At 34.2% G+C, this 72,089-nt stretch overlaps 4 protein-coding genes across 5 annotated transcripts; 3 read left to right on the top strand and 1 right to left on the bottom strand.

The window, feature by feature from the left end:
• Window positions 1-2,503: 2,503 nt before the first annotated feature.
• LOC142547152 (protein PHOSPHATE STARVATION RESPONSE 1-like) lies at window positions 2,504-5,306 on the bottom strand. Of its 2 annotated transcripts, XR_012820600.1 has the most exons (8): window positions 4,472-5,306; window positions 4,213-4,381; window positions 4,051-4,127; window positions 3,912-3,951; window positions 3,736-3,790; window positions 3,591-3,660; window positions 2,824-3,483; window positions 2,504-2,740 (listed from the first exon to the last, which is right to left on the bottom strand). XR_012820600.1 is itself a non-coding variant. In XM_075655276.1 (7 exons), exons 1-7 carry the CDS (start codon window positions 5,003-5,005, stop codon window positions 3,307-3,309), a joined length of 1,122 nt encoding a protein of 373 aa, XP_075511391.1. In that variant the 5' UTR covers window positions 5,006-5,306; the 3' UTR covers window positions 2,504-3,306. The 2 variants fall into 2 exon arrangements, 1 of the variants encoding a protein (XP_075511391.1); XM_075655276.1 differs by having other exon boundaries at window positions 2,504-3,483.
• A 23,208-nt stretch (window positions 5,307-28,514) lies between these two features.
• Window positions 28,515-29,262, top strand: LOC142544887 (uncharacterized). The gene has a single exon (XM_075651913.1). The coding sequence runs from the start codon at window positions 28,546-28,548 to the stop codon at window positions 29,110-29,112; it is 567 nt and encodes a 188-aa protein (XP_075508028.1). The 5' UTR covers window positions 28,515-28,545; the 3' UTR covers window positions 29,113-29,262.
• A 28,679-nt stretch (window positions 29,263-57,941) lies between these two features.
• LOC142544886 (non-structural maintenance of chromosomes element 4 homolog A-like) lies at window positions 57,942-61,120 on the top strand. Its single transcript, XM_075651912.1, has 7 exons — window positions 57,942-58,293; window positions 59,043-59,123; window positions 59,446-59,698; window positions 59,774-59,864; window positions 60,138-60,354; window positions 60,459-60,550; window positions 60,685-61,120. The coding sequence occupies exons 1-7, from the start codon at window positions 58,119-58,121 to the stop codon at window positions 60,940-60,942; spliced, it is 1,167 nt and encodes a 388-aa protein (XP_075508027.1). The 5' UTR covers window positions 57,942-58,118; the 3' UTR covers window positions 60,943-61,120.
• Window positions 61,121-61,882: 762 nt separating this feature from the next.
• Window positions 61,883-65,630, top strand: LOC142547151 (zinc finger CCCH domain-containing protein 14-like). The gene is made up of 3 exons (XM_075655275.1): window positions 61,883-62,143; window positions 62,690-62,750; window positions 64,741-65,630. Exons 1-3 carry the CDS (start codon window positions 62,071-62,073, stop codon window positions 65,456-65,458), a joined length of 852 nt encoding a protein of 283 aa, XP_075511390.1. The 5' UTR covers window positions 61,883-62,070; the 3' UTR covers window positions 65,459-65,630.
• Window positions 65,631-72,089: the final 6,459 nt, after the last annotated feature.

Here is a 72,089-nt window from a genome sequence, read left to right as displayed (position 1 = left end):
AATAATTTGGATTTTTTTGCTTTAGTTAATTTATTTAAATTGTTTAATTTAGTTTTGATTAATCTATCTCTCCCATCATTTGAACTTTATTTAGCCTAAATTAGGAAAAATAATTCATATTCTAGTAATTAAACATCGATCTCTGTGAGTACGATACCTGGACTCACCTCCAAATACTATTACTTGACCTAGTCCGCTTGCTAGATTTATTCCCAACCGAAATCGTTGGTCAATGGGTCCAATGCCTCATTCACTTGGGTTTAGGGATGTGATCAAAGACTGATTTAATTTTTCGATACCTCATCCGCTTAGGCTTAAGGATTCATCCAAGGGGTGCCAAGACCTCATTCACTTGGGCTTAGGGCTGCGGTCAGGGATTCGGCCAAGGGCTGATCCAAGTTGTCAAGGTCTCATTCACTTGGACTTAATGGGTGCCAAGATCTAATTCACTTGGTCTTGTGGAAGCAGCCAAGGGTCAATCTAATTTGTATATGTCTCATCAACTCGGGCTTAAAGATTCGGCCAAGAGCCAATCCGAGGTGTCAATGCCTCATTCACTTTGGCTTAACGAGTGTCAAGGCCTCATATACCCTTAGGATTTTAGCCCCTCAGGCTTATTGACATTGCCTCGAGCTTTAGGCAAAAAGTTTATTTTTTCACTTGGGTTCTTCAAACTAATCTAAATATTTGATAGAATCTAGGAAAATATTCGGCGTGAGATCTTTCCTAATATGTAGGGATTTTTAGATGGTAACAAGATCTCATCCAGAATCAAATAGAACAATTGAAGTTCCCAAAAGAACTCATTATCCGGAACCTATTACCATCTGTAGAGGAATCAAATTTCCGCTATCAAACTTGCCATCTAAATTTCAGACCGATCCAACAGTTAGAATTTTGGCAACGACTTTTGCAAGAAGGCTGCACATAAACTGTACGAGAAACTAGCAGCTTCTATTCTGTACTCAAAGAACCAACTCAAGACACCACAAAATACGGTCTCCACCGTAAAAAAATTAGTTCAAGATGTTTTAAACACATGGTATAAATTTCGGAGAACTCCAACCATGGTTCGCCGGAACGGCCGTTTCGGAATTGGAACGGTGACCGCCGTTCCAAAGTTCCAGGGCAAATCGGTGATTGTTTTGTAGTGCTGTTCTTTGACTTTTTAGCGGCGATTTAACGTCGATACGGAACGGAACGGTTGAGCGGAACGGTTATGTGTAGAAGAGGCACACTCTTTTACATCATGGTTGGACGAAACGGGAACGGAACGGTCGGAAAGGGCGTTCCGGAACCGGAACGCAAGCAACGAAACGGGAACGGAACGGTCGGAAAGGGCGTTCCGGAACCGGAACGCAAGCAACCTTGATGAAGTTCCGGGGTGTGTAGGTTGATGGCTTGTATCGGCGTTTCATATACCGAAAACGGGGATTTAACGGCGGAACGGAACGGGACACGCGGAACGGCACGGAACGGAACGGAAGGGAATTTGTACAGCTGCAACAAGAAAAAAAGATCTGTGTGTAAAGAAGAGACCGCAAGTCAACTAAATGGCGCAGCCTAGGCCTTGTTTTATTTTTTTTAATTTTTTAATGTTTTTTATTTAATATAAATATGTATAAAATATTTTTAATAATAATATTATATAATTGATGAGTAAAATTAAATCGTGTTGATATAAAATATAATTCATAATAAAAATTAAACACAAAAAAATTAATTATAATTATATTAGAAAATTTATAAAAATATTTCTAGTTTTTTTATTTTATTTTTGACATTTTGAACTCTCGTAAATATATAATTGATAAAATATCAGAAAAACCAACTGCAAAATTTTGAAATTAAAATACCCAATTGAAATACAAAATACAAAGATAATACATAATTGGAAGATATGAGAGAAGCACCTCATCGACAACGTGACCTCATCGACAACGTAAATATTCTCATCGACAACGTGACCTTAGCGCACCCATTGAAGATATGAGAGAAGCACCAACTCCGGATGTAGAAATAGGTTGTCGATGAGAATATCAGATTTCAAGAATTTCTCGCTCGATATAAAAGATAAAAGACAAAGATTCTCACTATGCACTACGAAATGCTTTAATTGATCATTTGTGGGAGGAATATAGATATGTTCAGATGTTTGAATTTGGATTCATATTAAGTTCTAAAAATAAATTATCTGTATTAAAATTATGTCAATTTTAGTAATGAAGCATTTGTGTTAATTCGTATTATAAATATTAGAGTTAATATGTATATAATAATCAAATAAATAAATTTAGCTATTAATAAAAATAAAATTATAATTATAATACTAATGTTAACATTAATTATAATTAAATTGTTAAATTTATAAATAAATAGTAAACAAAAAGAATATTCTAGGAATATACTTTTTAGGGTAAGATTTGAAGTAAATGGGTTGGATGTTATATTTTGGTGCAAAAACTACACCAAAATAGATTTATGGTCGGAGATGGCCTTAGGTTTCACACAAGGGTTTTCTCAAGCAGTCTGCACGAAAACTGTGCGAGAAAAAAACATCTTATGCTCCACGGTCTGAACCTGATTCGACAAGCGACCAATCTCGACGTCCACCATTCAGAATTCATTTCACGGAATTATAAAGGTGCATACCAAATTTGAACTCGATCCAGTCGCTATCATTTCCGCATGTTGGCTGATTTGCATGGCCATGCGATAAATCCGAAAACCCTTTCTTCTCCTTTATTGTGTATTGTTTGGTAATCAACGTTCCCATAGACAAAGCCAATGTTAAAACCTGAAAAAGTGAGGTAGAAGTGTTACCTTCTCAAAAGGTTTCTTCTATCCGACATGGTCGAAATCCCAAACCGAGCTTCTGCAAACACTCAACAAACACGTGAATGGAAACAATGGGCACCAAAAGAGTTTTCGGCGTGGTCTTTCGACGCTCTACTCATAGTTGGGCTCAGGAAAAATAAAGATAAAACTCTAGTGCATTAATAAAAGGCAGTGCAAACCATATATTTGTAAGAAACCTTGATTAGCTTAATTAAGGAAAAAGTTATTTCCTTATTGAAATTGTTATCATACTTATCGAAGATCTTTCCTTATCCAATTAATAGAAAACTATGCAACTGTACTCCGAATACACGAGATGTGTACTCTAATGAATCACGAAACGAGTTGTGTTTTTTTTTTTCGAGCTGGCGAATATATAAAACTGTACAAGTTGCCTTAGAAGAGATTTGATGATTACATTACTTTACACTGGACTTTGCTTGATGTTCGTTTTTCGATGGCAACTAGCTAGACTACTTTTGAAGGGAAACTTATGTCTTCAAGTGTAGTTGATGTGTTTTCAGGATACTTGCTGTCAGGATAACTCGGATCCACTGAGCTTTTCCCCGTTTTTTGTTGCTGCTCAAACAACTTTTTGAGCTGCTTGGTTTGTTCTTCGATCCTTATCTGTAAGTTTCTTTGAGTCTGCGTACCACGGAGATGCAAAGAAATTTGAAGAAATTATTCATAGTTAACTTTACAATATCTTATGTCGAAGGAGCTACATTGGAACAATGTCGAATTTTATGTACCTCTAGCTGCTCATAAAGATGCCTTTGGAAATCTAATTGCTGCTGCAATGCCTCCTTAAGTTGCATTCCACTGCCAAAAATAACATTTAAATACTAATTAAAAGACTGGTTTTGATCCAAATGACAAGGAAAAACGTACTCTTACGTTTGGACGTCGACCAGCGATTCATTACTTGTACTTGTTTTCTTCTCAGATTTTTCTGCGTGATCAGGAAAACACAGTTGATCATATTTATTACTAATATTGGAAAAAGCTAAAGTTTCCATTGAAAAAAGTACTACTTTCCTGATGAATTGAGAAACCTGAATAATGTTACATACCTTCAACATATTCTTGTATGTACTTAGCATTTCGATATTTCTGGAAGTAGATAGAAATATGGCAAAAAACAAATACTGGTTCAGAAATTTTATTAGATAAACCATTTTCAAGAAAGTGACGTGGTTCAGTATTGTGTACCTGCAAATGGCTTTTGACATGAAAGATTGTAAGTCCTTCAGTATCCATCAGATTTAGTATGGCCTTCGGTGTTGCCTCTATGTTATATGTATAGAATCAAATAAACCACTCTGTCATGATCCCGGGTTGAGAAAACGAAGGATAATACAAAAGAATACTTACTTTCAGGTCCACCAAGCTGATTCACACAGTTAACGAATCGACCGTGAAGATCTGGAGACCACCTAATTCGTTTCTTGCTAGATGAAACTGCTCCAGGAGATGCATAGCTAGTACTCGATCCAAACTCGTTTACATGTGCGGAATGAGATGCATATAAATTTTGTGGTTCCTGTTTCAAATATGTAGTTCAAGACAAACATATCGACCATAAAGGGTCATTGTGTAAATGAAAGAAAAAACGAATTCTTGAAGGACTTACACAAAGATCCTGATTTGCATCGAATGGAGCAGAAGGGGTTCCCATACATGAAGCATCAAGATCACCTAGTAGCCTGTTTTTCAGGTATAGAATCTGTTCTTTCTCCGACAGGTCGATGAATTGATTTTCGAACAATCCTTCCTGCCTGGTGTATACTTCGTTTGAAGTTTGAGTTCTTGGAACTGATAATAAACCGTTATCAGATTGGAAATTGGGTATTTTTCTATAAGAAATCTTGAATTGTTGGGAGCAAGGAATGGAGTTATTTTCTTGGAAGCCAAATTGAGGTAATCCCATGAGAAATTCTGTTGCATAAAAAGCAGAAGCCTGTGATCCAATCCTGCTGATGATGGTATTGGATAAATTTTCAGGCCTGAAATTCCTCTGCTGTGAGCCGTTTTCTGCTGCTATCAACCGAGTATCGAGTTCCATGGGCGCAGATTGATACCAAGCACCAGAGTTTTGTGGAAAACAAAATTGAAATTCTGTCGAAAAATCGCTAGAAAAACCATAGTTCTGCTGCATTCCCTTCATTTATAGGATCACAAAACAACAAAGGAAAATGTATCAAATCATTTGCTTCTTATTAGTTCGTTTCTTCGTAAACACAAGCGACAATAAGAATGAAACGATGGAAAAGTAGAAATGTCGATCAGATTCAGGTATCTGTCATGAAAGCCTTTTATAATATGCTGCAAATCTTGAAATATAAGATGTGAATATTTCAACTATTGAGTGCAATATATATTTTAATGATTATTTCAAGTTGGATAGGTATGAACTATGAAGTTTTGACAAAACCAAAGCAGATTAAAATAAAGAACATTGTTATAAAACTCAGCCAAGATACATACACACATACATACATAAACTCTTAATATGATTTTTAAATAATATAATAGTGGTAAGTTAGGAGATAATTAGAGAATAGTGTTCTTGGAATATATTCTTATATTAAATATAAAATTCCATTAACAGCTGATTCTGCTGCTTGCCATTTTACATAGTGGGAATTTCACGAACTTCCCAGAAAAAAAGTTTCCATACAATTACTATCTGAAAAGCCAGAAAAATTCGAATTCTAAGATCCCTAGACGAGGACGAAAAAGCGAAAGGACAAAAAAAAAAAAACATTCGGAGAAAAATAATGGAATCGTACGAAAATTTTACCGTCTCCGAGATCTTTAGGCAAAGATTCTATTGATAATACCGATGATATTATTTACACAATTTAATTTAATTTAATTTAATTACACACGCTTTTAAATCTTCATTTTCCTAAGAGTTGCAAGGTAACTTAATATACTAATTTTTAATTACTTGTCCCCACTCAAATTTGGACGATATATCTGAAAATAACTGCTTGTGATTCAATAATTTACTGCAGCCATTTCAATCACCTATAAAATAAAATAAGATAATGTTACAATAGAGCAAAAACTTGTGTGAGATGGTCTCATGGGTCGTATTTTGTGAGACAAATCTCTTATTTGGGTCATCAATGAAAAAGTATTACTTTTTATGCTAAGAGTATTAGTTTTTATTGTGAATATCGGTAGGATTGACCCGTCTCACAGATAAAAATTCGTGAGATCGTCTCATAAGAGACATATTCTTTCAATGGAACTGACGAATGAATCTATCAAATGTTGTGTATTTGACATTAATGCTTTTTTATATGACTCAGATTATGAGAATAAATTTTATATTATACACATTAAAATTTATCTAAACATAAACGACAAGGTTTTTCCTCAAATTTTGAAATATTGATTGTAGTTTTGACTTGTTTTTTCTTTTTCTTTTTGTTTAGATTTATTTTAATATGTGTAATATAGGTTTATTTTCGCTACGAGTCTATGTCGATGATCATCGATACCAAATAAACAATATTCGATGATTTATTGACTTATGACAAAAAATAGTAGGTCTCTTGTGAGACGGTCTCACGAATCTTTATCTGTGAGACGGATCAATCCTACCGATATTCACAATAAAAAGTAATACTCTTAGCATAAAAGTAATATTTTTATGTGGATGACCCAAATAAGATATATGTCTCACAAAATACGACCCGTGAGACCGTCTCACACAAGTTTTTGTCGGAAAAAAAAAGGCAAAAAAAATCTAATTAGTCTCACACAAGTTTTTGTCGACAAAAAAAAAGGCAAAAAAAATCTAATTAATGCATGGAAATCAAACATTATCAAGTTACCGAACTAAAAATCAAACTTTACTGCATTGAAATTGGAACCATCAGTTTCGAAGTGATAAGTCAGCCAAGCAGTTGAGCAGTGATGTCATGTCACTGTTTGGAAAGAAGTTTGGCAAGTTTCTAAGAAAGAATCAAGACAATTTTGAAGGCTTTCACCAAAGATCTTATCAGAAGAGGGAATTAAGTAATGATTCAAATTCTTGTTCTAACTGTGGCAAAATTGGATACTTTATAGTTGACTGTACCAAACCAAAGAAGGATGACAAGAGATCAGTTGAGAATGACAAGAAGTCCTTTGACAGAAGTAGATCCAAAGATGAGAAGAAGTCCTTCAAGAAGAAGCATAAGGTGTTGGTGGCCAAGAAAAGAAAATCAAAGTGGACTGATTCTGAATGTGAATCATCTGATTCAGAATGCTCAAGTAGTTCGAGTGATGATGTGCAAGTGAAAGTGCTTGATGACCAATGATGTTGAGCGTGATGAGATCGGTTCTTGGCACCTGCGAGGGTGCTTCAAACACAATATTCTCAATGAGCTACCATAGCTCGTGTTCAAAAAATGTAAACACCGATGAATTAAATCGAGTTTGGTTTTAAATCAAGCGAAAAAATACTTGAAATAATTCTTCGTTAAAAAAGCTGATCAGTTTAGAGCTTTTAGCTTGTGTCAATTAATTAACTGAAATAAGGGAGATCAGTTCTTGCTTGTATAAGTTCAATTATGGTAAAAACTAAACTGATATTAGTTCGAACTGATCAAATCAGTTTAAAAGTTAAACAGCTAATTACACAAGATATGTTTATGGATGTTCGGAAATTTCAACTGCTCCTACGTCACCTCTTCTACCACCTCGGGTAGGATCCACTAGAAGACTTTGATTTATATAACACCTTGTACATACCCACTCAACTTAGGACTTACGCTACTGTCTAACTGAACTCCTAGTCTAGACTGAAGGCAACACATTCTCAGCCAACACTTAGTTTAACGTTTATGTGTCAAAGACTACATACACAAGTTTAATGTCTTTGTAAGAACCCGAATTTCCAGCATTTCAGCAGCAATGCAAAATTCTAGAATAAGCTAATATTTAGAAGCTGGTATTTTTCCAGCAGATTAGAATCCAGCAACAGACAACAGATAAAATCCAGCAGCAGAAGAGCGAGATTCCAGCAGGCAGTTACTAATTCAGCTCATGACTTGTAACTGAAGCATTTAACATGGAATAAAGGCTTGTTAATGGCATATTATGGCCATTAATTGGGAGGCTAAAAGTCAGAATTTTGCCTATAAATAACACCCTCAAACCTATGAATTGGGTTACACAAATCTTGAGAATATCACTTGAATTTTTGAGCTAAGAGAGTGCTTATTTTCGAGCAGTAGAAACCAGTAGCAAGAACAAGCAGATTCCAGACTTCTATCGAAACCTTATAGAAAATCACGGTAAGTGGGCTTATGTATAAATGTCTTGAAATCAGTTTGATAAATTCTGTTTGAAAGCAAAGTTCTGTATGTTTGATTTCTGATATCTGATTATTGAAGCACTGAAACCTAGTGAACTAATGGTAGGAATATATATATATATATATATTCTGGACATTTCTGAATTTTGATTCTGATTCTGGCCTCACCCCTTAGAGGAGAGAACATATAGGGGACTGATATTAGTTAGCCATGAAATTCACAAACGTATTCAGTGCTTACTTACTTCCTAATTTCTGATTTCTGTTCTGAATATTGATTCCTGTTCTGAAAAGAAGAGTTTTATGTATATTATTTGTATTACTGTTTCTGTTGAAAATGATTTCGAAAGCTAGGAGTTATTCCCGCCCCCGCTTATTGAGTGACAACCATATCACTCACCCACGAAACACATCTCAGATAAGAACGAGGAGAAATTGTTAGAAGAAGAGCAGAATCAATTCTGGGACTGATGAAGAAGACTGTTGTTCTCAGTTATTATTTTTGTTATTTCCACTGCATTTGTTAAGACACTGTTATGTCTGGTTATACATTTCCACTGTAAAACATTAGTTATTTGAGTTGTAACAGATTATGAATTATTCAGTATCATGAATAAAAGACTGGTTTCTGAATTTTGTACTTCTGAGGCTTGTTGTTTTCGAATGTAAATTTGAGAGCAACGCCGGTGTCAACTAACCCCCGTCCCGGGGCGTGACATTGAAGTGGTATCAGAGCAAACCAGGTTTCATAATCTGGGAAGGAAGAACTAGAAATAATAAGTTCTGATAGACTTCTTAAAATAAGTCCTGAAAGTTATTGAGATAGACTACTGAAAATAAACTACTGTAATAGACTACTGAAATGAGTAGGAAAAAAAAATTCAGTAGACCAAAATCAGTAGACCGGAACCAGCAGATGACTGGAAAACAGTAGTACCAAAACCAGTAGTCTGGAACCAGAACCAGCAGATGGAAATCATTAGACCTGGAATGCAGCATACTGGTTCTAACAGTGCTGGAAAGCAGCAGACAGTGCTGGAAAAGCAGCAGACTGATTGCAGTAGCATCAGAATTGCAGTAGACAGTGAATTCCAGCAAGCGCATGCAGTAGACTTTGCAAATGGCATGGAAGTTGAGGTGTTTTTCGCACAAACTTCAAACGACCATAACTTTTGATCGAGGAAGAATTTTTACTATTAAAAGATACGGTTGGAAAGCTCTCGACGAGAAGAACCTAATCCTAGAACTAAACTTTTCTTCTAGCACCGCCGACAAACCCCAAAATCCTTCTTTTAGATAGTGATATCATCATTTCCGTAAAATTTTCCAAATTTTTGAAACTTGAGGAATTTTCTTTTTCAAACAGCTTAGTATTTTTGCACCAAATTTGGTACACTTCATGTTCTTGATGTGAAGGATTTTTAGTAAATTTTTCACGGAATTCTGAGACCGAAAAATTTTGAGCTATTTTCTTCTATTGAATGTTATAGGATGTACTTATTCTGTTCATTTCAGTATTTATCTATAACTCAACTTGTACCCTTGAGATCATTTCTGAACCTTCACTCTCATGTTTTGGATGTAGGATATGGCTGACTAGGGTAGCTACATTAAGAGCTTAGAGAGGAAGCTAGAGAAACTCAAGGAACATAACTACTACTTGGAGTTAGGCAAAGATGAGTTATAGTGTAGAGCAGAACACTTGAGAAGTGATGTTCAACGTTATGCTCACTGTCTGCATAAAGCAGAAAAGAGGAATAGGAAGACTCAAGAAGAGTTTGAAACCTCCCAAGAGACTGTTGCAGAGTTCATCGAGTTACGTGATACCTTGGTTGAGAAGATCCAAGTGCTTAAGGATCAAAATCACCAACTTGTGCAACAGAATAGTCAGTATTATGAACAGACTGAAGCTCAGATTCATGAGTTGCAGAGCACTGTTGAAGTTCATAGCGATCAGAATGCAGTTCTGCATGGTCATATTGAACACTAGAAATAGTAATAGCCAACCATGAAGATGAACCTGAGGAGGATCCCTGGAGAAGAAGAAGTCGAAGAGGATCCTATGGATTTGGGATTTGGAGAAGTGATAGATTAGACCATCAGTAGTAATTCATTTGTAATAACACTTGTTCCATTTGCATTTCTGATTAGTATTTTCGAAGTTTAGTTGTAATTGCACTTTCGTGGAAATCAATAAAATTTATTTATATCCATTGGTTTCATATTTAATTTTGAGCAATTACTCAATCATTTTGCTTCCTTTGTTTAGTCTCTATTCTGCCGTCAACCTTAGAACTTTCATAATTATAGAAAATGGACGGACGACCAGTTAGAAACAATTGCAATCCTCGCTACGGCAACCGCAACAACAATCGCAATGATGAGGATGCACAGCAACAACCACCAGCAGTTGGCCTCAGCCAGGCAGACCTGATGGCTATAGCCACGATTGTGGCAATCACGCTGCAAGGGTTTGTCAACCTTAATGATAATCAACCACCACCACCACCTCCTGCTCAGAATGGGACTAAGCATCACTATGAGGCTCTCCGAAGAGCAAGAGTCCCAAATTTCGACGGAAGCTCCGATCCTGAGGTCGGACATAATTGAATGAAGGAGGTGGAGAACCATCTTCGACTACTTGAGGTTCCACAAGGGATCAAGGTAGATGTGATTACACCTTTTCTTGTGGATAAAGTAGCCAAATGGTGGGAAGGAGTCTCACCAGCTATGGTAGGGGCGAGACCTATCACTTGGCAAAGGTTCCGAGAGGTATTTCTGAAGCAGTACTTCCCGACAGCAGTTCGAGTGCAGAAGCTGTCAGAATTTGAAAGTTTAATTCAAGAACCAAACATGACAGTGGTGGAGTATTCATCCAAGTTCCACTCATTGGGAACTTACTCCCCAACCATCATGGGAGACGAGGCCTTGAAGATACATCGCTTCAAGAAAGGGTTGAACAGCCGCATTCAATCTGCCCTTGCTGTTATCGAACCCGATAGTTTTGATGAATTGATGGGAGCCGCCATCAGAGCTGAGAATGACATCAAGAGGCATGAAGGTGAGAACAAACTTAAACGTCCTCAGTCAAGCCAGTACCAACCGGGCCAACAATTCAAGAAGCCTATGTTTTCAAGCAACCAATTTACCAGTACTCCATCCAAAGGAACCACTTCTTCTCAATCAAGCAAAGAGGGAGTCAAGTGCCAAACTTGTGGATTCGCTCACACTGGTGAATGTCGTAGGAATTCTGAAGCTTGTTTCCGTTGTGGAAAGATGGACCATCGCATTGCTCAATGCCCTCTTCCAGATCCAATGAATGGTCCAGCAGGAGGAACAACTCCAAACAAGCCTAAAGAAAATAAGACAAATGCTCGAGTTTATGCTCTTACTCAAGGAGAGACTGACAACTCAAATGATGTCGTAGCAGGTACCATTATAATCAATGATATACCTGCGTATGTGTTATTTGATTGTGGTTCTATACATTCATTCATGTCTAAGAGATTTGCCAAGAAGTTAGGAACTAAGCCTGATAACTTAGAAGAACCATATAGAGTAGCAACTCCTGCAAATCGAATTTTAGAAACTCGCACTCTATATCGGGATATAGATGTTCTCATAGAAAATCAGAACTTCAAGGCAAACCTAATCCAATTAAATATGGTGGAATTCGATGTAATTCTTGGAATGGATTGGTTAGCCAAGAATCATGCTTTAGTAGACTGTCATGAAAAGACGGTAACCATCCAAACTCCACGCCAAGAGAAACTTTTATTTCATGGTAAGACAAAAGAACGAAAGACTCTTCTTTCTGCTTGCCAGACTTGAAAAGTCATGAAAAGTGGAGAAGAAGTTTACCTAGCTATGTTAAGCGAGGATAAAGGAAAGAAACCACACTTACACTAGAAGAGATTCTAGTAGTACAAGAGTTTCCGGATGTTTTTCCTGAAGAACTCCTTGGCACAATTCCCGACCGCGAAGTGGAATTTGAGATTAATTTAGTATCCAATGCTACACCAATCTCAAAAGCACCGTACCGAATGGCTTCCAGCAGAGTTGAAAGAACTCAAAGAACAACTTCAAGAGTTGTTGGATAAGAAGCAAATCCGACCAAGCGCATCTCCGTGGGGAGCTCTTGTTCTGTTTGTGAAGAAAAAGGACGGAAGCATGAGATTGTGTATTGATTACAGGGAACTGAATAAGATCACAATCAAGAATAAGTACCTGCTTCCAAGGATAGATGAACTGTTTGACCAAATCAAGGGAGCTACAGTCTTTTCCAAGCTCGACTTAAGGTCAGGCTACCACCAACTGAAGGTCAAGACGGACGATATTCCGAAGACAGCCTTAAGAACAAGATATAGACACTATGAGTTTATAGTAATACCGTTCGGATTAACAAACGCTCCGGCAGCCTTCATGGATCTCATGAACAGGGTGTTCAAACCGTTTCTTGACAAGTTTGTTGTGGTATTCATTGACAATATTCTGGTATATTCGTCAAGTGAGGAAGACCACAAAGAACATCTTCGTCTCACCCTCCAGAAGCTGAGAAAAAAAGAACTGTACGCCAAGTTCAAGAAATGCGAATTCTGGCTAGAGAGCGTCGCATTCTTGGGACACATAATATCAGCAGCAGGAGTATCTGTGGATCCTAAGAAAGTTGAAGCAATCTCAGATTGGCCTAGACCAAAGACTGTGACAGAAATTCGAAGTTTCTTGGGATTAACAGGCTATCACCGAAAATTTGTTGAAGGAATTCTCTTCAATAGCAATACCTCTCATCAAACTCACACATAAAAACTCTAAATTTAAATGGAGTGAAGATTGTGAGAAAGGCTTCGAGACTTCGAAGAAGAAGCTTACCTCCACGCCAGTGTTGGTATTATCTATGGAAGACAAAGACTTCACCATCTACAGTGATGCGTCTCAAGGAGGTTTAGGATGTGTACTCATGCAAGAGGGAAGGATGATTGCATACGCGTCGAGGCAGTTGAAGCCGTATGAATAGAATTACCCAACACATGACCTCGAGCTTGCAACAGTGGTATTTGCACTGAAGATTTTGAGGCACTATTTATATGGTGCTAGATGTGAGATATTCACCGATCATCAAAGCCTCAAATACTTGTTCACTCAGAAAGAGTTAAACATGAGGCAAAGACGGTGGATTGAACTCTTGAAAGACTACGACTTGACGATAAGCTACCACTCAGGCAAAGCCAACAAGGTAGCAGATGCTTTAAGTCAAAAGAATACTAGTAAAGTGATCCTGACATCACTTTCAGCACAATCATGTCTTAAAGAGACAATCAAAATAAGTCAAGATAGAGATTCCGTTTTGGTAAAACTAAAAGAGCAAGTTAAAGAAGGAAAATCACCAGATTTCGAGACGGATAACAATGGAATCTTATGGATGAAATGACGATTGTGCGTACCAGACATCGATAACCTTCGACAAGAAGTAATGTCTGAAGCACGTAAGTCAAAATTTTCAGTCCATCCTGGCAGTACCAAGATGTACATAGATTTGAAGAAAAATTTCTGGTGGAGCGGAATGAAGAAGGACGTGGCAATGTTTGTTTCTAAGTGTCACGTGTGCCAACAAGTCAAAGCAGAAAACCAGAGATCTGGTGGACTTCTTCAACCATTATAAATCCCGGAATGGAAATGAGAACATATTTCCATGGATTTTGTAGTTGGTTTACCCAAGTCAAGACAAGTTCATGATGACATCTTGGTAATCGTAGATAGACTCATGAAATCTGCGCATTTCTTACCTGTCCGCGTGAACTATAATTTGGACAAGCTAGCCACATTGTACATGAATGAGATCGTACGACTACATGGAGTTCCAGCTAGCATACTATCAGACATAGATCCGAGGTTTACATCCCATTTTTAGAAGAGCTTTCAACAAGATATGGGGACCAAAATTACTCTTAGCACAGCCTATCATCCTCAGACCGATGGCCAAACAGAGAGGACAATTCAAACTCTAGAAGATATGCTGAGAGCATGTGCTCTAGATTTCAGTGGCAATTGGAGTGAACATCTTCCCTTAATCGAGTTCGCGTACAATAATAGTTATCACAGCATTATTGGAATGGCACCATACGAAGCTCTGTATGGACGAAAATGTCGATCGCCACTGTATTGGGATGAAGTAGGGGAAAAAGCCATCGTTGGACCCGAACTAATCCAAGAAACAGTGGATAAAGTCGTTGTGATCAAGGAGAGATTAAAAAGTGCACAAAATCGACAGAAAAGTTGGGCTGACCTGAAAAGAGGACCCGTGGAATTTAAAGTTGGAGAAAAATCTATGTGAAAGTGTCACCCATAAAGGGTGTAATCCGATTCAATAAGGCTGGAAAACTGAATCACAAATATGTTGGACCTTTTGACATTCTAGAGAAAGTGGGAACACTTGCTTATAGATTAGCACTTCCACCCGACATGTCAAGAATTCACAATGTATTCCACGTTTCGCAGCTGAGGAGATATATTTCCGATCCGAGTCATATTCTTGAAGCTGGACCCCTGTTGGTCGAAGGCAATTTAAATGAAGAACTACAGTATGAAGAAATTCCGATTCGGATTGTGGATAACAAAGACCAAGTACTGAGGCGACGAATTATTCCATATGTCAAAGTACAATGGTCCAATCACACCGAAAGAGAAGCTACTTGGGAGTTGGAAGAAAAGATGCGAGAACAAGACCCTTATCTATTTGAGGATCATGCATAGCCATGTTTCGAGGACGAAATTTTTCATAAGGAGGGAGGGATGTGAGAACTCGAATTTCCAGCATTTCAGCAGCAATGAAAAATTCTAGCAGAAGCTAATATTTCAGAAGCTGGTATTTTTCCAGCATATTAGAATCCAGAAGTAGACAACAGATAAAATCCAGCAGCAGAAGAGCGAGATTCCAGCAGACAGTTACTAATTCAGCTCATGACTTGTAATTGAAGCATTTAACATGGAATAAAGGCTGTTAATGGGAGATTATGGCCATTAATTGAGATGCTAACAGTCAGAATTTTGCCTATAAATAATACCCTCAAACCTCTTAATTGGGTTACACAAATCTTGAGATTATTACTTGAATTTTCGAGCTAAGAGAGTGCTTATTTTCGAGCAGTAGAAACCAGTAGCAAGAACAAGTAGATTCCAGACTTCTACCGAAACCTTATAGCAAATTACGGTAAGTGGGATTATGTATAAATGTCTTGAAATCAGTTTGATAAATTCTGTTTGAAAGCAAAGTTCTGTATGTTTGATTTCTGATATATGATTATTGAAGCACTGAAACCTAGTGAACTAATGGTAGGAATATATATATTCTGGACATTTCTGAATTCTAATTCTGATTCTGGCCTCACCCCTTAGAGGAGAGAACATATAGGGGACTGATATCAGTTAGCCATGAAATTCACAAACGTACTCAGTGCTTACTTACTTGCTAATTTCTTATTTCTGTTCTGAATATTGATTAATGTTCTGAAAAGAAGAGTTTTATGTATATTATTTGTATTATTGTTTCTGTTGAAAATGATTTCGAAAACTGTTAGTTATTCCCGCCCCCGTTTATTGAGTGACAACCATATCACTCACCCACGAAACCCATCTCAGATAAGAACGAGGAAGAATTGTTAGAAGAAGAAGAGCATAATCAATTCTGGGGCTGGTGAAGAAGACTGTTGTTCTCAGTTATTATTTTTGTTATTTCCGCTGCATTTGTTAAGATACTGTTATGTCTGATTTTACATTTTCGCTGTAAAACATTAGTTATTTGAGTTGTAACAGATAATGAATTATTCAGTATTATGAATAAAAGACTGGTTTCTGAATTTTGTACTTCTGAGGCTTGTTGTTTTCGAATGTAAATTTGAGAGCAACGCCGGTGTCAACCAACCCCCGTCCCGGGGCGTGACAGTCTTTGTGCAAGACTCACTCAGCTTTTCAATACGCTCAATATTCTGTGTATATGTGAGTAATGGTGTGTGCATGTGTGAGAACTGATCTATGAATACAACACGAAAGTGTTCTCACACACTGAGGGAATTGTGCTTCTAATCTAAGATGATAACACGTTGAAGTGTTCCCTCAAATCCGGGCTGGTTGTTTCTTGTAAGCTGATATGAATTATGTGTGCCCTCTCTTATCTGTGTTCACACCCCTTTTATTTCCACACACTTCTTTGTTTTTGTTGATGGTCTTGATCTTGTATTTATAGAGGCAATGTGACCGTATATCAAGACTCATCAAATATGCTTCTTGTAGTTTGAATCTGTTCCTCGAAATTTGTGTCTTGTACTATCTGACAGCCATTCTGGAACGTATCGACTTTAAGCTCTGGAGCAACGTTCATTATTGTCCTTTGATCGGACAATTGCTTTTCTTAATGTGCATAGCTGGATTCCACTTAGATAAGCTTGTTTTGTTCTAGAAACTGGTCGGCTCCTAACAGATGCTCTGAACTGGTTTGGTGAAATCTGTTGGCTCATCAGATGAACTGATTTCACTGATTCAGTTGAACTGGTCAGCTGGGCTCTTCATCAGTTGAACTCATCATCAGCTGGTCGGGCTTCTGAAGGTCTTTTGCTGAACAAGCTATCAGCTGAACTGATATGTGATATTTCAGTTGGACTGGTTCAGTTTGGGAAATCAGTTGGTACTTTCAGTTTGCATCTCGATAGCTTCAGTTTTGGTTCGGTAACTGATCAGTGATCAGTTTCAGATTTCTGCGCACTTAGGTAAATTCGTAAGAAACAAAATAACAAATTTTGTTAACATCAAAATCAAGATTGTGAATATGATCTTGTCACTATACTTCATGAGATGGTAAATAAGTATCAAAGACTTTTTCTCTCATTCGAGAAAGTTAAAGCTAAGAAACTGATCTGCTAAACAGCAAAACTGAACCTGACTGGGAAAAATATAGTGAAATGTTGAGTCTAAAAGCATATATTGTCAATCCTAAAATTAAGAATGAGAGGGTACATGATGAAAATAAAAAATTAAAATATAAGAATATGAAGCTAACTGAACTAGTTTCTTCCTGGAACAAGTCTTCAGTTTCTCTAACAAAAATGCAAGAGTTGCAAAAATCATTTGAAGACAAAACTGATCATTTTTCTTCTTCAATTAAAGGTTTGACATTACTTTGGCTTTCCCTCGTTGATGTAGCAGAGATTCAGTACCAAAGGATGGTGGTAACCTTCCTTCTGAAGTGCGCTTACTAGAACTTGAGTTTTGTTCTAGGTTTTGAATTCTAGTTTGAATCTCCTTTAATATCCCGAGAATTTTTTCCTGGTTTTCAAGGATCTTCTCTACCTTTTGAGGTACATAATACAGCATACTGCCATAATTTTGTACTGTCTTTTGGATTTCTCTCAGATCTCCTGAGATCTTAGAGGAATCTGGTACTATTTCTAAAAACCTATTATTTTGAATCATATGTTTACCTCAGAACTTTGATAAGTTACTCTTTGTTTTTTATATTTAACCTTGGTTAGATTTTTCTGTTTCAAATATTCCAAAATTTTGGAATAGCTCCTGCAAAGAATTAATCTCAAACCTAGGTTTCGAATTCATGTAATTTGAGAAAATTCTCCTCCTCGAACAGTTATTTACACCGTAATAATAAATTTGTATGTTTGAAATAATTTTACCTAGACTCTGATACCATTTTCGGCCCAGAAAACCAATCATTTGAAATTTACAAATATTTTAACAAATAAGGGTATTTTTGTCTTTTTCAAATACTTTTAGGAGGTGGAAACAAAGTTTTTTAATATAGGGAGTAAATTTAAAATTAAGTTTTGTTTGGATATTTTTCCACAATTTACCCAATAATCATTCAAAATGCATAATAAATTACACAAATCAGATTTGGTTTTTTCTTATTAAAAAAAATATATCGTATGTCGAATTTTCAGTATACTGAGAATACTGTATTGAAAAATACCGAATTTTTGGTATATCAAAGATTTATAATAAATATTTCGGTAAAGTACGATAACGATAATGAATTTTTCGGTACAATAACAGTATAAATTTGAAAATTTCAGTATATACCGGAATATCGAAATACCGAAACAATATATAAAAATTTAAAAATATATAATATTTTTAAAAACTACATTTTAAAAATATTAGGTTTTTTTATGTATAAAACGGTATATACTGAAATCATACCGAAATTTCTCTATACCACACAATTTTGGTATAATCGCTATGTTAGTAATATGTGCTGAATATTTACGGTAGATTTTGGTATAAAATTTTTTTATACAGTAATTTTGGTAAGGTATATGGTATATAATTTTTAATATGATACTGTACAGTATATCACTCCTAGAAGTAACAATCCTGTAATTGGCAGCTAGCCTACTTGCAATTTATGCAACTACATAATGTTATGACGCTGAAAGAAAACCATATGTCAGCACTTTCAGTTGCGTTCTACATAATGTAAAAACGACTATAACAAATATTTGGCTTCGTATAGATAAAACTAATAAGAAATCACTTAATCTGCCTTAGCTGCTTGGTATTATGATATGAAACCGTTAGAAAAATGAGTTTTGTACGCATTTAAAATCGATAAAATAATTCGAACTAGCGTGACGACGGATTTATTTCTTGATTACCAACTAGGGTGATTGAGAAATTAATTGAAAAAGACACACACCAAGAAAAAGAAAGCATCAATTGAAGACAGCCATTTAGCGACTTGGCCGAAAGGTCAATTCAATTGGGACAAGTGAAATGTTGCATGTTTTTTATTCAATGTTTTTCATTTTCTATAAATAGGACTATATTCATATACATTCAACACACAATTTTCTCTTCTTCTCATTTCTCTCTAAGTTTAGTTCTATATGCAAATTTTTTAAGTATTAGCACTTAAAATTAAAATTTTCAAGATTTAAAATCTTCAATTTGGATTTTCTAAGTTCATACGCTTGAATTTGAAATTTGGAATTAAATTAGAGAATTATCTTTTAGTTTTGAATTTTTTAAGCGTTTGCGTTTAACTCCAAGTTTTGCAAATTTAAATTTTTGGAATTGGATTTTTAAGTTTAATGCTTAGAATTCGAAATTGAAAAATTTGTTTACCATCAGGATAGCATTATAAACATATCAAAGTTCGCGTGATTTTAATATTTGTAGTGATACTATTTTGAAGTCGTGGTATTTGTATCTTGAGAAACGAATTGCCAACAATCATGAGCACGGGGACGCTGCAATATCGTTTTAAAGAAATAAAGTCAAACTCTTGCCTCAATTTTTTTTTCTCGTAGCCATTTGATACACCAACTTCTATCCTATTATTTCCCAAGACATATACTAATACTATATTAGACCAACACAAATAATATAGGATAGAGTACGTACATGATGCATGCATTGTTGGATCAATTTATTTATATGGGCTTATATGTGAATAATTATGTTTTGTGGGTTGTCTATTAAGTTAAGCCCAAAATAAAGTGATCAATTAATGTTTCGGGTTATTGGGCTTTAATGTATCTAATGGGTTGTGGGCCTTTAATGTGTAGAGACATAAGTGTAATTTCTGTTTTTTGATGGGCTAATAAAACAGAAATATCAGAAGATATTGATAAACATTATCTATAAATATAGGTCATGGTCCCCATATCTCGCGTTATCACTTTCACTATTCTCTCTCCCATTAAGAAAATAGTTCTGTAGAAAAACTAAAGAATTCTCTCAAGGAAAGAGCGCGTAGATCTGAAAGATCAAGACACGTTCTAAAGAATTCAGGATTATGGCTTCAGGTACGCTTCCGCTTAAGATTTCAGTCAAATTCTTAATGATTTAACTCCAAGTTTTGCAAAATTTAAATTTTTGGAATTGGATTTTTAAGTTAATGGTTGAATTCGAAATTGAAAAATTTGTTTACCATCAGGATAGCATTATAAACATATCAAAGTTCGCGTGATTTTAATATTTGTAGTGATACTATTTTGAAGTCGTGGTATTTGTATTTGAGAAACGAATTGCCAAAAATCGTGAGCACGGGGGCGTGGCAATATTGTTTTAAGGAAAAATAGTCAAACTCTTGCCTCGACTTTTTTTCTCGTAACCATTTGGTTCACCCATTTCTATCCCGTGATTTCCCAAGACAAATACTAATACTATATTAGACCAACACAAACAAGATAGGATCGAGTACATACATGATGCATGCATTTGATATGAGAAATAATTTATGAATTTCGAATGACTTCATGTATCTTGTGAGAATCTAAAATCCATCAGACCAAATCAAGAAATGCATAAAGTTATATATATTCCATCCAATATAATATATATAGTACGACGCGCGCGTCTAAATCAAAACAATTAATATGTTATGAAGTCATTTAGGGCTTCCAATGATTGACATATTGTGTTCCAAACGTGAACAATTTTTCCAAACTAATTAAAAAAGGTGATGGTTGATTCGGTGTATCTTCACAGCTTCTGTCATTCCATAAATGATATCTCTTTAGTCACCAATATATACAACTTGATCTCATTACATACACCATCTCCTCAATATTGTTTTTCTTTTTGGCAGAGGCCGCGCGAACGCAGGCCTCCTCTAACACAAATTATGACATAGGCTCGACCACTTGGGCCGACCTTAAGCGGACGCCCTTTCAATATCGATCTCCTCAATACTGTTTGATGATTCAATGTAATGTTATTAGGCATTAATTTTAAGCTGGTCCTAATAGGAAATTTATTCATAAATTAACATAGAAGGTTTATATATGTCCTTGGGCACTTAAACTGAAGGAAAACATGGGACTTGAGGGAAATAAATTATCTATTGACAACGTACGTTTACATGAATAAATGAATTTTTTGCATTAATTATTAAACTTTTCGAAAACGATCCACACCATTTAACTTGATAAGGTTAATTTGTTATCTACGAGGGCGCAAATCGGGCTGATTTAAGATTATATTTTGCCGGAAAATTAATTCCATTAAACTATATATATATATATATAGACACACACACACAAAATTATAGATTCATTAAGTGAGTGTATCTCAATTGTTGACACATAAGCAAGCATGGTTGGTAGTACAACATATCAAAGTACTCGCCGATAACTAGTATCGATGTGAGTTCTGACTTCATAAAACATGGAGAAAAACAAACAATTGACCAACCAAACATGATCAATATACTTTAGGGTATTATTAAATGTCGTTGGAGGTTATCGTGACAAATGACAATAATAACATTATTATAAATTTACTTTACACATAATGATATAAATAATATGTCACGCTCCGAGACGGGGTCGGTTGACACCGGCGTTGCTCTCAAATTCACATTCGAAAACAACAAGCCTCAGAAGTACAGAATTCAGAAACCAGTATTTTATCCATAATACTGAATATTCAATGTCTGATACAACTCAATTAATAATGTTTTACAGCGGAAATGTAAAACCAGAAATACAATGTCGGAACAGATACAGCGGAATTTAAAATATGAATCAGAACTGAGAACAACAATCTTCATCACCAGCCCCAAAATTGAATCTGCTCTTCTTCTACTAACTTTTCTTCCTCGTTCTTATCTGAGATGGGTTTGGTGGGTGAGTGATATGATTGTCACTCAGTAAGCAGGGGCGGGAATAACTCCCAGTTTTCGAAATCATTTTCAACAGAAACAGTAATACAATAATATACAGAAACTCATCTTTTCAGAACAGAAATCAGAATTCAGAAATCACAGGTTTCAGAACAGAAATCAGAATTAGTAAGCACTGAGCACGTTAGTGAATTTCATGGCTAAACTGATATCAGTCCCCTATATGTTCTCTCCTCTAAGAGGTGAGGTTAGAATCAGAATCAGAATTCAGAAATGTTCAGAGTATATATTTCTACCATTAGTTCACTAGGGAGTTTCAGTGCTTCAAAATCATATATCAGAAATCAAACATACAGAAACTGAATTTTAAAACAGAATTATCAAACGGATTTCAAGATATTTATACATAAGCCCACTTACAGTAATTTGCTAGAATTTTGGTTGAAGTCTACTAGAATTCTGGTTGCTCTTCCTACTGGATTCTACTGCTCGAAAATAAGTACTCCTTTAGCTCGAAAATTCAAGTGATAATATCAAGATTTGGGTAACCCAATTCAGAGGTTTGAGAGTGTTATTTATAGGCCAAATTCTGACTGTTAGCCTCCCAATTAATGATCATAATCTGCCATAACAGCCTTTATTCCATGTTAATGCTTCAGTTACAAGTCTAAGCTGAATCAGTAACTGTCTGCTGCTTTCTCGCTCTTCTGCTGCTGGATTCTGTCTGCTAGAAAATACATGTCTGCTGGAAAAATACCAGCTTCTGAAATATGAGCTGCTGCTGGAATTTTGATAGCTGCTGAAACATTTCTAGCTGCTGAAATTCAAGGTTCTCACATCCCTCTCTCCTTATGAGAAGTTTCGTCCTCGAAACTTGGCTATGCATGATCTTCAAAGAGATAAGGGTATTGTGCTCGCATCTTTTCTTCCAACTCCCAAGTAGCTTCTCTTTCGGTATGGTTGGACCATTGTACTTTGACATATGGAATAGTTCGTCGCCTCAGTACTTGGTCTTTGTTATCCACAATTCGAATTTGAATCTCTTCATATTTCAGTACTTCATTTAAATTTCCCTCAACCAACAGTGGTCCAGCGTCAAGAATATGACTAGGATCGGAAATATATCTCCTCAGCTGCGAAACGTGGAATACATTGTGAATTCTTGACATGTCGGGTGGAAGTGCTAATCTATAAGCAAGTGTTCCCACTTTCTCAAGAATTTCAAATGGTTCGACGTATCTGGGATTCAGTTTCCCAGCCTTGTTGAATCGGATTACACCCTTCATGGGTGACACTTTCACATATGCCTTTTCTCCAACTTCAAATTCCACGGGTCGTCTTTTCTGATCAGCCCAGCTTTTCTGTCGATCTTGTGCAGCTTTCAATCTCTTCCTTGATCAAAGCGACTTTATCCACTGTTTCTTGGATCATTTCGGGTCCAGCAATGGCTTTTTCCCATACCTCATCCCAATACAGTGGCGATCGACACTTTCGTCCATACAGAGCTTCGTATGGTGTCATTCCAATACTACTGTGGTAACTATTATTGTATGCGAACTCGGTTAAGGGTAGATGTTCACTCCAATTACCACTGAAGTCTAGAGCACATGCTCTCAGCATATCTTCTAGAGTTTGAATTGTCCTCTCAGTTTGGCCATCGGTCTGAGGGTGATATGTCGTACTAAGAGTAACCTTAGTCCCCATAGCTTGTTGAAAGCTCTTCCAAAATCGAGATGTAAATCTAGGGTCTCTGTCTGATAGTATGCTAGCTGGTACTCCATGTAATCGCATGATCTAGTTCATGTACAAGGTGGCTAGCTTGTCCAAATTATAATTCATGCGGACAGGTAAGAAATGCGCAGATTTTGTGAGTCTATCTACGATTACCCATATTCCGTCATGACATTGTCTCGTCTTTGGTAAACCCACTACAAAATCCATAGAAATATGCTCACATTTCCATTCTGGAATTTCTAGAGGTTGCGGAAGTCCTCCAGGTCTTTGGTGCTCTGCCTTGACTTGCTGGCACACGTGACACTTGGAAACAAATGTCGCAACATCCTTTATCATTCTACTCCACTAGAAATTCTTCTTCATGTCTCTGTACATCTTGGTACTGCCAGGATGTACTGAAAATTTTGACTTATGTGCTTCTGACATTACTTCTTGTCGAAGGTTATAGATGTCTGGTACGCACAATCGTCCTTTCATCCACAAGATTCCTTTGTTGTCCATAACGAAGTCTGGTGATTTCCCTTCTTTAGCTTGCTCTTTCAGTTTCACCAAATCGGAATCTCTATCTTGACTTATCTTGATAGTCTCTCGAAGGCATGATTGTGCTGAAAGTGATGTCAGGATCATCTTACTCATATTCTTTCGACTTAAAGCATCTGCTACCTTGTTGTCTTTGCTTGGATGGTAGCTTATCGTCAAGTCGTAATCCTTCATGAGTTCAATCAATCGCCTCTGCCTCATGTTTAACTCTTTCTGAGTGAACAAGTACTTGAGGCTTTGATGATCGGTGAATATTTCACATCTAGCACCATATAAACAGTGTTTCCAAATCTTGAGTGCAAATACCTCTGCTACTAGCTCGAGGTCATGTGCTGGGTAATTCTGTTCATACGTCTTCAACTGTCTCGATGCGTATGCAATCACCCTTCCCTCTTGCATGAGTACACATCCTAAACCTCCTTTAGATGCATCACTGTAGATGGTGAAGTCTTTGCCTTCAGTTGGCAACACTAACACTGGAGTTGAGATAGGCTTCTTCTTCAAAGTCTCGAAGCTTTGCTCACATTTTCACTCCATTGAAACTTAGAGTTCTTCTGTGCGAGCTTGGTGAGGGGTATGGCTATTGAAGAAAATCCTTCAACAAATTTTCGGTAATAGCCCGCTAATCCCAAGAAACTTCTAATTTCTGTCACTGAATTTGGTCTCGGCCAATCTGAGATTGCTTCAACTTTCTTATGGTCCACAGTTATTCCTGCTACTGATACGATGTGACCCAAGAATGTGACGCTTTCTAGCCAAAATTCGCATTTATTGAACTTGGCGTATAGCTCTTTTTCTCTCAGCGTCTGGAGGGTGAGACGAAGATATTCTTTGTGATCTTCCTCACTTGACGAATACACTAGAATGTCGTCGATGAATACCACAACAAACTTGTCAAGAAGTGGTTTGAACACCCTGTTCATGAGATCCATGAAGGCTGCCGGAGCGTTTGTTAATCCAAACGGCATTACTATAAACTCATAGTGTCCATATCTTGTTCTGAAAGCTCTCTTCGGAATATCGTCTGTCTTGACCTTCAGTTGGTGGTAGCCTGACCTTAAGTCGGAGCTTGGAAAAGGCTGTAGCTCCCTTGAGTTGGTCAAACAGGCCATCTATCCTTGGAAGCGGATACTTATTCTTGATTGTGATCTTATTCAGTTCTCTGTAATCGATACACAATCTCATGCTTCCGTCCTTCTTCTTTACGAACAGGACAGGAGCTCCCCACAGAGATGCGTTTGGTTGAATTTGCTTCTTATCCAACAATTCTTGAAGTTGTTCTTTGAGTTCTTTCAACTTTGCTGGAGCCATACGTTATGGTGCTTTTGAGATTGGTGTAGCCCTAGGAATCAAGTTGAGCTCAAACTCCACTTCACGATCGGGGATTGTGCCAGGGAGTTCTTCGGGAAAGACGTCGAAAATTCCTGAATAACTGGAATATCCTCTATCTTTAGAGTAACTTCGTTATTTACCTCGCTGATCGATCAATGCTAGTTAGACTTTCTAGGTCTGAGAAGTAGAAAGGAAGGATTTATGTTCCTTATCTTTACCACGAAGTACGATTTCTTCTTGGATTGGGGTTTGGCATTCTTACTCCGACAATCTACCATTACATGATTCTTGTCCAACCAATCAATTCCCGAAAGTACACTGTATAAGATCGGCATTGAATATATGTGTATCCATACTTATTTTATTCTATCTTAAAATTAACATGATTACTAACTCAAATCTTGAAACTAATATAGAATCTTAGAATATAACTCCTTATCAGCCGATTGCTTCAAGTCCCAATAATTATAACTTAGTTAAAATTTGTTTCAACATTGAACGGAAGAAACTAAATCCTCAGACAATTCTTCATTTACTAAATCTTTCCTTAATCAAGACTATGAGTCCAACATGTTTTAACACAAACAAGTTTCATTGGATGTCTTTCTCTTAGCATCCCAAATTTAATGTACATACCATTAATTATTGACAAAAATTTTACTCTTACATCTGAATTTCAAAGCTTATATAATCCTTATCTCATATTTTCATAAATAATTTATTATCCTCGAGTCAGACAATTCATCTTAAGTCAGAAGCTTATCTTCGATAGGTAAATTCCCAAAAATGTAAGTCAACTTATATCAGATAGGTACATTCCCAATATGATTCAACTTATCTTGGTACATTCCTAAAGAATATTACATTTTTTTCTTTTCGTATGATAATACCAATCTAATCTACCTTATTATCTCTCCATTATCACTGTTCTTTTTCCACTACATCTATAGGTACTTCTTCTTCTCTAAGCTCTTAATGTAGCTACTCTGATCAGTCATAATCTTCATCCAAAACAGGAGAGTGAATGTTCAGAATTGATCTCAAGAGTACAGGTTGAGTTATAGACAATTACTGGAATTAACAAAATCAGTACTGTCTATGCATTCAATAGCTCAAAAAAATTTTGGTCTCGGACTTCCGTGAAAAATATACTAAAAATCATTCACATCAAGAACATGAATGGTACCAAGTTTGATGTAAAAATGCTACGCCGTTCGAAAATGAAAATTCCTCAAAGTTTCGAAAAATTGAAAAATATTACGGAAATGATGATATCACTATCTTAAAGAAGGATTTTGGGGTTAGGTTCTCCTCGTCGAGAGCTTTCCAACGCCTACTTTTAATAGTAAAAAATTCCTCCTGGATCAAAAGTTATGGCCATTTGAAGTTTGCGCGAAAAACACCTCAACTTCCATGCCATTTGCAAGGTCTACGGCATGCGCTTGCTGGATTCTCTCCTCTAAGGGGTGAGGTCAGAATCAGAATCAGAATTCAGAAATGTTCAGAATATATATTCCTACCATTAGTTCACTAGGGAGTTTCAGTGCTTCAAAATCATATATCAGAAATCAAACATACAGAAACTGAACTTTAAAACAGAATTATCAAACGGATTTCAAGATATTTATACATAAGCCCACTTACAGTAATTTGCTAGAATTTCGGTTGAAGTCTACTAGAATTCTGGTTGCTCTTCCTACTGGATTCTACTGCTCGAAAATAAGTACTCCTTTAGCTCGAAAATTCAAGTGATAATATCAAGATTTGTGTAACCCAATTCAGAGGTTTGAAAGTGTTATTTATAGGTCAAATTCTGACTGTTAGCCTCCCAATTAATGACCATAATCTGCCATTAACAGCCTTTATTTCATGTTAATGCCTCAGTTACAAGTCTAAGCTGAATCAGTAACTGTCTGCTGCTTTCTCGCTCTTCTGCTGCTGGATTCTGTCTGCTGGAAAATATATGTCTGCTGGAAAAATACATGTCTACTGGAAAAATACCAGCTTCTGAAATATGAGTTGCTGCTGGAATTTTGATAGCTGCTGAAACATTTGTAGCTGCTGGAAATTCAGGTTCTCACATAATAACCCACGAGTGTTTAATGGTCATTATTATCCAACATTTAAAGAAATTGCAAAAAAAATCCAATGCGGAATTAACAATATTACATAGCATATTTTTTGCTTCCCAGTAAGGATGGATTTAAATTTTAAGACCCTCGGGTTCAAAGATAAAAAAATTTAATAAAGTACTAGTGGCCCTAAGCATATAATGTTGCGTCTTTACAAATTTCTTTTTGTTAAACTCGTTTTCCCTTTGTTTTGGAGTTAAATTAATCGAATATAGATTACTGAAGACTCAAAAAATATGACCTTTTATAGGTGTTTTTTTTTAATAAGATTGTTTGTAGTTAGTTAGAATGATTTTTTGATTAAATATTTTTCAGATTATTATTGTTAAATAATTATTATAGGAGTGTTGTATTTTTTATTTTAAATATCACAAAAACTCATGTGAGACCGTCTCATAAGTCAATTTTCTGAGACAGCTCACTTATCAGACAAACTCATGAAAAAAATATTGTTTTTTATATCAAAACTATTATTTTTCAATACAAATATAGAGCGTGTCAATCTGTCTCACGAATATAGATATGTGATACAGTCTCACAAGAGACATACTCAATAAAATTTTAATCATTTGTGTATAGATATTTTTTGTTTAATCACTAGATAATGTTGTAGCAGTGATATTTCAAATGTTTAAGAATTTAGCACATCATAACACCAAAATTAATTATTTTAAACTCTTCAAATTTTATTAAAATATAATATAACATTACTTATAACATAGATATCTATATATTTTCAATGAGCAAAAAAACATTGATTTTTTTTAAAAATTAGTGGAGTTAAAGTTTTAAAAACAAGAAGGAACAACTTCCCAATTACTTATAAAACTCAAAAGTGGACATGACCATGGGTCCAATGAGTCCTTGTGACAGGACAAAGAGAAAGAAAAAGTCCTAATTCAAAATTTGCAAAGTTGTTTGCACTTTTATTTAAATCACCTACTCCTTGTGCCATTTTGGAAACCAATATGCTATATATTTAAAATCCATTCCAGACACAATATTCTCCCTCAAAATACACTAAAATGTATAAGCCATCCCCTCCAACAAAATCTTTCAATCATTCCCTTCACATTTTCTCCATCAAACTGCCACCCTCTTCCTTAACTTACATGAAACACAAAACCCTAATCCAAGCCTACGTATTCTCGCATATTTATCGACTAGCTCGAGCTCTAACCAAGGCGAAATCGTTCCTACTTCGACACCTCAAAGACATACAATTCATCCACTTTGCGCGATTCCCGTTGAAGAAATTAGACAAGAGCGGTAAGCAGAAGAATAAGCTGTTTTTTGGTTCATTCAGACTGCACTACAATTGGTGTTCTTCACATGTCATGCCTGTGATGCAGCTTGAGAACTCTTGGAGTAATTACCCGATTTCGACTTATGAAAATATGCGAGACGATGACGGCGAGCTTTCGGGGTATCTGCAGTGGCTTGAGGAGAAGGGTAATGAGATGGATTCATTCAGGATTAACGAGATTGATAAGCTCGCTGATTTGTTCATTGCCAATTGCCACGAGAAGTTCAGGTTGGAGAAGCAAGAATCTTACAGAAGATTTCAAGAAATGATGGCTAGAAGTATATGAATATTAATTCATTGTAATAATGGATTATCAATTTAGATTTATGAAATTTGTAACTTTTTCTTTATTACTTTTTCTCTCTTGAATTAGTGTGATAATACTATTGACTGCATGGAGTATGGAGAAATCAAAAAAGGGTTATTGAATTTTCTTCTTCCTCTTTTTTTGTTTTATTGAGATTTGTGCAAATTCAAACCTCGTTTGTGTAGATATTTGTTGAATCACAAATTGTTCTAAACCCCCCGGAACTCATAATGAATCTATTTGGCATTTGAAATAGTAATATTCAATCTTTACGACTTGCTATGAATTGATTGATTAATTCGCTAGGGATATTATTATTATTATTCAAAATTTTAGTATATGTTGGGACTATCATGTTCTTTAACATTTTATATGACTTTGCTTTACAAAAGAAACATGTTAAATCCGTTTCGAATATATGCCATTTAAAAGTAAAAAATTCCTAGCAGAAAAGCTAAGAAGAATAATATAATATAAACGAATTCTCCTAATCAATTTCACAGAAGCTACAGGTGGAAATTAGAACTCTAGTGAACTTATCCTTTTGTGAGTAGATCCAGGGTCGAGCTTGAGTATTCAACATATATATAAGATTTCAGCAATGATAATTTGTTAGTTAATATCACGTTGATTTAAAGCAGTGTAGCGAGATTAACATTGGCATGGATGACGACCTCTTGTGAATCCTGAAACTCTAATGCGTCAAGTTGCTGACATTACATCATTTGATCTAGTTAGATAGATGAGCCATAAAAGAGATAAGACATATTAATCTATCACTCAGACTCAGGATTTGGATCATCTGTTGTGGCTGAAAACACGGCACCATGTGTTGTGCACTTTTGTCTTTTTACACGAGATGATCAATTGATAATCTGATGGACCTCACATAGTGTCAGATAAATTTGAAAAATTGTCAGACATAACGAGATGATCAACTGATCATCTTGTGTAAAAAGAGTACAGCATAGGTTCAGTCACAGCATAGGATCCAAATCCCTCAGACACATAGTAGAATTCCGATTTATTGGCATCCAAGTAAGTCTTGTCCCTCATGTCCATGAGTCAGCTGAACGACTTTGCGATGTTACAAGTGTTGTATGGGGTATTCAAATATGAGGGAAAACAAGAAGAAAACAATGAAAATGGCTTTGTAGAGGCAAGTGTTGAATACTTTGTCCTTAAGAAAAATTTGCCCTCACAATGTGCTAGAGTTTGTGGCAATCTTCTCCCAAGATACAACTACAACACTTGAATAATGAGCACTCAAATATTCAAGTTCTGTCACAAAGAAATGGATGAACTCTCTCTTGAAGAAGAAGGAAGAAGACTATATGCATATGATGTTATGTGTGTTTGATTTTAAATAATCATGCATTTAATGTTTTTCAAATGAAAAGACATGATCTTTAATTCATAGGGGGTGTCTCTTGGCCATTGTAACTGATCACAAGAATCAAACAATGCCAAAGGAATTGAAAAACCATCAGAAAATTCGAAATCCGAAGGGACGCGTCTGTGCGCGCAGGGGCGCACGCCCGCTCGCACTGCTCGGCAGCGCCTGCCGAGAGCGCTCGGCAGGCACGCGCCACTCCGCGCGCATGTACGCGCCAGACACTGTCAGACCCGCGCACCCGCGCGTCGGCCCTCGCGCAGGTGCGCGCCTACCACTGGCAGGCGCGCGCACCTGCGCGCAGACCCGCGCGCGGGTGCGCGTCGGCTACTGCTCATGCCGAGTTTTTTTTTTCTTTTTTCTTTTTTCCTTTTTTTTTCCGATTTTCGTCCCTTACATGTTCCGACTACTCGTTTTAAGTTCGTTCAACATTTGATGAATTTGTTGCGAGTTTATTTTAGAACCACCGAACTTAATATTCGTTCATTAAACTTCGTTCTTCGTTTCGAATTTTTTCAATCAAATACATTGATTTATTTGCTTATTTTTCATTCATTAAGCATCAAATTTTCCAACAATCCCCCACATGAATGAAATTAATGCATGAATGCTCGGATGCATTAAGAGAGAGTATATACGAAAAATTATCGCATCCAGGAGAGGTAGCTTTTGGCTTTGAACCTTCCCTAGTGGAATACAATCGGATTTACTAGGCCACGAAGTGAACGTGATGTCTTGAACTTCTTGGCGGTTCATGTAAAACCAGACAATTGTACCCACACGATAACCTTTCTTCCATTTCCATTTTGTTTTATCGTTTGTGTCCGTTTTGGCCATGGAACACATCTTGGCTTCATACGTGTTTCATCGAGGCGGCCCATCCTCACACGTACATAGGTGATCTCCTTGTAAAAAGGTATCCTACTTACCCCGCTTTTGTAAGCTACGGAATCATTAAAAGTACAATATTATACCTCACTACCTTTGTAGGCAACTTCACTCATCGTCTTAGGAATGAGGAGTGATTCCTCAAGTTCTCATAATTTAGTTGTCCCATTGAACCAAGATCTTGGGATCTCCAATCTACAAGGTTGGGTTGCCACTATGAAAACTTTATTTGGTAGGTTTTAAACACATTCCTCTTGACAGACAGTACATTTGATCTCTATTTAATGCTTTTGTAAGCGGATCCGCTAAGTTATCCTTTAATTTAATATAATAAACAGATATAACTCCATTAGAGATCAACTGTCGCTCAGTATTATGTCTTCGACGAATGTGTCGAGACTTGCCATTGTACATACTGTTTTGTGCCCTTGCAATTGCCGACTGACTGTCGCAATGTATCATGATTGCTGGCACTGGACTTGTCCAACATGGAATGTCCTCTAGAAAGTTGCGAAGCCATTCAGCTTCTTCTGCAGCTTTATCTAGCGCTATGAACTCCGATTCCATAGTAGACCTAGCAATGCAAGTTTGTTTCGATGACCTCCAAGAGACGGCTCCTCCACCAATGCTAAATACATAGCCACTGGTGGATCTGGAGTCATTGGTATCAGAAATCCAACTTGCATCACAGTATCCTTCAAGTACTGCAGGATACCTTGTGTAATTTAGTCCATATTCTGAGGTGTGCTTTAAATATCTAAGCACCCTTGTCAACACCTTCCAGTGTGCATCACTAGGATTACTTGTAAACTGACTTAACTGGTTAACTGCACAAGCGATGTCAGGTCTAGTACAATTAGTGATGTACATAAGGCTTCCAATTATTCTGGAGTATTCCAGTTGGGAAACTGGTTCTCCACGATTCTTCGCCAAATGGACATTTACGTCTAAAGGCGTTTTTACTGGGGTAGAGTCATAAGCGTTGAACTTCTTCAACACTGTTTCTACATAATGAGACTGAGATAAGACTATTGCTTCTGGAGTTCTAAATATTTTAATCCCTAGAATTACATCAGCAATACCCATATCTTTCATATCAAAATGTTTTGTCAATATTTTCTTTGTACCCTTAATCAACTCTTGGCTATTCCCCATTATTAGCATGTCATCCACATATAGACATACTATCACATAAAATTCTCGAGTGCCTTTAATGTAAACACATTTGTCACACTCATTAATCTTAAATCCATTTGACAATACTACCTTGTCAAATTTTTCGTGCCACTGCTTGGGCGCTTGTTTAAGTCCATATAGTGACTTAATTAAACGACATAATTTTCTTTCTTGTCCTTTAACTATGAAGCCTTTAGGTTGCTCCATATATATTTCTTCTTCAAGTTCACCATTTAAGAATTCTGTCTTTACATCCATTTGATGTATCTCAAGGTTATGCAAAGCTGCAATAGCAATGAGCACACGAATGGATGTTATTCTTGAAACTGGTGAATAAGTGTCGAAGAAATCATGACCTTCTCTTTGTTTATAGCCTTTGGCCACAAGCCTGACTTTGTATTTTTCAATACTTCCATCAATTCTCATTTTCCTTTTCAATATCCATTTGCATCCCAATGGCTTGGTACCTGGTGGAAGATCCACTAGTTCCCAAGTATGTTTTTGCAAAATAGAATCCATTTCAGAGTTGATGGCTTCTTTCCAGTAAGGAGCTTCAGGGCTAGCCAGAGCATCTTGTATGTTCTTTGGTTCATTCTCCAACATAAAAGTATGGAAGCCTGGGCCAAAGGACTTTGAAATTCTAGCCCTTTTACTTCTTCTTGCCTCTTGCTCTTTTGAAGAACCTTCCAATGGTATAGCATTTTCATTTAGAGTTGGATCATGTGTAGGTACTTGACCTTCATTCTCCGTCTCAAGTTTCCTTTTGCTAGAACCATTTTCTTTCCTCTCTTTACAAGGAAATATATTTTCAAAAAATACTGCATTTCTTGACTCAATTGTCATGCCCGTATTCATTTCTGCATTTTCAGATTTGTGCACTATAAACCTATAGGCACTACTATTATGTGCATATCCGATGAATATGCAGTCGACCGTCTTTGGTCCAATCCGCTCTTGTTTAGGCTTTGGTATTTCAACCTTAGCTAGACACCCCCACACTTTAAGGTACTTGTAGGAAGGTTTGTAACCTTTCCACAATTCATAAGGTGACTTGTCATTTTTCTTGTGGGGTATCTTGTTCAGGATGTGATTAGCCGATAGTATTGCTTCCCCCCACAAGTTTTGGGGTAGTCCTGAACTTATTAACATAGCATTCATCATATCTTTCAGAGTTCGATTCTTTCTTTCGGCAATTCCATTCGATTGTGGTGAATAAGGAGCAGTCGTTTCATGAATTATACCCACAGATGTGCAGAATTCATCAAACGGTGCTCCATATTCGCCCTCTATATCGCTTCGAACTCTTTTTATTTGTTTGCCTAGTTGATTCTCAACTTCGGTCTTATAACATTTGAATGCTTCAAGAGCTTCATCTTTTGACCTCAAAAGATATACGTAACAGTATCTTGTATTATCATCAATGAATGTCACGTAGTATCTTTTCCCTCCTCTGGTTTGTACAAATTTTAAATCACCAAGATCGGTGTGTATTAATTCTAGAGGAGTTGTACATCTTTCAATCGAGTGGTAAGGCGCTTTGGTCATTTTTGCTTCAACACATATCTCGCATTTTTGTGTTGGATCGACGTTGTGTCTAGGCAATAATTCAAGTTTCATTAAACGTTGCAAGGTATTAAAATTTACGTGTCCTAAACGAACATGCCATAAATGAGAACACTCAAGCAAGTAAATAGAACTTTCTCCTTTATTACTTTCAACAACACTTTGGCGTATAGCCATTACATTCAACTTGAAAAGGTTCTCATCGAGATATCCTTTTCCAATAAAATGACCATTCTTGGTCAATACAACTTTGTTAGACTCAAATACTAGTCTAAACCCAAGTTTGACCAACAGAGACCCCGACACGAGGTTCTTTCTTATGTCCGGTACATGAAGTGCATCAACAAGGGTTACTTCCAAACCCGATGTCATCTTCAGTACTACATTGCCGGTGCCCACTACCTCAGACGTAGCGGAGTTCCCCATGTAAAGTTTTCTCCCGGTCGATGGAGTGTATGTGGAGAACATCCCCTTGTTGGAGCATATGTGTCGAGTTGCTCCCGTATCAACCCACCATTCATTGGAGTTTTCCACCAAATTTGCTTCCAAAATAACTGCAGTCAAATCAAGTTGAGAAAAATCTAATGGTACCGACCTTTCTTGAACAACGTTGGCTTGAGGATTTCCCTTCTTTGGCTTCCTACAATCATTGGCCATGTGATTTGGTTTTCCGCAGTTATAACAAGTGCCTTTGAACTTCTTCTTGTTTGGTGGTTGTTGGCCTTGTTGTGGTTGCTTTTCAAACTTCCTCTTCTTCCCTTGAGAATTCGATTCAACAATATTCACCCTCGCTGCCATTTTACTTGCCTTGGCCTCGGTGCTCTTGTTGTCCTCTTCTATCCTCAATCTCACAATGAGATCCTCCAATCCCATCTCCTTTCTTTTGTGCTTCAAGTAATTTTTGAAATCTTTCCACAATGGGGATAGTTTCTCGATCATGGCAGCAACTTGGAAGGACTCGCTTAGACTCATTCCTTCCGCATGAATCTCGTGCAAGAGAAGTTGTAGTTCTTGCACTTGACCCATCACAGATTTTGAGTCCACCATCTTGAAGTCCAAAAATCTCCCAACAATGAACTTCTTCAAGCCCGCATCCTCCGCCCTGTATTTCTTATCAAGCATATCTCATAGTTCATTGGCGGTCTTGACTTGACAATACACATTGTACAATGCATTGTCAAGTCATTGAGGATGTAGTTCTTACACAAGAAATCACTTTGGTTCCAAGCATCCAAAGCGGCCCTCATGTTGGTATCTGTCTCGTTTTCAGCAACAGTGGGAGGATCCTCCTTCAAGAACCTTGACAAACTCAAGGTTGTGAGATAGAAAAGCATCTTTTGTTGCCATCTCTTGAAATCCGCACCAAAAAATTTCTCCGGTTTCTCTCCTTGTGCAATGCTTGCATGTGGTGTTGTAGATGATGATGCCATTGATATTCTTCTTGCAAATGATCAAAATACAAAATTCTTCTTAAGATTGTTGTATGGGGTATTCAAATATGAGGGAAAACAAGAAGAAAACAATGAAAATGGCTTTGTAGAGGCAAGTGTTGAACATTTTGTCCTTAAGAAGAATTTGCCCTCACAATGTGCTAGAGTTTGTGGCAATCTTCTCCCAAGATACAACTACAACACTTGAATAATGAGCACTCAAATATTCAAGTTCTTTCACAAAGAAATGGATGAACTCTCTCTTGAAGAAGAAGGAAGAAGACTATATGCATATGATGTTATGTGTGTTTGATTTTAAATAATCATGCATTTAATTTTTTTTGAAATGAAAAGACATGATCTTTAATTCATAGGGGGTGTCTCTTGGCCACTGTAACTGATCACAAGCATCAAACAATGCCAAAGGAATTGAAAAACCATCAGAAAATTCGAAAAAATCCGAAGGGACGCGTCTGTGCGCGCAGGGGCACACGCCCGCTCGCACGCTGCCGTGCCGAGCGCGCTTGGCAGCGCCTGCCGAGAGCGCTCGGCAGGCGCGCGCATGTGCGCACCAGACACTGTCAGGCGCGCGCACCCGCGCGCCGGCCCTCGCGCAGTGGCAGGCGCGCGCACCTGCGCGCAGAACCGCGCGCGGGTGCGCGTCGGCTACTGCTCATGCCGAGTTTTTTTTTCTTTTTTTTTTTTTCGATTTTCGTCCCTTACATGTTCCGACTACTCGTTTTAAGTTCGTTCAACATTTGATGAACTTGTTGCGAGTTTATTTTAGAACCACCGAACCTAATATTCGTTCATTAAGCTTCGTTCTTCGTTTCGAATTTTTCCAATCAAATACATTGATTTATTTGCTTAATTTTCATTCATTAAGCATCAAATTTTCCAACAACAAGTATAAGAAATAAAAAATAGAGCTTTGTTTTAGCTTATAACTGTATATTTTGACCTTATTATAAATGTTTGATAATAACATGTCAATTACTTCCACTATCTTATACAATTATACGATTATTCATTGTGGCATACATATTAAGGTGAATTTTAGAGTTCGAGTACTTTATTTTTGGGTACTATCAATTAATTACATTCACTATTTTATAAGGTTGTATTATTTGGTATATCAATTGATTCATAGCATTCAATAAATTAACTACACAATAAAAATATTTTTTTCACTGATACCATCAAATATAATTTTTTGTAAAATGCAAGATGATCGATCGATATTGATACTCGCTTTGCGACCTATTATTTTCACTACGAATTTTCCTAAAGAGTAATGAAGTTTTATATTTTTTCGTGTGATGAATCTGGAATATGTATCGATATCGACTCAAGTTGAATTTTCTGCCTAGTCGTAACTTCATTCGACGTTAGCTTAGTTGGATTTGCAAGCACTCGATTGTTTTCCATAAACACAAGTCCACGAAAAAAATGGGCCATTTCAAGTTTATAGTCTTCAAACTGATTGGGCTTAAACACTATGGGCTGAGAATACTAGTAAGTTTCTGCTTATGGAGTTAAAATCCAAATCTTTTCGTTTAAAGCCCAAAATTCCAATACCACTTTCATTTTTCTTAATTTGACACTTATCTCTTTCATCAGGTACAAAAAATATAACATATAAATAAGGTAAGTGTCAAATACATCAAGAGCATGTTTCTTGTGAGACGGTCTCACGTATATTTATTTGTGAGACAAGTCAACCCTACCGATATTCACAATAAAAAGTAATACTTTTAGCATAAAAAGTAATACTTTTTCATGGATGACCTAAATAGAGATCTGTCTCACAAAATACGACTCGTGAGATCGTTTCACACAAGTTTTTGCCATACATTAATTATGGGAGATTATATTAAGGCAAAAAACTCATTTTAATATTGATCTCGTGTATTGTTATTTCATAAAGAGAGACTTGAGAGCGAGTATATTTGTAAAATATAGAGGTCATTTTCTTAAATAAATATTTGACCAAGGTTAAAAAACAAAATACCCTGTTGAGATTAACGTCCTTCTCAAGATATCTGTTATGCAATCTTCCGTAGAGAAAGGAGCGTGATTATTGAAATTGCATCAGTCAGTCTCACAGTCTGTACAACCCAAGCCTCCCATCCAAGCTGAACAGTCTGTTCAACTCCTTCCATTTAAGCCACCACTTTTGCCAATGGCAAATAAAACATGACCATGATGATGATCTCTGCCCACTATTCCCACAGTAAAGAAGTCCCATGAGTCAAAAACTAACATAAGGTGGTTGCCAAAAGGTTACTCGAGAAGGAAGTGGAACGAGCGAAGGTATCTTTCGTGTGAACAGTGAGTGATTCGCTGCAGTTCAACCAGCCATAGCAACAACATCCTGACAAGTAAACCAGTTTTATTACGAGCCATCCACCCATTCGAGCAGAGCAGAACAAAACATTCAAGATCATCCTCCACTCTATTATCTATTATCCAGGTGAAAAGATCCACAAAAGAATCACCTTTAAAATTATTTAAACTTGGCCAAAAAGCTGAGCTTTTCCATATTAGTCTAGCTTTCTTACAACACCAATATATGTGAGAAATCTCTTCAAGGTATAGGCCACCACCACTGAGCCCGGTCTTTGAGAGGGTCCAACGTATATATTTTGAGTTGATAATCTATTGAAATAAATTTCAGGCCCCATCGAACACAGATACGGCTTTGACCACACATTGGAATCTGAACTTTGCTCGGTAGTTTCAACTTCCATAACTGCTACAGACGCTTGGTTAGCCCGCACTTTAAACTATTGTTTTCAGCTTCCTCATTTTCTTGCGCCAAGTAGTAACCCGATCGAACACTATACTCACCCTTGGGTGAGTAATCCCAAACAAGTTTGTCATCTCTTTGATTGAAACCTACCGGAATACATTTTAGTTTATCATGCACCACCTTCCACAATGTATCATTAATGATGTTCCAGTCCCATTCACCAGTTTCAGTCAGTCAGATCAGACTCCCGCAAGTGAGATGAAGTTTTCTGGGGAATCGTAATTGGTTTGAAAATTTTAGGCTGCAATAACCAAGGATCCCTAAAGACAAAAAACATTTTCTCCTTTAGCTATATGCCATCGAAGTCCTTTAGTATAAGCAAACCACCCAACACATAATAAACTCCTCCAATCATACTGATTGTTGGAATTATTTTGTTAACTCACATTTAATTAATTATATATTGACCAGCTATTTAATAAAAAAAACTCAATAAGATAATCTAATTAATTATGACTTTCTAAATTATTAAATAAATTGGTATGGTTCATCTTATGTATTGAAACTCAGCCCAATTAAGTTTTCTATTATGGTCTAAGATTATATAAGGGCACAGAGAATAACACAGAATATATATGCCACACATATTCTAGATCTCTCGACTTCTATCATCTAAGACAAGAATAAGGTGTTCGATTCGCTGTTACCTTGGAAGATTCATAACTCAAACGCTATATCAATCAATGGATTCTGTTACGTGTTTAATGTTATTTATATTTTATGATAAATCGATATGAATTTGTGACGTGTTGTGATGTATGAATTTAATCACATGATTTATTGATTTAATTTTATTAAATCACCAACCATGATGAGTTGTGAGACGCCTCCAACAAGTTTCTGTTAGGAAAGTACTTCATTTTGTAGATTATGGCAGCAAGAGAATCTGGATTCATTGAGACTCATCAAGCTTGTTTTGCTAATATAGTGCCTGATTAAATTACACCATGTCCCAAAATACTAATCATATATCCTTCTGATTTCGTCCGACACAGCAATCTCCATTTTCGCCAATGAATTCGTCTCTCTTGACCCATGATTCCCCACCAATAACTTACAATCATCGGTTGAAGACGCCGAGAGAGTGCTAAAGGCAGCCAGAATATGCTCATGGAGTAGGAAGGGGAAGCCTGAGCAAAGCACTTGTCGACTTCCAATTGAGAACAATTTACCCTTCCATCTTGTAACTTGCGCCAGACCTGTTCCTAACGCCCTCAAAAATTCGTTGTTTACTTCGCCCTGTGAAAACTGGGAGGCCCAAATACATCTCATAATTCTCATTTCTCTCTCCATTCCCAAAGCCGACAATACCATATCTTTCATAGACGAGTTCCTAAATTCAAACATGGGTTTGTTTTCAGGCGTCGGAGAAAAAATGTTTTTGATTTTTTTCGGGATCAAGATCCTCTACTGTGACATCCCCACAGTAGGGGATGCTGTGCCACAAAGTTTTTTTTAAAAGCTTTTATATATATTTTTTAATGTTTTTCAATTTTTTAGATTTTTTGTTTTAATCTTTCTTTTACTTTCACTCAAAATTTTCATTTTTAAATATTTTTTTGCTCTTTTTAAAATATATTATAATTCTTTTTTTTATTTTGATTATTCGTTTGACATTTTGTTTTGAAAGTAAAATATATTTTATGTTTCAATTTTAATTCTTTTCGCAGGCTTGATTCGTCAATTTTCATCGATACTCGAACAAGATTAAAAATTTGTATTTTGTTTTCGTCATCAATCACTTCTACAAAAAACATCGAATTTTCATTAATATGGTAAACACTTGGTTCTACAAATAAGAAATAGAGAAAAAAGTTATAATATATTTTAAAAAGAGCAAAAAATATTTAAAAATAAAAATTTTAAGTGGGAGTAAAAAAAGATTAAAACAAAAAATCCAAAAAAATGATAAAAAATTAAAATATATATATATATAAGCTTTTTTTATAAAAAAATATGTGGCACAACATCCTCTACTTTGGGGATACCACAGTAGAGGATCCTGGTCCATTTTTTTGATGCACATAAAAAAAAATTTTAAAAAAATGCACATGTGGGCTTACATATAAAAATATGTTACAAAAAGTTGAAATTATTTGCTAATATATTATCTTTGACAACCTATTTTTTATATTTGATACAAAAAATAAGATTTTGGATATAAAATTGTAACAACTTTATTAATTAACATCAACTCTTACTACACTTATGTGGGTACTCAAATATCATAGTTTAGTATCAAACATGAAATAATCGATACTCAAATATCATATGTTAGTACCATATTTTTAATGTTTTGTATCGATTTTCATTCGAAAAAAGACGTGTCATCAATAGCAATATTTTTTATACATGTTTAGGTACCCAAAAATCATAAATTGGTATCAGATCTGAAAATATGGTACTCAATATGATATATTAGTATCATATTTAATGAATTGTATTGATTTTTATTTGAGAAAAAACATGTGGATCCAGATAATAAAGAAACATTTTTTGTGAATCAGAGAGTGCGAACACTTTTTTTTTTTTTTTATAGAGAGTGACCACAAATCTAATTTGAGTTCCGAGATTTAGAGGTATTTTAGCTTTCTCAAAAAAAAATTCTATAATAACGTTTAGTTGAGAGTCATGTCAGTAGTGCCCACATTATATATATATAATTGCACATCCTACCTTCTTTACAATATATATATATATATATATATTGTGAAAGGCTGATCATGATGAAAATGGGTATTAATGTTTTCTCTATTAGATTAAAAATTAATTTCAAGATTTTCCAAATTTTTATTAAAATTAAAATTTTAATATGAGAATTTATATAAATGTGCATCGATTATGTCATTTCATTAAACTTTTACTTTGGTTCCCAAATTTTTCTAGAATTTATAAATTTAATTTATTTTTTAATTGTATGATTTATAATCTGTTTAGTTTATTTGTATTTTAAGTAATTATTCAAATGCTTATTGTTACTAATTTTAATAATTAATTGTGTACGATCAAACAACATGCATCGCACGAGTGAGATACCAATATATATAATCGAGCTCAACTTATATGTAGCCGTATACGTGATTGCTATAGCCTATAGTTTCATGATTGGTTCATGAGAAAGGAACAACAATGAAGATCGAACAAGTATTATTATCAAAAAGAATGTATGTTTATGACTCCATGCATGGTATTATTTAATTTATATACTAAAGAGGTGAAATATAACTTGAACCCCACATAGATATACATACACTTAAAAAGCATTAATATTTATTCTTTAAAAAAGCCTTATTTAAAATTTTAATTTCCTACTTCTGCCTTGTGGCAATCATATGAATATATACGTATAACGTGTGTATGTATGTGCGTGTACATATATAAATCCATATATTTTAAAAAAGTTAATAATATTGAAATATTAATATATATATTATGTATCATTATATTGCCTTCTCCCCCTCACATGCTGTAGTTGTTAGCTAACTTAGCTTTGAGCCGCTTAAGGTAATAGGTACAGTTCGCTAAATTTCATGACATAAGACAATTTTCATCAAATAATGTGGGACACCAAATCTTTATTTTATTTATTTATTTTTTTGCGATCTTCAATTAAATATACCATATATATAATGCAAAATCAAGCGAATCAAAACTTTAATTGTACAACATAAATGCAATCCTCAACAATACAAATATTAATTTTTAAAGAAAATTACGATTTTAGTCGTGTAACTTGGGTTGTTTTTGTGTTTTATTCATGTAAATTGTCAATGTTCATTTTTAGTTCAGTGACTTTGATTTTTTTGTTTTGGTCCTCTTTTTGTCCAAAAGTAACTAACTACTTCGAATATTGTTTATCTAACATCAGTGCTCTTCTACGTAGCTCCAGTAGCGAGAATAAACTCATATTACACACATCAAAATAAATATAAAGAAAAACATAGCGGGAAATCAACAAAACAACACTCAATATTTCAAAATAGAAGGGAAAAATTTGTCGTTTCCCTTTATTTTTGCTTATATAGATTTTAATGTGTAAAATATAGGTTTTATTTTTGCTATATGAGTCATGTATGAGAATATCAGTCTCAAATAAGTAATATTTGATAGATTTACTGGTTTCAGATGAAAAAAAAAAAACAAATTTAGTGTATGAAAACCAAACATTTATAAGTTACAAAACTAAAACAAAAAACAGGCTAATTTACATTACTAAAATTTCAATTTTCCCTAATTTTTACATTAATTAAAATGTAACTAGCCTTTATTACGTATCATATTAGCCGGTCTTGGTTTTTAAGAATTAGAAGCACTTATAATTCGAAATTATACTATAAATTTTTTAATGAAGTTTCTACATGGAGCTTTCGCCTCGTGAATTTCGGGATGTGACGAGATGCACACTCCACGTAAACTCTTACTTGGTTTTGGTAAAATTGATCCTCCTGTAGAACATAATTAGCACAATAAATTACTTCATGTCGTATATAATTTTTCAAAATCACATCACAATTTAACTTGACAAAGCTTTCCTATATAACACGAGATCGGGAAAAAAAAAACGATGATAGGAAATTAATAGCATAACAAAAATCCCCGCATCCTCGAATTAACATAAAAATATTTGGTGAGACGTCTCACGAGTCAATTTTGTGAGAATTTATCTTCTTTGGGTCAACCAAGAAAAAGCATTACTTTTTATGTCAAAAGTATTACTTATTGTTATAAGTATAGGTTTGGTTGACCCATCAGATAAAGATCCGTAAAACCGTCTTACAAGATACGTACTATCAAATTAAAAGGTAACACGTTTGCTAGAAACAGTAGAATACGAACGACAACTACAGTATTAGTTCTGAGTAGGATTTGGAATGCTCCGCGGAGTCTTCCTCAGGCTTTGCTCCACAGCTTTCTTGGTCTGTTTCTTGGCTCCATTAATGTGTGAATAATTAGCTGATGAAGCAGAAAACCACAGTTTTCTTGGCTGTGTGATTGATCTCTCGTCAGGGCTTTTGAGTTGACAAAATGAGAAGCAGATAATAAGGAAGAGTAGTAAAACCATTGCTAAGTTTAATGCTAGTAGGGTTTGATGCTTCATTTTGATGCATATAGTTGAAGAATTCAATATATATATATATATAGAACCTGTATATATATGGGAATTGGGATTAGGGCTAGCCTAGTTGATATATATATATATTAATGCATGTTTTTCCCACTTTTCATGTCTAGGCATGATCCTCAAAATTTATATTATTAAAAGTATACAAATTTTATTAAATAAGTTAGCCATATTACCAATGCTTCTCAATCTTGAGGTCGTATTCTCGATCGACAAATCTTGAAAGTTGTGTTTTTATTTTAAAACAATTAAAATTTTAAAAATAAACTTTTTTTTTTTTGGAGTTCTATAGATCATGTGAAAGGTGGCACTTATTCTTTTGTCGGAACTTGGAGTCGACTAATGTTTCCAGTTACTGAAATCTTTGCGATTATATTAACTTGTCAAATATGTGATTAAATTAATATATTTCAAGTTTTGTGTTAATTAGCATGTGATTTACAAATCCAATACATTTAAAAATAATCAAATATGTTAATCTTTAATTAGGTTTACTCTTAATTTTCTTAATAGAAAGATTAAACCTATCTTCTTATCTGTTTTGACACTGAATAATAATCAATAGCAATACATCGGAGCATGTAACTAGACTACATTTTTTCTATAAATATTTATGCAGAGACGGATCCAGAAATTAAAGTCGAGGTGTGCTTTAACTTAATATAAAAAGTTTATATATATATATATATATATATATATATATATATATATATATCAAATATGAGATATTAATATGAAAATAGTTAGCGAAATGACTTTGGTATTTTTTTTTAAAAAAAAACATATTGTTCCTAGCGTATTCGAAATAGGAGAGTTAATTTTCAAAAAAGAAGTTTAATCAATATCAATTTTCAAAATTCATATATTATTTAAATTAATATGTAACACGTGTAATATAAGACAAGTTTCACTTAAATTCAAAATTTACATTTTAAAACTATTTTAATATATTTTAAACGTACTTTCAAAATTAAATTCTATTAAATAAAAGAACTGATTTATCACTTTTATGAGTTATTTACACTAAACCCCTTTTGAAATATCGAAAAATATTTATTCACTGTGAAAGTTAAATAGGTATTCTAGATATTAATTTTTATGAGTTATTTGCACCGTGATATCTTTTAAAAAAATTAGACTGTGCTTAAATCTCTATATATATTTACCAAAAAAAATTAGAATCGGCTCGAATATCTATAACTCCTTGTAAAAAAAAAATTGGGCTGGGCTACAGCCTAGGATGGGCCGAGCATAGTTTCGTCCCTGTATTTATGTAAAACAAATATATTTACACCTATTTTTTTAAATTTAATTTGATTAATTAGTCTTTTATTTTTTTTTATTTTTTTAAATAAAGTATAAATTATTTTGTTTTGTGTTTTAGTATTTCATCCTCGTTGTTTATGAATCAGAAGTTTCTTTATTTTTAATTAAGACAATTTAGTTTTCCCCAAAAACTGTAGAATTTGTTCTTTATCAAATTCAGCAACATATTTAATTAATGCTTTAGAAAATACGATAATAAAACCATGCTTAATTTTTCAAAAAATGTCCCCATTATTTGTTGCAGGTGGCTTCCCCAAGAAAGGGGAATCGAGTAAGTCAAACTAATCACTTCCTATTGTTTAATAATTAATTTCGGACAAAAGTTGAATGGGGCTTTGAAACGATGGGTAGCACCAACATGGACTGAATGAAACAAGGATATCTAGACATTGATAAAACATCAAGGAGAGAGAGACAAAAATGTGTTTTAAATTTGCTTAATTCCAACGAGGATTCTCTTATTTTAAAGAATGAGAACATTTCAAGGAATAATTTATAAATTCTCCGAAATTAATATTTTTATATATATGTAGTTAATCGTCTCATACACATTTGGTTGGTGAAAAATTTTGGATATCGAATACCTCTCATAATATTTTTTAAAAGATTAAAAAAGACTTTTGTTGGGCTATTAGGTTTAGAATAGGTGTCCTTATGAGACAATTTTATGATTTTTTATTCGTGAGACGGGATGACCTGATCCATAATTATCATGATAAAAAATATTTTTTTACATAAAAAGTTAAAAAATTTCATGAGTTGATAGGGTCGGAGATCTGTCTCACAAAATTGATCTGTGAGCCGATCTCACGAGAGTTTTTATGTTAGATTTAAACTATCATGCAGAACACATGATTTATAGGTACAAATGAGTCTAGTTCAAGAACGATATAGTAAGAATAATTCAGATTTGAAATATGATATCATTATTTATTTATTAACATATGTTTAGGTTAATGACCTATTCATCCAACTAGTTCAATAAAATCTTGTAAAGGCTGAGCATTCTTTCAAAATTTTCACACAAAACCTCTCCTTTTCACTACTCCCACCTCAATTCTCAAATCCCTGATTTTATCATTTTATTCATACGATCACCATTATTTTAGCCGCCCTTCTCTCTTTTTTTGTGTGTTTTAATTTTTATTTTGTGGCCTTATTTTTTTAAAAAAAAAATTTCTTGAATTATATTCAATGGTGAGAACTGTGGGGACCCGGACGCTAATCATGTTCTTAATCATCATTAGGACAATTTAATCAATTATAATAAACAGGGTCTAAAATTATTATTTTTTATTGCGGAACGTAATGGAATACATGCAAATATACATATCAGTATATTAAAAGTACAAGTCTGTTACTATATACAATCATTCGAGCTAAGGTTTAATAACTACATATCAAGTATTCCAAACCCTATCTCAGATCAAAAGTCCGTAGTCTCCACTCTAATCACGATCTCTCTTCATCTCCTCGACCCTGAACATGTCCCACCTGTTGTCATGCACACATACAAACACGACAACAGCCGGATAACTCCGGTGAGAAATAAATCCCAGTATAAATCAACGAAACATGCAGTTATATCAACAATGTAAAAGCATGTAAAACATGTAACAAATATCAGTAACATGTAACAAAATCAGAAACATAATCAATATAAAATCGTCTATCAGACTCGTGACTCCACGTTTCAAATTAGACTCAATCCTAGTCTAGGGATCCCGGTTTCCAGACGTTGGCATTCCATATCGATCAACAGTAATAGAAGAAACTCCAATTCTATCCACATCGATATGGTATCGATAACCAGTAATAGAAGAAACTCCAATTCTATCCACATCGATTGCCAATCGTCCGGTGACCTGTACATGATAGACTTTGGCACTTTCGCCAATTTACTATCTTGTGACATCGTGCAATGTGCCCGTGGCGATCCCACCACTATCAGACACTTCTGTCACAAGATCACTCGACTAATACCTGCTTTCTATACATTCATAGAACAAGCATATCAAGTCAAATCGATGAACATAGTAATAAGAAGTATGTGATTTAGGGAAACTCAAGTATATCATACTATACTCGAGTCGATCTCCCGGTATCACATTGACTTATACTTTTCGTCTGTAGTCTTGGTCTGAAGCAATATCAGTTGTGAACTCAAGACTGTCTCTGTAAATCTGAAACGACATATCGAGAATCATAATATCAATATTCCATTCTCAATTCAACACTGAATCTGTTTAATCTGGATTTAAGTCAAATCAACGACATAACGGCACAATCTCAGTATCCCCGTCAATATCAAATCAACAGACATCAATTACAAATCATAACTCATATCCGATACAATCTGTAATTCATTCATAATCCAAATCTGTCCGATTTCAAATCAATATAATCAGAAAATCATAACAATTCCATAATCAGTCTGTTTCTCAATCTGACTTCGATTCTACGATGTCTAACATGTCAAGAACATCATATATGAATCATATTTGATTCTGACAATGTCATAATTTCAAGACATATCAAAACGTAACAAAACTTACGTCCAGCGGTAGCCTGCGTTGATAGGAACATAGTACTGAAGTCGGATTCTAATTCGGACGGACGGATTTCTCACAAACTGAATTCTAAAATCATGAATTGGAAATCTTCTTCGAAGCTCTCGGTTTTCCTTCGGATTACTCTGATGAATTATGACAATTTGATATATATATATATATATATATATATATATATATATATATATATATATATATATATATATATCACGCATGTTTCAGCCATGTGGCTTATTCTTGGCAAAACACGTCTCGCGCATATGCGCGACATCACTTGGCGCATATGCGCGAGACCATATGTCTCGGCGCGTCCTCTACACAGCACCTCGCGCATATGCGCGCCCTTACTCGGCGCATATGCGCGAGGCCTTTGTTCATTTTACCCAACTCTCGGGTACCCTCGCACATGTGCGCGGATACACATCGCGCATATGCGCGAGGTTCTCTGGACATCTCGCGCATGTGCGCGCTCCCCGTCGCACATGTGCGCCCACGTCTCTGGAGTTGACTTTGAACCCTCGCACAGCTCGCGCATATGCGCGCACACCCACCGCGCATATGCGCAAGACCCTCTGCCCGTTTCGCGCATGTGCACGTCTCATGTCGCGCATGTGCGCGAAAGGCACTGTCCTCGCACTTACATCTTTTCATGCTGAATCAAATCGTGTCCCGATTAATCCTCTCATAATCGTATCAAATTATAAATCAATAATTACAGATTACTATGATTAAATTCTCGGGCATTACAAGAACTATGATGAAGGAAGCGATAAGCAATGGTGGTCGATTAACTAAAAGAGTTTGAAGAACATAATGGGGCATGGGGACTAGGAGAACCACCATTTTTTTATTTTTGGGACATGTAATTATTTATTTAAATATATACATATATAATTATTTATTTTCGAGTTAAAATATTATTGTAAAAATAAAAAATTCAAAAATATTAAATAATACATTGTTTTTGAAATTCCAAGCCAATAAATACGTAGAATTCGAAATTAAGTACAAGACATGTATTAATTTCGAAAATTTAGGCTGGATATGAATCTAATTGCAATAAAATATTGCATAAAAGATAGTTTTTCTCAACAAAGAAACTAACAAATTTCAGTGCAGTCTAGATATATTATGAATCTGTACAAGAAAATAGTCTACATTCAATCATTCAGTCCAAGGCCAAAATTTGAAATTTACATATGCTTGGTGGACGCATTTTTTGATTTATATCATGATATTATGTATGGAAGAATCATCTCGAATTACAGAATAATTACCTCAAAATTATGGAAGAAATGTCTCGAAATTTTGAAAGGATTATCAACGAATTTTGTTAAGATTTTACCTCAACCCTATAAATACCACAAGTAAGTCATTCGAAATTTACATCATTCAAACACTCCATATTTACGAAAATTCGCTCTCCAAGTGCTGTTGAATTTTTGAATTTTTGTACTCCAAGTTCTGTCGAGTAGCGAAACTCTGCTGCAGTTCAGATCCAAGGAGGATTCAAATATCCTAGCCAAGAAGCAGCGCCCATCTCCTTTTTTAGCATTCGAGATCTAAGATAACTGGACTTGTTTTAAAATATACTGTGTATGAATTATTTCATTTTTAAAAGTTTCAGTTGAGTATCGTTGTTTTTTTCACTTTTTCTTGATATGATTATCGTATAATCTATGTTTTGGCACTGTGGTGATTCAACTTGATATGGGTGGACTCCCAAAACATGATAAGTATGACCCTTACACTGTGAGATTGTAAATTTCATAAGTCCTCGCCTCCTTAGATGAGTAAACATTAGAGACTGATATCAGTAAACTATAGAAATTAGATAAATCTCAATGACTAGGCAAAAAATATGTTTATGTTTATGACATGTTATGCAAATTATGTTATGCATGATACGATATGTTCTTTTCGAAAATAATATGTATTTTTTACGTTGGTGCTCGAACGACCCCGCTTACTGAGTAACGACTATATCACTCATCTCTTACTCTACTCTTTTCAGATAAGTCCGAAGAACAAGTGGAGGAAGAAGAGCAATACCAGTTTTGGGGCTGGTAATAAGAAGAATCAGGGATTTCATTTAGTTTTGCTTATTTAAGTTTGAATTCAAGTTGTAAGACGTTTCCGCTAGTAAAATTAATATTTTGGAAATTTTACGTTATAAAGACAATGTAATTTCTATGGTATTTATGATATAAACTAGTCTTGGTTTATATTGTACTATGAGGCTTGTTGTTTGGTGATTATGTGATTGTTGATCAATGTCGGTGTTGACTAACCCTGGTCTTGGAGAGTGACATGAACAACTCCTAATCTAGGGATAATCAATTGAAGATAATTGGTTATGAGCATGTGTTCTTCGGTTTTTTTCAAGTAACTAGTTACACAGCATTTGGCCTAGTGACAGTAGCTTTCGAGACAAAGTTTCGAGATTGAAACTTCAAGTTGTAATTCTTCTTACGCAAAATAAAACAAAACAAATAGAGCCAGATGCCTGATGCAGTTAAAACATGTGATCAAAACCCGGTAATGAATCGGTTAAATTTGATATTACGAGAAAGGCTAAAAATTTCTTGCACACGTTTCGATTAAACCATATTATCGACATATAATTTCGAACCGCGTCAATGATTTTTCCAACTGTGTAGGCCTTATTCTGTTTGGGCATTTAAACAAAGCCAAAACATCAACAAATTACTAATCATAACTTAATGAATAGTTTTTATATTGTTTCTACCCAATTTCAATAGTAATGTTTTTTATACCATAGTTGTGTTAGTCATACACCATCTTTTATTGAAAAACAAGCGAAAAAACCTTCACTTCTGGAGAATAAACTTGATTTTTGAGTCCATTATAATTGGACTAAAAAAATTAGAGAAGTGGATTGAATTAAAGGAGAGAAATCCGGTTTTAGTCCTCGATGTTTCGGTTTATTCTCGATTTAGTCCACGGTGAACTAAAATAGTCCATTTTGTTTAGATTTATATCGATTTAGTTCAATTTCTCATTTGACCTCTAACTTATTTTATATTTACTTTTTTTATAATAAATGTTTTTCTAACTCATTATGCTTCCTTAAAATAAATTAAATCTTATACCTTTTTTTTTTATCAAAATGTCGTTGGATCTTATCCATTAAATTCTACATACTGCTCTTCACAGCTTAACCACACAATCACAACTGATGATTCTTGTTTGTAGGTTCTTTCAACAACACCTAGAATAGCTTTGTTTTGTTTCCTACCTCAAAGTGTAAAGTAATGGATTTAATTTGAAAATAAAAATTGAGAAGGGCAAAAGCATGCTTATTTTATTTAAACATACTAAATATTATTACATAGATAACTTCTTGTAGAAGATGAGGTAACTTGTTTAGCTACATATTGTAATAAGAAATACAATACGCGTAAACTGAAAGAAAATATTACAAAGTATTTGAGAGAAAATTTACGAAAATGTAAGATGTCTTCAACTTTTTTTTCTTGATATATACAGATGTCTTTGATGGATTTGAAATCCGAATTTCAGACTTGATTTATAACTTTACATTCTTGTTGACAGTTGTTGCCAGTTATTGCTAGCAGCTACATGTGAAGTGATCTATTTTTCTTTTATCTCTCACTCTTGGTGGTGATTGACTGGTCCTACTGGCAGAGTAGTTGAATCACATGTTTTCTTTAAATTTGTCAAGGAATCTTTTATCTTTTTGTGGTCTCCGAGGAAAACATGTTTTTTGTGGTTTTTCGCCACTTGGATTTGTCTCTGCAATATGCTTCCGATCAGATCTTGGCCAAAAACTTTTCATAAATTCTGACTCTTTTTGTTTTGGCATTCTGAACAAATTTCTACTGACCAGCTTCCCATGTGAGCCAGTTTACAAAATTTCCAACGGGTGTCTTTGCTATCTGACAGCTTGCTATTCCATAAAATATTTCTTTTATTTTCAAATATTTCTTCTCCAAGCAAATCATTTATTTTTTTCTGTTATTGTATTTAACAAGAAAGATCATTTAAAAGAATTTTGATAAAATTTAAATGAAAACTTGACTTTCTCAATCTCTATGAGAGAGACCCATAATCATCATGCTCTTTTGGTGTAAATGACATCTTCACTAAGTGAGACAACAAGAGATGTTTCATTTACTAGAGGAACCTTGATAAATTTCTGGACATTCATATATGGCCTTCTGAGCTTGATGAAATGGAAAGCCTCGTGTGAGCCTTTCTTACCTGTTTTTGGTTATGTGCTACACTAAATAATTATAACTCTATTTGTTTTTTTCAATGTTTTATGAACAACCTCTTGGATCAATTTTGATAGTTCATATATTTATAGGAAACAGAGTATCATGGTATAGACCGAGAAAAGAGCCCTAAAATCATATCATACAAATATCTTGACCTCCTTAGGATGGGCATTGGACTTCATCAACATCATTGGATATATTTTTGATATGTCATCCCGAAATGTACATGGGTTAATTCATGCTTTAATTTTCAATTTCTTCTAGGTTTGCTGATATACCTGGAATAGAGAAACTGTAAATTCATTAGTATCATGCTCCATTATGGAGCCATGTATCGAAAACTCTCTTTTTGAGAAACCAATGGTTTCTCAATAGCTTGGAGGATTGACTTTTGCAATACAAATTATAATTGAGTGTAAGTCTGTAAACAACAATTGAGGCGATAGAAGACAGTTCTCTTATCAACTTGTTGTTGCCTAACCACAATTTTTGTATTTAGCACATGCTTATTGAACTCATTTTGAAGTATTTCAAGTTGTTCCTCAAATGCCTTTGCATTCTAATGATGACATGGATATCAACTTTGTCTATCTCTTGTTAGAAAATCTGCAAGAATATTTTCATGAGATTTAATACTAACAATATCAAAATTATAATTTTGACATAAAGCTTGCTACCATAATAATCTAGCATTCTCGGGTTTAGAATCAATTTTATTTTTCAAGAAAACTTTAACATGTGTACTATCAACTTTCAAAATAAATTTCTTAACAAATATAAATGATTATCGTTTTTCAAAAGGTCTTTTTATTGCATTATATTTTTGTTGATGTGTTGTGTCTGAGAAAAGTCCACTGCAATATCGGCATGATGGTTTTCCTTTTTGAGTAAGTTTTGTAAGAACTGTTGTCCATCAATTATCATTGACATATGTGATAACACCATCTTATCTTTCATATTGAGGAATAATTATTTTTGGAAGATTTTTGCAAATGTCTTTTTGTTGGCCGAGTCCCTTAATGTGTTATTCTGTCCACATGAATCTTGCATATTTCTTTAATTATCCATCTTTCTTTGAAATATTTGGGATGTATTATCCAATCCTTTGGTAATACTTCTCAAATATAAATACCTCATGGTGTGGAGAAAGATGTAGATTTATTTCTTTCTTCTTTCATCTGAATATGATTGAATCCAGACTTGCAATCAAGTTTGAAGAATACTTTAACATTGTGTATACAACTAATTAAATTATCTCTATTAGGTATAAAATATCCATCAAACTCAATAATTTTATTATGTTTTTCATAATTAATTATTAACTTTTGTTTGTTTCTTTTGATCTCACCATGAGTTCTCACCAAAAATCTGGACTACTATATGGTGATATTCCCATTTTTCTTAAGCTAAGGTCCAAATGTTCTTCGATAATAATATTCATATCTTTTTGATCAACTGTTTTCATTGTGATAGGATTGCATCTGACAAACTTATATTTATTGTCTTCTTTAATTTTAAGATTGGGTTGGAATTGATTGTTTTTCCATCATGCCAAAGGATTTTTCATTGTAGTTTTCTTTGATAATTATCTTGGCATCTTTTAGAGATATTTTTTTTATTTAAGCTCTACATCTTTCTGGTGTAAAGCTATCTTGACGAATTCAATTTCCTCCAATTGAAGGTTTTTTTTGCTCTTATTTGAAGTATTGTTTCTCCAAATATTATATCATCTTTTATTTTTTGGTGTAGAAGTTTTCCTTCATCACCATGCTTCCTGCGAAATTGGATTGATATTTTTTTGTAAAATGTTCTCTTAGTCTCTTGATTATGAGTTTGTAATCACATGATGTTTTAAACAATAATCTTTTATTCTCATTTTCTTGTATATATGATTTAATCATTTGCAATAAATTATTTCCTGACAAAATATCTACTTTGATATCATGAATTAAATCATGGTGTTTTTACCTTGTACCAATGCATTTGTCATACACCTTCGATTAATATTTATTTTTTCTTCATATTGTAATATCGAATACTATTTCAAATTATTTTCATCATTACTGACATCTAAGCTTTCGTATTGTTACAAAGTTTTTTAGAGTCGGTTGGGTTTCTTGGGCATGTGTTTCCCCCCATCCATGACTCGTGATTCTACCTCATTGAAAAGATAGTCTTTTTGGTTCCTAAAACTTTGATTTCATTGCAGAATTGGCTTGTCTTTGATCTGATATGTTTCTTTTATTAAAGGAAACTCGATTCTTGCTGGATAATTTCCTGGACACCTTTTCCAAATATTTATGGTATCTCAATAAACTCATTTATAATAAAAAAAATTATAAATGATGTTTATTACACAGAGCGTATGAAACATGATATGTAATAGAATATAGTCTATTATTTTCTTTTCATCAAAATTTTTTCTTTGAAATTTTGATGCAATGTCAAGGCTCGACTGAAATCTCGGTCTAACAGGTTGTAAGAAATTATTGGATAAATTTTCCTGCACATAGATTCCCGGATATAGTTCCTTGAATTGAATCTTGCAGATTACCCATTCGTTTATTGCATATAACAATATCAATTGGTGAATATATTTATTTTTTAAAAATAAATTTTATCATGATCTGGACTGCTCCGATATGGATCCAGGATTTGGTTCGTACTACTTCTGGCTTGAGTTTCTGTAATTCATATTTTATTTATTCAAAAGAATTAAATTCATCTCCATCTAATTCAATGTCACACCCCACGCCCGTGGTATGTGACACCGACGCAGGTCTCGATTTTATGACCGAAGTTTGACAAGCCTTGGAAATCATAACGTAAATCCATTAATAATATTACGTTCAACTTGAAACACATTGTCTAATATGACTCTGACTATTGTAGTTTTACAACATCATAAATATAAACCAAAGTGTATATCTCTATACAACATATGAAAAACATAATTTAAAGTAGACAAAATCATCGGATCTATTCTTATTCATCATCCTCGAAACTGGGTCTGTTCATCATCATCTAACTATTATTCATTCTCAATTGATAGGATGTGAGTGGATGGGTGATATAGTCATCATTCGATAAGCAGGATAACTATTCATCCCAGTCTTTAAAATAATTTTTAACATAAATCTCATATATACAATAATAATTGGAATATTTTGATTTTCAGAAATAAAAGAGTTAAAACAGTAATATACTAGTTAAAGCAGAAAGCTCATTTACAGTAATATACTTAATAAGTTTCATTTTTGTTTGAAAAAAATAAAGCTCTTGCTATTGGAATGTTGCTCGAAAATGACCACTACCAGCTCAAAAAATAAGGCCGCTCCTTGCTCGAATTTTATGGTGATTTGTGCAGAATTTTGTGTGTTATTTATAAGATAAAATCTTACTGTTAGCCTATCATTTGCTGCCACTATTTATCATAAACTTTGAACTAATACGTCAGTTACAAGATTTGAAATGGCTACTGACCATTCGGATGGTCTGCTGGAACATGAATGTTGAAATGGTCTGTTAAAACTTGTCATGCTGAAATTTGGAAACTTGGCATTCTGAAATAGTTTGCTGAAATTGGGAATTCTTAACCTTACTGAATCAGGGTTCTCACGGTCAGGGAATCTAACTTGGAGCTAAAATGATTATTTTAAATAGAGCTGTAAAATCGGGTTATGCTCAAATCACCAGCTACCTGCGAAAATGCAAATTGGCCCGTACCACAACAACCTGCCCTAACGGTTCGTTGCGGAGGATTACGGGCTGACAATTCCCACTGATCCATTTTGACAGTGCGGCTAAAACAGATCATTTAACGATCAAACTAAATTAAGTGCATTTTTTAAACTTTGGGGACAATTTCAGCCCATTTAAAAATAACAGGTACAGTGTTAAAGAAAAAAATAGTAGGGACTTTCAATAAATTAATAATAATATTTTTGAGATAACATATTTTTATTGGTCTCAACTTAGATCAATTTACTAAATTAATAAGTTGATAAATTAATAATATAATAATTTTTTAGAAGAACTTTATATAAATTTATAGCCTGTTAATATTATAAATTAACAATTATCTAAAATTAAAAATATAATCTCATTGAACTAATAGATGCAAGTGAAGTGACTTATGTCACCATATAATTTTATGTGATCAATCAATAAAATTAATATTATTTAATTATTAAAAACAATAAACTTCACTTACTAAATTTTTTAAATATTTATATATATATATGTCCAATAAACTTTATTTTTTATATTAATTTCAGAAGTATGATATAGACATTAAGAACACGCAAGGATTTTTATATAATTAAAAATTTATGTTCAATTAATCGAAAAAATAATATTTAAAATAATAAATTATAAATCTATGGATTAATTAATACCTTACCAAATAAAATTTTATGATCTTAATATTGGTTTTAGAAACTCTAACAATCTTGATTTTGATTATAGTAAAACATGCTATTGTGTTTCTAACATATTTAATAAAGTGTGAAATTGTTAACTGAATATGGAAGCCGAAACTCGAATTTAGCCAAATTGAAAAGTTGGCAAGTTTCGATATTTTGATGATATCTCACGTCTCGCTAATCTAAATGACCAGCCGCCAAGACAACTGAATAGAAAACTCAATTTGGGAAAAGTTATATTTTACATCAGTGAGGCTAAATCGGATTTTATCTAGGAAAACAGATGGTTGCAAGACCAAACTGATTGCACGAAAACAACAATCAGTTGATTATGAGCAGTTGCGGTATTTTTGGCCAGCCTGATCAGCTCATTTATCCAATGGAACGATTTAATATGTGTTATGAAGCTAAGACGATGATCTACAAATCATATTCACATGTCAAAGTCTGAATCAGAGTATAAGATGCAAAAAAATGACAATAAACCTACTGGTTATGCACATGTCTGAAATCAGCAAAGGTTAGTTCAGGCATACATCATCAGTTTGGTTCAGTTGAGCAGATGATCAAAATTAAACCAGTTGACCAGAGCCAAACTGAAACAAGTTGACCAGTTGACCAAACCAGAACTGAACAAATACATCTGAGAAATAAATGTACTATAAATGATTAAATTCTCACACACAATCATTCACACGTATACATGAGAGTTGAGATTCAAATTTTAGTTGAGTGAGTCTTCACACAAAGAAATCAAAGATTTGTTTGTAGTCTGTCTTGGCATAAGAGACGTTAAATATTATGCGAATTGTGAGGTTGTGGGTACAATCGAGAGTGTGCTAGGATTTCCAATTAGGCAAGAGACAAGTCCTAAGTTGAAATGAGTTTTTACAAGAAATTGTATAAATCAAAATCTTCTAGTGGATAATTACCAAGGGGAAGAAAGGGTGGCGTATGAGTTGTTAATATCTGAACATCTACAAAAAAATTCGTGTCTATTTATTTATTCAATTTACTTATCATTAATATTGTTTTAAAGATGCATTGTTGAGTGATTTTATGTATTCTTCAAATATCAAAATATTGTTTATCAAGTGTTTGAGAAAATGCTTCAACAAAAATGTTTTTACTTATTCAACTTGCATATCTTTTAAACGCTTTACAAAATATTTAATCAGTTTATACGAATGATTATTTTGAGTGTCTTCAGATTGATTTGAAAACTAAACTCGATTTAATTAATCAGTGTTCAATATATCAAGAACCGAGCTAGTATAGCTCAACCATTATCTCTCGAATCGTTCCTATCACTTAATATTGTTAATTTATAAAAGTTTTACTGTATTTTACTAATACTAGAAGTTAAAACTCGGCCTTAGAACAACACTAATTTAAAAATGTATAAATTTGACACCAAGTCCAAAACCTATCTCCAAGTCTTAAACCACATAATTTACAACAATAATGTTTTCAGAAATGTAGTAATGTAAAAGCTAGACTCACGCACATGATTAATTAAGCAATATCTTTGATGAAATTATATATACTTTATTCAACTAATTTTAATATTTAATATAAATTAAATTAATAATTATATATTAAATAAATAAATAATGAATACATACAAATATGATTATATTATATATTCCCTAAAATAATTAGAATATTCAGTTCTCTGAAATTCATTTATAATAAAAATTAATTATAAATTGTTTTTCCCTACATTGATCTCATTTTTGAATTATTAACTTAAATTTATTAAAAACATAAATTTTTAAAATAAATAACAAGAAAAAAATAAATAAAAAAGGCGTTAAATATTACAGATCGAGAGCGCTCTTTCAAAATTTTCAAACAAAACCCCTTCTTTTCATTATTCCCACCACAATTCTCAAATCCCTAATTTTTCTTCTTACAATTCACCATTATTTTATTCCCTTTCTCGATTTTATCTCACCGTTGTATTCTTTTGTGTTTTAATTTTTGATTTCATAACCCTAAGTTTATGAATTATAATCAATGGTGAGAACTCTGAAGAGTGAACCGATTTGCAACGGTGGTCGATTAACGCGAAACAGTGCGCGGACCATCAATGGGGAAGGGGTTACAACAAATAACGGTGGCCCAGAAGATACTACTCTCGAACGCAGGGTGCTTCGATCGAAATACCTCAGATTTAAGAATCGGATTAGTGGTAATTATAGCTCCTTCGGATTTCTTTTATTATTTATTTATTTTTGTTTCCTATCCCTTTCTTTTAAGTTCAAATCTCAGTATATGCCTCGTCGATTATCACATGTAATATTGTGTTTGTTAAGGTTTTAGTTACTATCTCTACTTAACATTTGTGTTTTTGTGAAGATATTAATTCTCTATGTGTTTTTGGGGTGGGGCTGGTATTAATTTTGATATGCAGCTTTGGCCTTAATACCCTTTTTGGTGTGTGGATTGTGAACATATAGAGAACCAAGCAACATGATGGTGATTTCGCTTTTGATTTCTTGTCAAGGTCGAACTTTTGTTTGAACCTGGAGTGACTACTCTGACAAATGAATCTCATGCCACATTTGTTCAGTTGAAAATGAGTTACCTTTGTGTAACCCATTTTTATCATCATTTCACAGCTTATCAAACCAAGCTTCAATTTATCTAATAAGAAGTTTGTTTTCTCATTTGTGAGTTAGCAAATTGAGGTTAAGTGTCCTCATGATCCATCTCTATCTGCATGTTGGGCAGTGGGTTTGTCTTTATGCAATATGGGTGAGTAGCTTCTTTTGTAAAAGTAGGATGTTGCGAGTAGGGGTTTTTCTCTTGCAAATCTTACATCTTTGTCTTGGATGTATGCAGTAAAAACTAAATTACTAAATTGTCATGTCAATTAAACGTGTGCAGATAAAATAGCCGTTTAATTACTTTAATTGATGGTTTTATTTTCTTATTCAGATGAAAGAGATGATATATCAAAGGTCGACGCGGATAAGTTCAAATCGATGATTGATGAAGTTGATAGCTTGCATCAGCTAGGTACAGTGGGCAAAGTTGTTTTCTAGTTTTATTATTGCACATTATAATTTTTTTGTTGCACTTTTGGCAGTTTTGGGCCACTGCAACAAAATGACAATGAGAACAAAGCTTAGATTGACATCTTCCCTGAATTGTTGACCTGCAGCACTTGTTCAGTCAAATATTCTTTATTGAAATTTCTAATATTCTTTTTTTTGCTTCATCGGACTAATTATGAAAAAATGTTGGTTGAATTTTATTTTGCATTTAACTAAGTTCTGCTTTGTTTTATTTTATCACTAATTTTGGCTTATATATTTACGTTTTCTATGTATCCTTTCAGTACAAAAACCCAGGGAACAAGTGGCAGATGCAGAAGCCCTGTTTGACATCACAAACACATTGGTGTCCTCAGTCAAAGCATATAGAAACGAAGGCATGACTCCTTCCGACTTTGTTAGTTGTCTGCTTAGGGATTTTGGGCAACAAGGTGTAGCAAGCAGTAGTCAAGATGATGTTAGAAATTTTATAAAGTGGAAAGAAATTGGACACGTGGTCTCGCATGTTTTTCGAAGTGCCACTGGTTGCTGTACGATGTAATTATCAATAGTATCATTCCCTTCGCACCATTTTGCATAATATCGAATTATCTTTTCTTTAACCTCTGGCAGGGTTGGGCCCATGAATACTGAACTGAAACAGCGTAAAACTGTGGTTCATAGGAAGCGTACAAAACCAACGGAAGACATTCGTCCAGAAGAGGTACTTTTTGTAGTTGGGCTCTACAGTAACATGCTATTGTTGCTTATATTGCTCTGTTCTCTTCTCCCCCTTGCGTGCCATGTCATGTATATGAGGGATAGTAATGGAACCGTGAACCAAAGTACCGAAGTTTTGTCAATTTTCTGGTCATTTCTTTGGACCTCCAGATGATTATAGTTATCTATGTATTATACGCTGCCCTCATCCATCTCCACTCTGGGTAGATACCCGGGGTATTGTCATATTCTTTAAACTGCAATTTTTTTTCTGCAGCTTGATGATTCTGTTAGGAAGGAGAAGACCGACACAGATAAGAATATGGCGATAATGTTTGATATTCTGAGAAGAAATCGGAACTGCAAGCTTGAAAATTTGATATTAAACAGAAGTTCTTTCGCACAGACTGTAGAAAATTTGTTTGCTCTATCTTTCCTGATTAAAGATGGACGGGCGGAGGTAACAGTGGGTGAAGACAGATGTCATTTAGTTTGTAAGTTCTTTACCGCCTGATGATGTAACTGATCGATCCTCTTTTTTGTATCATTCTTATCCCATCTCATCTGTTTATCTAAATAGAGTCATTATTTCTTTCAGCCCCAAGGAATGCTCCTAGTGCCAATGCAATTCTTTCTGGGGAGGCCTCTTACAGCCATTTTATGTTCAGATTCGACTTTAAAGACTGGAAGGTACATAAGTAATACTTGAAGTCTTCCCTTGCCATTATTTTTTATTTCACCTTCGGATATTGAGAACATTTACGACAATGCAAAAATTCAGTATATTATCTTCCTATAAGTTTTCTGATAATGTCATCTTGCAGTTGATGTTGGCTTCTGTTGGGGTTGGAGATGAATTAATGCCACATAGGTATGATGTAAATCAAGAGAGTGGTACTCAACCAAATTCAGAATCTGAAGAAGCTCAAGCAGCACCACCCACAACGCCTATAAGGAAATTGTCCCGGAATCGAGGTTTAGTTATGCAGGAGCAAATCGTGGTTGAAGACTCTCCTGAAAGTGGTGATACCGCTGCCGTTAGAGCCGCTGCCATACGGAAGGGAAAGAGAAAACTCACTTGAAAACAGTCTACAATATTGTAAATGGAGATATCGGGCTCATGATGTCTGGATGAAGTTGCCATTTTATTGTAAGAGATGCTTATTTTGCTTTAGATTAGCTTCAGAGTTTGTATTATGCCAATGTCTACTTGCCACATACATATTATATTACGTGAATGAGTCACATTATTCAATCATCTATCTTTATTCTTTTTTTGTATTAAATAAATATATTTTCAATCTTATTTATATCTTTTAAATGAAATTAAATAATTATTTTATTTTATTTTTTTGTTACTTAAAATTTTATTTTATTTTACCGAATGTAATTTATTTAAAATTAAAATTTTTATGATAAATTTGAAATGAAAGTATACAATATAAAAAAAATCATACTTAAATACAATTAAAAATAACGTATAAATTAAAAGTTTTGAGATATGTAAAATATTAAATACAATTAAAAATAACGTATAAATTAAAAGGTTTGAGATATGTAAAATATTAATATTAATTAAAAACATATATATATATATATATATATAAATAAAAACAGAATTGTCTATTATTATTATTTTAAGTAATTTTTTGTGATTTAACTTTGATAACAATTGTAGGATCGAACGTTTGCTGTTTTATTCAATATTATAGTTGGCAATAATAGAAAAACTCAAATTTTTTAAGCCATATAATAATTGAAATCATATATTTCGATTATTCTAGCCAGTAATTGGTTTTCCTGACCTGGACCCGGATCCGAACCGACACGTGGCAAGGTCTAGTTAGGAGATTCGAGGTAACTATAGGCTTTGCCTAATTATTTATTTATTTTTAATTTTTTAACTATTGGGCCTGAAGTTTGGGTTTAGCCTCCACACGTTGGCCCACCTACCATATTTCCAAGCCCAACGATTAAGTCTCCAAATTTCAATGTAACCCTATTCTTACAAATATTGACAATTACGCTACTGCCAATCTTCGCTGTTCTCAAGCTCTTCCTGCTCCACTTCTCCTAGATACGGCGAAAACCCTAAAAACTGATTAAGAAGTTTTAGCTTTTCCATTTGCCTCCTCCAAAATTTCTATCTTTCAGAAATTTCTCTCTCTTGGAGTTGTTCGAGGTTCAATTTTGATCTGAGTTTCGGAGAAATGGATACTCGCAAGAGAGGAAGAGGTGAATTCGGTCTGAACGGAAGTGATGGTTTCAAGAAATCCAAGCCAGGTATTTGGTTAAGCTAAAATAATGGTTTTTAAAACTTGTTTGCGTTGTACTCTATATATTTACTTCAATATCGGTGTAATTTCATTGGACAGTGTTTATGTGAACTAATTTTAACTTCCCAATATTTTCTTTTGAAATTGAGATAATTTTGCTTTGGCGGATTGATTCCTTGTTCTTTATTTGCTTTTTATAGATAAAATTGATTATTTTGTGAACACTTACTTTTCTGCTCAACGCTTCCCTACAAAGCAAGGTATAATAGACTTAAATTGCACTTGAATGTTCATGCTGGAACTTAAGTTGGATTTTATGTTTCTGAAGGGATACTTTGCAGAACATTTTATCACGATCAGAATGTTTATGTAATTTGCATTTATTGTTACTAGCATGTAGCTGTCGAACTTTCGTGATGAATAATGTTTTAGGTGAAGAAGAAATAATGCTCTTGGAATTTATTTGGTATCTTATATCTATTTAATTGATGTCAATAATTGAATAGAATCAAAGAAATCTAATGAGAAAAGGTAATTAACGTTTTTGTAACAGAAATTGACTCCTTGTCACGTGGTATAGGAAGCAAATCAAAGCCATGCACCAAGTTTTTCAGGTTCAAATCTTAACTTACGTAATATAAAAGTTGAAATTCGAATGTTTTACAATGTTGTGTGCTAATTGTAATAAATGTTTCTACTCTTTCAATAACAAATAAATATGTATCTGGTATCTGGAGGTTTTACTTCTAGCTCTACAAAACGAGCTTTAATGCCACAACTTCCTTGGACACCAATTTGTTTTTCGTACTGGCAAATATTAACATACAGTTAGAGTTAATTTTTCTAGCAAGAAGATTGAGATAGTATATCTTAATATCAGTTCATGGACGTTAGGATTTTTGTACACTAAAGATTTTATGTGTCACACCATGTGTGTATCTATAACTTAATTTACAAGGCGTCCATAACTGAATCATTATCATTTGCCTTAAGCTCCATACCATTGGTAGCTATATTGCAAGGTGCCATCTGTGGGGGTCATTTTCCAAGTTTAACCGATTTGAGTGATAGTCGCATTGTCTCAAGTGTTTAAACTTTTTTTTAAGGATATGAGACACCATATTATATCAATTAGAGCTTGTGGTGTTAATTTTCCCCGTAAACTGCCTTTACCATACTATTACTTGCCTGATATTGTTTATTTCTGTTTTCTATCCATCTGTGGGGGTCATTTTCCAAGTCTAACCGATTTGAGTGATAGTCGCATTGTCTCAAGTGTTTAAACTCTTTTTTTTTTCAAGGATATGAGACACCATATTATATCAATTCGAGCTTGTGGTGTTAATTTTCCCCGTAAACTGCCTTTACCATACTATTACTTGCCTGATATTGTTTATTTCTGTTTTCTATGAATTTAAAAGATATTTATTTTTTCTAAGTTTTAATTTCCATGGAGAAAAGTTAGAATCTGGAAAAATTAGGTATACTGTTTAAGAGTGATTGGCTAACAGTCTGGAAGGATTTTTTTGGTGATTCCTTTCATCGATGGTTTCTTTCCGATCACTCCATGAAAAATGACATTTCCTATCATTTGATGTCTTGCAATTGTTGTGCTCTCTATTTGCTTTGGAGAGAGAAGCAAGGTAAATATTTTTCCAACAATTTAGTCGTATGTAGAAATTGATGAAAATCTCATCTAAGAAATGGCGGATCATTGATGAATCATGAGATGGTTTGTAGTTAGTGTATGTTTACATATACTTGTTATGAGAAAGTACCTCTTTCTTGTGATCATTATGATTTATCTTCATATATTACTCTGGTTGCATCACATCCTTTTAAGTTTTAAACATGAAACACTTCTAACCATATTTGATTTTAAGTGGAGGGTATCTTTGGTGTCTCGTCAAATGCCTCAAAATCAGCCAAAAATATTGCAATATGACAAGCTTGAAGTAATAATTTAGTGATGTACTGAGAGATAAAAAAAACCTGTTCTGTAACGACTCACTTTTAAGTTTTTTTGTTTGATGGAATGTACATCTTGAAATATTAGAAGATAATCTTTGAAAAATTATTCCAAAGTTCATTGATTGAAGTATTCTCCATAAGCTTTCCAGCCTTTATTGTTTTTGATATATCGTGTAATTTATGATTTTACCATGAAGTGGAAAGAGAGGTACTACATATTTTACGGTGACAAGTGAATGAAGATCCATCCTAAGGGTTTTCATTTGAAATGCACTATTTAAAGGAAGAAAAAAAAACTCAAGGAAGGTTTAAACTTGTTCCTAAATTTGACAAAAGTGGACTGGGCCTTGTTCAATTTTGTTTGACTCGGTGATGGTTCAGAGTTTTAGTGCCTTTTTTTTGTCATTTAATCTCCTCTTAAATAAATTTGGGCATCCAGGGTATGGTTGGCATTGTGCATTTTAATTACCAATTTTTTTTTTGTTCTTTGTTCATGCCATCTGAGAGTTAACCTATTGGTGGGGTTGTGGGGGGGGGGGGGGGGGGGGGGGGGGGGACATGGAGCAATTGATCCTTGGGTCCTATTTTTCTGGTGGAAGGTCCAATTCTGATTGGAGTGACTCTGTTGTGCAGCACTGCTGGTTGTCCATTTAGTGAGAACTGCCACTTTCTTCACTATGTTCCTGGTGGCTATAAGGTTGTGGCCCAGATGATGAACCTGGCTCCTCCTCCAGCCACCAGAGCCATAACTGGACCACCACATACTCAAAATGGGTCTGCTCCTGCTGCCATTAAGACCAAAATTTGCAACAGATACAACACTGCTGAAGGTTGCAAATTTGGGGACAATTGCAACTTTGCTCATGGAGAGTGGGAACTTGGCAGACCCATCAATTCATCAGAGAATGATCCTCGTACGGTTGGAGCTATTTCAGGATGTTACAGTACTCGAATGGAGCCTCCAGTGCCGGGGCCTACGGCAGGTTTTGGTGTATCTGCCACTGCCAAAATCAGTGTCGATGCATTCCGTGTCGGTGCAATAATTGGGAAAGGTGGAATGAACTCCAAGCAGATTTGTAGGCAAACTGGGGCAAAGTTAGCCATCCGAGAGCATGATGCAGATCCAAATCTTAGAAACATCGAGCTTGAGGGTACATTTGAACAAATTCAGCGAGCTAGTGCAATGTTAAGAGAGCTCCTTGTTACTGTAGGCTCTTCAAATGGCTCATTCGCACCTGGAAGCAACTATAAAACCAAGCTCTGCGAGAACTTCACCAAAGGGTTGTGCACGTTTGGGGACAGGTGCCACTTTGCACATGGGGCGGCTGAGCAACATAAAACTGGTCTGTGAGTAATCATTCACCTGTTCCTAGCAAACTTGGTTGCCTTCTTTACTGCTCCATTCTTGTGTATCAGCGCTAGGTGTTCATTTTTTAGTTTCTTTATGAGATGAACATTTGTAATGTAGTGATTTTAACCCGTAAGACAGTAATCTAGTATTGGATGCAGTTTTCTTTTGCTTAGATGATGTCTTCTCTTCTGGGTATTGTGGTTCTTTTTCCCTCTTCTTTCATCAGCTCCTTTATTTGCGCAGAGCGAAATTTGTTTAAGCGGCATCTGATAATTACTTTCAATTTTGTGTATGCTACCGTCAATTTTAAAAGAACCTTTTTCTTCGAGTACATGCGGTGCTATGACTTGAATTTAAGGGGAGGAAAGTGCATTCATATTATATTGTGATGATGATGCAACAGAGTACCAGAACATCAGGGAGAAGTTCCGTATGTATGTCTACTTGATCCAAAAAAATAAAATGAAGGCACACTATTTTCAACCGAACACTATATTTTTAAAGGAAACCATCATTCCCTGTTAAGAAATTGAAAAATGTTATGTTGTATAAGTATCAATGTATCATGAAGATAGATGGTGTTGGCCATTTTTTGATTCTACCGTTGAGATTGTTAGTTCCATCTTTTTGATTTTCGATGTGATGGTACACGATTCTACATGATTCTTATGGATCATATTATTCATATGCACTCTTGAACTTTGGTATGTTTCTGGGATGAAGTTTTCTGTGGTTGTTGTATGGTCTTTGGTTTGCTTAATGAATTCTTCTAGATCTTAGTCGTTTTGCTGATTCGTTCTGCTAACCTATGCTCGTTTCTGAGATCGAATGCCTGAAGCAAGGCTGGCTCCGTACCCATGATTTAAGGCGGGCGGGGAAGAAAGACTTTCTCTTGAACCAAAACTCATGATGATCCGATCCGTCTTCCCTTGAACTTTATTACGGGATAGAGGGAATAGTTTTTTGGTGGGTAGATTGAATGCCTTACTGCTGATAATTTCTATATCGATTGACTAGTGTCAGAGAGACTCAGAGTAACGAAACTTTTCGGTTAAAGTAACAATCTTGGATGTCTTACCAGGGTATTCTTGTTGAATGAGATGATATACATCCAGAATCAGCATAAATGATTATTTCCTTGAACTTGTTAATGCATTTGACTTATTGCCTGCAAATTTTAGATGCAGTGATGCACAATGTCGGTGGAAGTTGAAACCTAGGGACTTAAAATTTTCCTATTTGTTAGTAGAGACACATGGAGGATTCTGGTAACAATTTGAAAGCTCTGGTTTGGTGCCTACTGTATGTGGGAAACCTTCATTGTCGTATTCTAAGAGAGTGAGTTCACATTTATTTGAGGAGCATAGTGACTCATCAACTTGTTGATTTGGTCCATAAAATTTATAAGAGGATGTCTCTTGTGAGACGGTATCACGAATTTTTATCTATGAAATGGGTCAATCTTATCGATATTCAGCATAAAAAGTAATATTTTTTCATGAATGACTTAAATAAGATATTTGTCTCACAAAATACGACTCGTGAGATCGTCTCGCGTACGTTTTTTTCAATTTATAAATAAAATATGTATAAATTATATTATTATTATTTTCACGCGGATCATCGGATTTCTGTCCGAACCAGTTTAAGTTCCACGGCATGCTCCTAAAGCCTTTGCAGCATTTAAAATGCCATCGTGATCCAACCACCTTTTAACCCATGAAAAGCTAGAATTCATGTACTAAGATTTTGTTGAAAATTCAGAATTATAAATAGACATCACCCACCAAAGTTTTACCAGTTTAGATGTTAGGTTCTCGCATTTAATTTGTAATTTTCACTCTATATAATTTATTAGCATACATATAAATTGAATTTTTATGATATATTAATTTGATAATCTTTAGCAAAACAATAGAAATAATAATAAGATGAATTTACGTACAATAATTTCATAATATTGCGTTTATATTATGATTTTTCTTTTTTAAATATATAGTAATTAATAATAGATAGCACAAAAATGGCCACACAATATAATTTTCGATATTTGAAAAGTATGGAACATGAACAAAGTTTTTCAATTGAGAATTGTCAAATTTGTCCTTAATTCATATATATTTCAAAAGAATCCTAAAAAATTGGTAGGGTTGTTTTTGTAAAATAAATTACTATAAAAATGAAAAAATATAAAAAATGAAAAAGATATGCGTTATGTTTGTGGAAAAGAGTCCAAATCCAATTTAAAATAAATTACTATAAAAATGAAAAAAATATAAAAAAAAATGATGCGTTATGTTTGTGGAAAAGAGTCCAAATCCAATTAAATATAAACAAGACAGATTTATGCAATACTTCAAATTTTAATTTTTTTTAAATTCAAAAGCATAAAACTTGTAGTCATTATAATTTTGAAAGTAAAAAAATTAAATATATCATAACCTGGAATAAAAATTATAAGTTTATTAAAATTTTATTAATATTATTTAACATAAAAAGCACTAAATATATTTCATGTCAAATTATGTATTAGATAAAGTTTATGAATTAATTAAAATTAATGTACATTTATTATAATTATATTATATAAAATATAAAAGTGTGGAAGATAGATAAAATTTTCATTATGAATCGCCAAATTTGTCTTTCATTATATATCTTTCACAAAAACGTTGAAAAATTGACCTCGATGTCTCTTTTTTAAAAACTAAATTATCGATATATGGCAAAAATAGGAAAATATCATATGTTTTTAATGGAAATAATGAGATATATATGAAATATTTTAGATTTTTATGTTGAAAAATTATAATTGAAGATGTGATAGATATTTTGCATGAATCTATATACGCAATAAGTGTATTAAAAAAAGAACATTTTTGTTAATGTGATGATGATAAATTGTTAGTAATGTTTGAAATAATTCTCTCAATGATTTAGTATCTGAAAATGATATTCAATTATTAAGACCTAGATTATGGAACAAAACATCTAAGATAAACCTTGAGAGCCGGGTTTTTAATTTGAAAGATATTATCTTATAATTTATAAACAAGATATTGGATATGATTATTATGAGGAAGGCAAAAACTTGTGTGAGACGGTATCACATGTCGTAATTTGTGAAGCGGATCTCTTATTTGGGTCATTCATGAAAAATTATTACTTTTTATACTAAGAATATTACTTTTTATTGTGAATATCGATAGGGTTGACCCGTCTCACAGGTAAAGATTCGTGAGACCGTCTCACAAGAGATCTATCTTATGATAAAAGCAATCACAATATATATTTTGAAAAATATTTTGATTTTTATTCATTTTTCGAGAAAAGAAGATGAGTTACCGAGAGAGAGTGACCCACATTTTTAAAAGATTTCAAGTGAAGAAAATTTGAAAACGAGTGGTAATTATCGAACAAACATGTACTAAGATTATTTAAGATTTAGGCATCAAGAATCTAAAGGTAAACCTGACCATGACTTTCAAGGACTGTGAAACCAAAATCAAAACTAAAATTTTTTTCTGGGTTTCAATTCAAAAATCCGAACGAGAACCATGGACATATGGTTTAGTTCCGGTTCGAATCCCCAAAAAAATAAGAAACAAAAGTCATATAAAACCTGAACTAAAATTGTAAATTAATTTAAAATTTTAAGATCTCATAACATATAAATTTTAAAGCATTTTAAACAATTAATTTGACTGTCTCACATATCGTAATGTTATTTTTTTCTTTAAATCTAACAAATAAATTTTAGTTCAAATCGTAACCGAAACTATTAGAAATCCGAACAGTATTCAAGTGATTTGGTTTTTGTTTTATCTTTAATTAAAACTGGAACCATCGATCTTGAAATTATGTTCACGCCTCTCAAGAGGAGTCTCAAACTGTACAATTACAATTGAGTAAGTCTCTTGTGAGACGGTATCACGAATCTTTATCTGTGAGACGAGTCAACCCTACCGATATTCACAATAAAAAATAATACTCTTAGCATAACAAGTAATACTTTTTCATAGATGACCTAAACAAGAGATCCGTTTTACAAAATACAACCCATGAGACCGTCTCACACAAGTTTTTGACATTACAATTAGTGTTTGTAACAATGTTTTTAAACAGATTGTTGGGGTCTACGATGAATGTCCGACCACCTTAAAAAAATATTTATCTACTTTATTTGCTTCATTTAAATTTCAAAAACAATAAAAACAGTAAAATCTATATTTCTAAGAAATTTCATTGCAAGTATATATACATTAAAATTATCTTATTTAGTACATAAAAAGATAAAATATATTTAAGCAATTATATGAATTAATATTACTACTTCAAAATACGTGCATAAGAATAAATCAGACTCGTGATGTGAAGGTCAATCGGCAAAAATAAACATGAGCGACTACAATATTATATGTTCTTCTTCTTGACCAAATAAGTAACCTTCATAAGCATATTCATTTTCTGTGGTTTTCTTTACCAAATTAGAAGTTACAAAGAAACCATGCATAGCAATGAATAGAAAGCCGTCGAATACATCGGCTACACCTAACATGTGAAATGAGTGCATGAGGATGTTGTGCTCAGCCTGAAATACAATAATAGAGTTGAAAGTGTCAGAAATTCCTAGACATACCATGAGAAAAACTTCTTTGACAAATTGGGTAAATCAAGAAAATAGCGATAGCGGCTGCAACATGAGCTGAATACACAACACCAATCTAAGGTTGGATACCCAGACAGAAACTAAGTTCCCACTCATGACCCATGTAACAAACTACACCAAGTAAGAACCGTAGAACAATTAGTTCACAAGGACCACCATTGAAAAATCATTCATCAACGGATGCTACTCTACGTATACTTACATCAATTGTTGGAGATTAGAAAAATAAAAAACATGACTCTAGGAGACATGGAATAATATAACTTTTTTAAAATTTTAGCAAGAATATTGAAACTCACAATAGAGTCTTACCTCTTATTCACAAATCAATTGATAAACCATTGAAGTTTTCCAAAATCCAAAAAGTTCAAATAAAAGGACATGATCTAATTGTTGGGTCGATAAATCAGAGGATATAATTATTGATTTTGTGCTTCAGTAATATCAATTAATTTGAGAGTGCAATCTTATCCTTTTAGTGGAGTATAATAAGATTAATAAATTATTTTGATAAATCATGAGTTGATTGGATCAAATTAATTTATTGGAGCTTAATTTAATTGAATCCGACCAGGTCCCTTTGGTGGCTCTAATATAAACTCGGATAAATTATATGAGTTATAATTTATGGTATATGTGAGATAAATTTATCTGGACTATTATATTTCATGGAAGATTGAGATATTAAATCTTCTAGATATGGTATAATATATTCTGTCTATTTAAATTTATATTTTAAAAGATATTACAAGATATCACAAATATTTTATATATATATTTGATATTGTAACTTGTGACCACACACAATCCTACTTTAAGAGTTTGAGAGAACACCGGAGAAGGCTTGGAGGTTTGGAGCGTATATCTAGTGCAGAGAAAAGATCGGTAACACGCTTCAAAGGTAATCTCTATTTTCTGTGTGTTGTAATTAATTAATTCGTGTTAAATACGTAGAACAATCGATCTTGTGAAGAAGAGATGATCGAAATCACAAGAAATTAATTTTTGTGATCCGATCTTCTCGATCTTGGCTAACATATGGTATCAGAGCCACGTGTTTTTGATATTGTTTTGCGTATTTCGAATTAATTAATTCGTTATGCATGTTTTAGTTTAAAGCGGTGTTAGATTTATGTGATTGTGGTTTGAATGGATTGATTTATTTAATTTTTGAACAGTTTATGGCCTTAGTTTTTGGTGAAATTGTATTTCGTATTTTCGAGTCTGTAACCAAGGGGGTGGATTACGACTCCATGTTTCTCCTTGTTATTTTCGTGCAATTTTTTATTGTATTTTTCGGATTTGGGCTTTTCTGCTTCTATTCAAAGAACTCGAGGGCCAGAATGCAATTTCGTCCAAAGAATTCCAGGGACCAGAGTGCATCTTCTTCAAAACGTCAGGGAACTGTTCGCAAATTCCGAAAACCTCCATGAAAATGGCAAATCTGGACCGATTTTCGTTTTCGAAATGGATATGGTGTCACGGTGGTTTCCCGATGACTGGCGCAGTGAAAATCTTCACCTACGCATGTTTCCGGCGACTCCAGCGACGGCGTCGGCAATTTTTTCTTTAGGGTTGCAGAAGTCGAAACGGGTTCTGGGTCGCGGGTTTCGGGTCATGGGCTTTCGGGTCGTGGGCCAAACCAGATTGCTGGATTTATTACTTGGGCTGGAATTTTTTAAATTGAAGTATTGAGCCATTTTTTTGGTTCAATTAGATCTTTAATTTCTTGTGTCTAGGATGGGCCACAAATTTGTTCTTGCTTAATTATTGCTCATGTATCATGCCATGTAGATTGCATAAACACCGCTTTAGGTACTATATTGTCATGCATAAAATTTTATTTATTCTAATTTTTAGAGAATAAATATTTTGATTAATAATTGAACTATTTTAAGAGTTAAAATAGTCATGATTTTATTAATCGGATAAAACCCAAAATTAAATTTAAATATTAAGTGT

This window comes from Primulina tabacum, chromosome 5, assembly GCF_025594145.1.
Source record: "Primulina tabacum isolate GXHZ01 chromosome 5, ASM2559414v2, whole genome shotgun sequence".
NCBI classification, from domain to species: Eukaryota; Viridiplantae; Streptophyta; class Magnoliopsida; order Lamiales; family Gesneriaceae; genus Primulina; species Primulina tabacum.
Note: the sequence above shows the minus strand (reverse complement) of the source record. Positions and strands in the feature narration are given on the sequence as shown.

Excerpts from the sequence above, each read along its gene's own strand:
- LOC142547152 (XM_075655276.1), bottom strand. The coding sequence starts at position 5,005 with ATGAAGGGAATGCAGCAGAACTATGGTTTTTCTAGCGATTTTTCGACA. Across the intron at positions 4,128-4,212 it reads TCAGCTTGGTGGACCTGAAA|AGGCAACACCGAAGGCCATA; the intron begins GTAAGTATTCTT and ends CATATAACATAG. Across the intron at positions 3,661-3,735 it reads TCGCTGGTCGACGTCCAAAC|TGGAATGCAACTTAAGGAGG; the intron begins GTAAGAGTACGT and ends TATTTTTGGCAG.
- LOC142544887 (XM_075651913.1), top strand. The coding sequence starts at position 28,546 with ATGTATAAGCCATCCCCTCCAACAAAATCTTTCAATCATTCCCTTCAC.
- LOC142544886 (XM_075651912.1), top strand. The coding sequence starts at position 58,119 with ATGGTGAGAACTCTGAAGAGTGAACCGATTTGCAACGGTGGTCGATTA. Across the intron at positions 59,699-59,773 it reads GCCACTGGTTGCTGTACGAT|GGTTGGGCCCATGAATACTG; the intron begins GTAATTATCAAT and ends AACCTCTGGCAG. Across the intron at positions 60,355-60,458 it reads AGACAGATGTCATTTAGTTT|CCCCAAGGAATGCTCCTAGT; the intron begins GTAAGTTCTTTA and ends TATTTCTTTCAG.
- LOC142547151 (XM_075655275.1), top strand. The coding sequence starts at position 62,071 with ATGGATACTCGCAAGAGAGGAAGAGGTGAATTCGGTCTGAACGGAAGT. Across the intron at positions 62,144-62,689 it reads TTTCAAGAAATCCAAGCCAG|AAATTGACTCCTTGTCACGT; the intron begins GTATTTGGTTAA and ends TTTTTGTAACAG. Across the intron at positions 62,751-64,740 it reads CCATGCACCAAGTTTTTCAG|CACTGCTGGTTGTCCATTTA; the intron begins GTTCAAATCTTA and ends TCTGTTGTGCAG.